The sequence below is a fragment of the Pantherophis guttatus genome, chromosome 5 (genome assembly GCF_059756535.1).
Source record: "Pantherophis guttatus breed Tessera chromosome 5, ASM5975653v1, whole genome shotgun sequence".
Classification (NCBI taxonomy): domain Eukaryota; kingdom Metazoa; phylum Chordata; class Lepidosauria; order Squamata; family Colubridae; genus Pantherophis; species Pantherophis guttatus.
Window position 1 is genome coordinate 98,235,080 of NC_142067.1, and position 60,948 is coordinate 98,296,027.

General features: G+C 36.9%; 1 protein-coding gene across 2 annotated transcripts; it reads right to left on the reverse strand.

Moving 5' to 3' along the window:
- Positions 1 to 491: 491 nt before the first annotated feature.
- On the reverse strand, positions 492 to 52,268 carry UXS1 (UDP-glucuronate decarboxylase 1). Of its 2 annotated transcripts, none has more exons than XM_034419547.3 (15): positions 51,857 to 52,268; positions 36,759 to 36,786; positions 31,783 to 31,834; positions 29,192 to 29,235; positions 25,168 to 25,228; positions 20,469 to 20,649; positions 18,514 to 18,618; positions 15,862 to 15,921; positions 12,743 to 12,864; positions 10,142 to 10,261; positions 7,106 to 7,149; positions 3,655 to 3,715; positions 2,765 to 2,822; positions 1,706 to 1,809; positions 492 to 1,286 (listed from the first exon to the last, which is right to left on the reverse strand). In XM_034419547.3, exons 1-15 carry the CDS (start codon positions 51,954 to 51,956, stop codon positions 1,155 to 1,157), a joined length of 1,272 nt encoding a protein of 423 aa, XP_034275438.1. In that variant the 5' UTR covers positions 51,957 to 52,268; the 3' UTR covers positions 492 to 1,154. The 2 variants fall into 2 exon arrangements, with proteins under 2 accessions (XP_034275438.1, XP_034275447.1); XM_034419556.3 differs by having other exon boundaries at positions 31,783 to 31,831; positions 51,857 to 52,264.
- Between the last annotated feature and the right edge of the window lie 8,680 nt (positions 52,269 to 60,948).

Genomic DNA, 60,948 nt, shown 5'->3' on the forward strand with positions numbered 1-60,948 from the left:
AATCTCCTTAACAACTGTGGCAGAAAAGGTCGTAAAATTGGGCATGGTTCACTTAACAACTATCTTGCTAGGCAATGGAACTTGTGATGCCAATTGTGATCATAGGTTGAGGATTACCTGTATGGTCCTACTCAGTGGTGGGTTGCTACCAGTTTGCCCCGGATTGGGCGAACCGATAGCGGCAGTGGCGGGAGGCTCCGCCCACCCACCCGGATGTCTCTGCATGAGCAGAAGCTTCTGTGCATGCACAGAAGCGTCAGAGCACAAGCGCACCCACGAATGAACCAGTAGCAGCTGAAATTGAAACCCACTACTGGTCCTACTTGATTTTTAATTTAACTTCACAGGATTATTTGTAATTGAACTGTATTCATCAAAAGATGTACTATCTAAAAACCTCACAAAATATTGATTAAAAGAATCAGTTACTCAGAGGCAGATGTTACATCAGTCTGCTATACCTATATAATAATATGTCCACAACCACAGACTTTTCTTTTACTTAAATCTGTAAGGTTCAGTGTTTTATTAAAATAGCATATTCAACCACTGGTAGCCAATAATACATTAACTTTTGCCCAGAGTATGCACAATACAGTAGTGATTTAAAATAGCATTTATCAGTGGAAATAGTTCAAATTCAAGTGTGCAACTAGAACTAAATGTTGGGTGTGGGAGGGGAAGGGGTTTAAGGAATACATAAAACTCTTGTACAGATATTTTCTAAATGCCAGTGTTTGTCATCTGACAATACTGCTACTTTTTTTCCCTTTATGCATAGTCTCTCTCATTTAAAGTACCCATTTTATAAATAAATTGGCAATTCTGCCCTTATCTTATGCGCAGCTTCACAAAGAAACCAGTAAATAAAACTGTCAAGGACAGTTATAACAAATGATCTCACAGCAAGATATAAAACCTGAAGATACTAAAAAAGGATGCATCTATTTTACATAAAAAGACAGATTTAAAAAGTGCAAGGCAAGAACTGCAGTTTTCTTGTTGAGGCACATCCACTTCTTTAAAGCAAGCTTCAGAGTGAAATTCCAGTTTTTTTTTTCTTCATGATACCTGTTCTGAAGTCTTTACCAAAAGACATATGACATCTTCTCAAATTCAAGGTAAGAAATGTCATTTCTTGTCCAATTGAATTTTTAGTTATGTCTGCTTCTTCCTTTTTTTATCCTAGCAGGTTTTGGTTTAGGAATATATTGGTTATTTGCTTGATATTCCAGTTCTTTCCGAAAATAATGAATTGCTTTATTTAAACCTTCTTCCAATGGAACCTGTTCCGGAGAGAAAGAGAGAGGATTATCCATGCTTACAGAATACGTGGTGCTTATTTGTAGTACTAAAACCCTGCTTCCTAAAACTATGCTCCTCAATTTGTGGAAACATTCATGGAAGTTTGCTTGTTTTCCAATTTGATAAAATTGGAAATAGCAAAAACTGGACATTTATAAGGGAGAAATAAGAGATTTACATATTTTGTTTCAGTATTTTTGTTAAAATGACTGGCTTTTGGAGTTTCTCCTGAGTTTAATTAACTTGCTTTATATAAAGGATCTGTTTTTAAAAAATGTCTCTTTTTCTTTCCCCAAAAGGAAGCACACCACAGAATAAATCACAACAACTTGCCTTAAATAGTATGAAATAAATAATATTACATTTTGAAACTACAATGCCATTGATAAACATTACGTACCACAGGTTCCCAACCAAGCAATAATTTGGCTTTCTTGATATCTGGCTTCCTTTTTTGAGGATCATCTTGGGCTTCTGACAGAAACTGGATTTCACTTCCACTGCCTGTAAACACATTTTATAATTAGTCATATTGCTGAGTGACTGCTGTTACAATTTCAATTTCTGAAAAGAGATAATATCCTTCTGCAAGGCATCCCGCATCAAAAGTTCCATAATAACACTGGTAGTCCTTGACCTGCAACTGTAAGTCAGCCTTGCAATCATAGTTGTAAGTCATGATGTTCATAATGTGAGTCATCATGTGACTGATCCAGTTGTTAAGTGAAACCATTGTTTGCTGTGAGCTAGTTTTTGCCAGAAACCAGAAGTAAACACCAGTTTCCGACAAAACTATCCTATAATCATGGTCACATGATCACAGGGTGTGGCAAATAGCTGCAAATGCTATCTAATTGCCAAACACCTAAAATGTGGTCATGCAACTGTGGAGATGTCAAGCGCCAAGGAAATCAGGAGATTCAGGCAGTTCAAATAAGTATAAAGATTTATTGCAAGCTTAAGCGCTCTACAAGAATCTGACCAATCAGCGGTCAAGCAAAATGAGTGAGAGTTAAGAAAGCCATTCACGGTGGGCTGGACTTAGATCTCTTGTGGGCGCGCAGAGACTCATTTGACCACTCCCTTCGGCTCAGCCTGGTCACCTCCTACAGGAGGCTGACATTAGAACCTTGAAACTGGGTTGTAAATACCTTTTGGGGGCTCTGTCATAATTTTGAAGAGTTGCTAAGTGACCAATCATAAGTCAAAAACTATACAATGCATTGTACACATAAAGGTACACATGGATCACAGAATTTTTAGTATTTATAGGCCTATAATTTTTCTTTCCTTTTTTTTAGTTAATTACATCTTCATTGGGTTTTCTAGTAGCAGCTCCAAATTAAATAATTTGAACTGATTTATTTATTAAATTTATTACCTTCCGTGGAACAATCAATAGGAGACACATATCACCAAGCTCTATATTTTCTTTACAAAGTAATTTAAATGTACTTACCCACAAGCTTTTTAATTAACTGGGCAAATTCTAGAATAGAATGTTCCTCTGGATTCCCCTAGAGATATAACAAGTATTATTAAAATAATGTTTACAGTACAATAGTACAATAGTTATAGTATAATGGTATTATATAGCACAATAGTACAAATTCATTATTTAAGTACAATAAGTAGGAGGAAAATATAGGTTTTGATCTTCCATAAAGAGTTATTTCCTGAATACTCAGATAATAAATTACAATTGCATCCCAATTGCAGAATTCTTTGTTCCTGAATGGAATCTACCACAGGAATTCCTAAAGTAAAAGAATGATCCAAAGACTGGAATCCTTGTTCTAGCAGAAATTCCTATTGTTTTCACACCACTCCTGAGGTCAAACCTAAGGAAATGCATTTTACATCTCAGATCATACTATGTTCAGTAGAAATTTTTACTATCAGGAACCTCAATGGTTTTAGTTACTTTCTGATTTAGTAGCAAAAACTCAAGAGAGATGAAATATTATGAGACAAGAATATAATTACAAAAGCAGCACACTGCATGCAAAAATTTATTTTAAAAATGGATTTATAAAAAGGGGTCTGCAAAGGCCTTATTTGGAGATATAATGCAGATATAATAGAACTCACTGCATTTAAAGTAGAAAAATTGCACCATGCTAGTTTGTCCTCATATGGTGTTTGTGTTTTTAATAACAATGAGAAGCAGAAGGAGGTACTGGTGATGGTGATGGGCCTATTGCAATTTTCAGATCAGGAAAATACAAAAGGCTACGTCCCAGCACAGATTGATTCCATGCACTCTGAATTTGGAGGTGCTATTTTATTTCCATACCACTTTACTCAATTTCCCATTAAGATTTATAACAACAAGAGTGTTTTGTTTACCAAGTTAACAGGACTGCTAACGTTGCTATTCATTAAGGCCACGAGCCCATTCACAAGGTCACTGGAAAAAAAAGATAAGACAATATGAGCTGAGAGTTATTTCCTGATTTATTTATGGTATGGCCTTGCAAAGTGCTGATGCTGAGGAAAAAATATTCTCTTGGGGGAAGTTTTACTGTAAGCAGTGGCATGGGGCGGGGGCAGTGGTCAAGGGGGCCGAGACTGACAAAGTCCCATCCCTTTTATACATGCAGTTCCATATGACCTTCACCTTTGGGATGAAACAGGAAGCTTCTGCTGATACCCATGAACAGAAGCTAAAGCAAGTAAACCACAGCAACTTACGCTGAATATACATGAAAGGACAAAGCAAAACATTTCCGCCTAAACAATTTTCACAAAAGACACAATGTGCCAATTGAAACAATGGGATGAACGAGTTATCAGGGTGTCAGATTTAGGTGCAGAACATGATAAAACTTTAAAATCAGGGTGGGGAACTTTTATTAGACTGAAAACTAGAGTTGGTTTTGAGTGTGGTACATCATGGCCCACCAATGTGGCCAATTCAAGAGATAAATGAATTATATAGATTAAAAGTAGTTAATTGGATTGTTTCTTTTGGCCTTAATTATGTTAATTATTAAATTATTACACAATGACATTTACTAACAACTTTTGGCAAGGTTCAGCATGTGTAGCCATCAGTATTGGGTTGCAAAACCCATCACAACCAGTTTGCTCGTGCATGAACATGTGTTCGTATGTGCGCAATGCTTCTGTGCATGCGCAGAAGTGTCTGGTGCGGGTGGGCGGAGCCTCCTGCCACCACTACCGGTTCGTCAATCTGGATAGAACTGGTAGCAACCCACCACTGATAGCCATGCTTTAAAGAGAGCAGAAATGTAGTTTACTCAAGTAAATGGATAGCTTATAGAGAGTCTAGGAACAAACATGTACTGTATATTCAGTTACCTCTCATTGTAAGTCTGCTATTAACTGCCTGAGTAGAAAATTTCGAAACAAAATATAATGTGACTCTTCCACTGTAATCCTCACAGGTGTTCATGGGCATCAGGAATTCAAGATGGCGGCCACATCTATGCAATCAATACCTGCCCAGCCATGATGCAGGCAAGCAGGGGGAAGGATACTGACTGCATGATTTTTGTCACCTTGTTGATTATTTTCATCTCCTTCTTTGGAACATTTCTGCTTGTCATATTTAACTTTGGCATTAAGAGCATAATGAACATTGATAGGCAAATTCACTCTGGATAACTATGGAATAAGGAAAGAAATTTAGGTTCCTTAGCCCCCTTAAGAAATGGGGGAGGGGAATTCCTCTTTTTTATAATTAAGCTATGTGATTTTTCTCCCCCACAAAATTCAATAAATGTAGATGCATAGGCATAAATGAATTTGGAACAGCAAAAGTAGTCACATAATTTTTAATATTAGCACAAATATTGTGCTTATTTTAGGTTACTGTTAAACCACCATTATGTTGGCTAAAACTGAAAAAATGCTCTCCCTACAAAGAAAATGCATATTCACATATTCAGCAGAAGATGGCAGTAATAGTTTAAGGAAAAAAACAGGAAACCCAGAGGCTTCTAATACTTCTTTTGCCTCTTAAGAGTCATTTTGTGTGTATGTGTGTATTTATGATTATTACTAAGCAATTTATATTGACTTTTTCCCATTTTGTAAAAATTAAGAAAAATAGTGTGGGTATAAATAGACATTGTATCCCTGCTGGGCTGGGCTGAATTAAATGTAGCCAAGGCGTTGCTAAATAAACATTCTACTCTGTCGTGGGTGGATAAATTTCCCACACTCTGCTCCAAACAAATACCTGAATGGCTAACCCAACACCAAGCCTCTGCTTGGGCCAAGGTTAGGTCAGCAAATATACATAATTGGAACTCTTTGGACAGATGGCTCATTTGCTCCTTTCTAACTTTTTAATCTAAAACAATAATTATTTATTTGCAACAATTATTTAAAGCAGCACCTTGCAATGAGAGAATAAAGCCAGGATGTACAGTACGACAATTATTTTCAGCGGTGACCTTTTCTTTTAACATTATTAAAGATTATGTTAAATAGATATAACAAATACAAAAACATAAATACATAAAAAGGAGAAGAAAGAAAAAGCATCTAAAAAGTGTAAATCTTATTTACAAAAAAAAAAAAAGAAAACATAAGCGGAAGAAACTTCCCCCTTCATCCCCGACAAGTAGATTCAACATTTACAACTCATCGCTGTCTCTTAAAATAGCTGCACCAGGACTGAACCAATGTCGTTGGTGCTCAGAAATATTTAGTCAGTGGTTTGATGGGTAGAAAACAGTGTAATTTTATGACTTTTTTAAAAATTAAAATGTTATTAAGTTCCTAAACTGAGTTTTCTAGAATTATAAGTTTGGGATTGTTCCAGGAAAGATGATAAGCCACCCAACGGCATTCTTGGTATGCAACATTTTTAGATGAGTCATGATTATCAGTCTTCACATCTGCAACCCAAACTGTACAAAGAGATGTTTACTTAATCGTATGCTAGATGGAAGTTCAACTTGCTAGCGGTAATGAGAAGTTCTAGAACACAAACACTGATCTAATTTGTCAGAATTCTTGCCTTTGAGGTGAGCGCATCTCCAATATTTAGAATTGGTAGTTATTACTGCTTTATTTTTCTTTCAGTTTTGAGGCAGTTAGCTAGAAAAAATATACCATATTTTTTGGAGCATAAGATGCACCTTAGTTTTTGGGGAGGAAAATAAGAAAAAAGCTGATTGGCAGGTGGATCCCGGAATACCTCCAATCAGCTGTCCCCAGAGGTGAATTTTAGCAACAGGTTCCCTGGTTGTGAGCTCTGTGCCTTGTTTTTTTTTTCCTTTTTTTCCTGCCTCTGAAACTTCTGAAACCCAGTTTCAGAAAAAACTTTTTTTCCTGCCTCTGAAAGACTCCAAAACAGAGCTTCAGAAAAAAAGCCTATGAAGCTCTATTTGGGGGCTTTTTTTCTGAAGCTCTGTTTGGGGGCTTTTTTTCTGAAGCTCTGTTTGGGGGCTTCTTTTCTGAAGTTTCGTTTCTGATGCTTTTTTCAGCTTCTGAAATCTCCTTTGAGAAGCTGGGCGGGGCTACATTCAGAGTAAAAGACGCACCCAGATTTTCACCCACTTTTGGGAAAAGGTGTGTCTTATACGCCGAAAAATACGGTAATTATAATGCTCTCTCCATACAAATTCCTACAAATAGTTTTTAAAAAGTGCTATCAGATAATGGGCCACATGAATGAAACTACTTAGGAAAAGTGCTGAAAAGTTATATAGCAAAACTATGGCATGTGGAAAAAGCTTTCCCACAAACTCTTCTTGAAACAATTAACATTGGCTAGCTAAAGGCCATAAGAAGATTGAGTTGAATTCAACATAAAAATGTATACCTGACATACTGGAATGCTCTGGTTTGAGTGCCAGGCCCATATACCTGGAAGAATTAAAAATGACATAAATATGCATAGCAAAGATACCACTTTGCAGTGACGTACAAGTACCATCCATGTATCCTTGTTTGTTTATCCTGATTTACCAAATGATTATCTGAAATTATATGGAAAATAATCTTATTATAGACCTCCTAAATACACATTAATTTTTCTCTGGGTTCATGGAGTGCCGTCAACAGGTGTCCTATCCAAGATACAAACCAACAGAACTATTTCATATTGATCTATTTGTTCATTTTCATGATCGTTTCTTCATGTCTAGCAATTCTTACCAATTAAAAAAACCATTATTTTCAACATTGCATTTTTTGGAAGAATTGGGGTTTTTTTTAAAAAAGATTTCATAGTAGAACATGCCCCAAATAATTATCCATTTTCTTTACAAATGAGAAAGAAAAAAATGTTCTTAAGTTGGCAAAAAGTAAAACTAAGTCACCCATGCTGGCTTTTCTGACAATTTATAAAGAATTTAAATCTTCTATAAAGAATTTAAATCTTTTTCGCGCAAGTTGAGAAACTGCCTACTAAGTGTCTTAGCAACAATCTTTCCAGTAAGCAGATTACAAGCATTCTGCTAGTATATGGTTGCTTGCCAGAAAACAAAATATTGCAATTTTGAAAAGGCTGAATCTCATGAGATTCCATTGTTCTTCAAAAGGATTTCAATACATCCTTGCCTAAAAATCCTTTACTTTTATATTGCAAAACTTCTCTGCCATTCTAAGATAAAAGCATTACTTTATTGTAAATATTTAAATTGTTAAAACTCAGCAGCAGCTTTCAACGTTATTTTAAAAGGAGCCATTTCAAACTATTGCTTGAATCACACCAAATGGAATTAAGAAGCAGTTTACACAAATATATATATATATATATATATATATATATATATATATATATATATATATATATATATATATATATATATATATATATATATATATATATATATATATATATATATATTTGTGTATATTGTGTATGTATGTATATATATGTGTGTGTGTGTGTGTGTGTGTGTATATATATATATATATGTGTGTATAGTTAATATTTCGGGTTTCTTCCCGTGTAATTGTGGATATATCCCTAAAAGGGTAGAAGCAACGTTTCGGCAGAATCCCATCTGCCATCATCAGGCTTATGCCAGTAGTCATTTTGCACTAACTGACGTTGGAATTTCAAATCTGGTGCTGGTATTCTGGGATGGCTCCACCTTTTCATTCTGATTGGTTGGGAGTCCCAGTATGTGTTTATTGGCTTGGCTTCGGGTGTATGGTCGGTTTTTCTCCACTAGGTGGCAGGGCTTTATCTTTGTGGCTGGTTTGAATATGATTTGGTTGGGATTTTTTTGTGCAATGTTTGGTCCATGTTCCACATATGGTGTCAAGATTCGTCTATCTATGAGAGCAGGTTTCCAAATAGTAGGCAGACGTGAAGTGTCATCCCGTTTATTCATGCAATATGGTCTTTTTTCCATTTCTATTGCTTCTCTGATTATCCTGCCATTGAGATGTTCTATTTTTGCAACTGTTTTTGTTTTATTAAAATTAATGTTGTGTCCTGTTGTATTTATATGTTGAACTAATGATGATGTGTGTTCTTGCTTTTGTATTGAGTTTTTGTGTTCCTCGATGCGCACACTCATTCTTCTGTTGGTCTGTCCAATGTATGTTGATGGGCAGGAAGCACATGGGATTTCATATATGCCTTGATCTTCTAATTCTATTTTGTCTTTGGGGTTTCTCAGAATGGACGATATCTTTCTATCTGTGCAAAATATGGTTTTGATGTTGTGTTTTTGTAGTACTTTGCTAATTTTATCTGTTGTTCCCCTTATATAGGGCAAGATGGCTTTCCCATTGTTTTGTTCCTCTTGTTGTTTTTTATTCTGTCTTGGTGTTGTATGTTTGATCATATTGATGACTTTATTTCTACAGAACCCATTTGATGTCAGTACATTAGTTAGTGTATATAATTCAGTTTGTAAATGTGCTTCATCAGCCAGACGTTTAGTTCTTGTGGTTAATGTTTTGGCAACAGAGTTTATTTGTGCTGGATGGTGGTGTGATTTGGCGTTGAGATAGCGGTTCGTATGTGTCTTCTTTTGATAGATGGTATGTCCTAAGGTGCCATCAGATTTTTTATAAATTAATACATCGAGGAAAGGTAACTGGTTTTCTGATTCTATCTCCATGGTGAACTTTATTTTGGGATGGAGGCTGTTCAAATGTACTAAGAAGTTTTCCAATTTATCTCTTCCATGTGGCCAGATCACAAAGGTGTCATCAACGTATCTGAGCCATAATTTTGGTTTGTTAACAGTTTTTTCTAAGGCATTGGATTCGAATTCTTCCATGAAAAGATTAGCGATGACTGGTGATAATGGTGATCCCATTGGTGCACATACATACCCATGAAAACTTACATAAACAAATATATATATATATATATATATATATATATATATATATATATATATATATATATATATATATATATATATATATATATATATATATATATATATATATATATATATATATATATATATATATTTGTCATTTCTAGAACTCTAGCACTAGATGATAAATGAATATCATGAATATCTGATATAAGTAAACCACAAGATATACAAGTACTGTGTTAGCAAATATCAATTCAGGAACAGTTTTCAATAGAAACAGTTCACCTATTTGGTTGAAGACTTCACTTGATTTCTTACCAATGAATCTTCCACGTCTTAGAAACAATTTCTATAATCTTAGGTATCTGAATATTAAATGGCACTTCTGAGTACAACACAATGTGCTTATGTGATTAAATATTAGATGATACATTAGAATGTTTAAATTCTTAATTTAAGATTCTTTACTAAAATATTGATCCTGTGAGATTTCACAAAATGGCAGACTTTGATTTGTCTTTGCCACACAGTCATTAAACTGAATGGACAAGAAGATGAATACATACAGTTAAGGGTTCTCCTTGAAGAGCTTGCAAGATAAAGTTACTAACAACTCTGCCATCATTCATGTGCATCCGGGGACCAAATGTATTGAAGATTCGGGCAACTCTTACTTCAACACCTTCCTGAAAGGACAAGAAAAATAGCATCTTGAAAAAATTCTATTGAAAATAATATTTTTTGTATTATTCCAGAATAAGACATACCCACAAACACATACAATTGTAATGATTTCATATGGTGCAGTTCAGTTATAGTTCAGAGTGGTGCAGTGACCTAGAGGTGGAGCTCTCACCTCACAATCAGGAGGCTGTGAGTTCGATTCTAGGTAGCGGCAGATATTTCTCTGTCTGGGCACAATGTGAAATTATCTGCTGCAAACTCTGCATTGGCGACAGGAAGGGCATCCGGCCAGTAAACACTCAACTCCATTCAGTTGCCCCGACTCCAGGGATATGTCCCAATTTAGGGATTATGGGGTCATTAAAAGACAAAAAAAAAAAGTTCAGCTATAGATCTATTACTCGCCAACACAGTGTCCTTCAAATATCTGCTACAACAGTCCCACCATCCCAGCCAGCCTCTAAAATGGGTTAGCAATTATGAGAGTTGGAGTCCAGCATATTGGGACTGTACAAGATGGGGAAGACTGGTTTGTAGCATTGTTGTTGCAAGAACTCCTTCTCAGAGATTTCTCTTTGGAAGGATAATATAATGATCTGTCAGGAGTATTTCTGATTAAATTAAATCAATTTTTGTTAGGCTTTTGGGGACACGAAGCACTTTAAACTAGTAAATAAAAGAGATACTCTTGAGGATGCCATGAATGTTTATAGATCCTGACAACAGCAGGAAATGTTGCCAAACATGTCTCAATTATTTGTTCTCTTTATAATATTTCTAGAAGAAATGCCAGAAAGTATTAGAATTTACACTGCCTCTTATAATATTTGTATAGCCTATCTGCCTTTTTAGTATCTTAGCAACTGTAGATTAGAAAATGAAATTCACCACATAGGATGAAACATAAAGAACCATTTAACTAGTTTATTCTTAACTTCCCAACAACTTTGTTCCTATCAAAAAAAAAAAAAAATCTACTAGATGAAGTAAAATTAACTGTACACTGAAAACATCAATAAAGCTAATGATAAAGCTAAAGCTTTTGTTACTGGAGAAGGCTTTGGATGTTTAGGAAAACCAAAGGCAATCTTAAAAAGAAGCCCAGAGGAGACAAAATGTTTAGATGCTGGCCAGTTTGGTCTAGTGGTTAAGATACAGACTAGAAACCAGGAGACTGAGTTTTAGTCTCGCCTTATAAATGAAAACCTTCTTGGTGACTTTGGGCCAGTCACACACTCTCAGTACAATCCACCTTACTGGGCTATTGTTATGGGGAAAACAGGAGGAGGTAGAAGTATTAGGTATTTTCACCGCCTTGAATTATTTATAACTACCCTGTTTCCTCCAAAATAAGACATCCCCTGATAATAAGCCCAATTGGGCTTTTGAGCGCATGGCAATAAGGCCAAGCGCTTATTTCCGGGTTTAAAAAAATATAAATCAGGGTCTTATTTTCGGGGAAACAGGGTATAATAAAGGAGGGATAAAAACAAAATAAAAAAATAACAAACACAGGTTTATCAGAACTCAAGAAGCAGTTACTGAGAGAATAATATGCATCAGTCCACAGTTTACTGTGACCGAATAAACAAACAAAAAATAACATCTACCCACCCCAGAAAACAAGTGATGAAAAAAAAGATTTTTGTATCAATATATATGAAAAAAAAGATGGGATTAACAGAAAGACCAAAGGCTGCCTTCAGCCCCCAAAGATAATTACTTATCTCACACCTGATATATTTTGCATTCGTAAGTGCCTTAGTATTACACTCATTTTTCAAATTCTGGACTACAGGCAGTTCTCTTACTACTTACAACAGTTCATTTAGTGACCTTTCGAAGTTACAGTGGCACTGAAAAAAGTGACTTATGACCACTTTTCAAACCTATGACCTCTGCAGCATCCCCATGGTCACGTGATTTACATTTGAACACTTGACAACTGGTTCATATTATGACGGTTGCAGGGTATGAGGTCATATGATATCCTTTTGCAACCTTTTAACAAGTCAAGTCAACGGAGAAGCCAGATCCACTTAACAACACTTAAGTTAGTTACGTTTGTTAGTAACTTAACAACTGCAGTGGTTTACTTAACAAATGTGGCAAGAAAAGTCATAAAATAGGCCAAAAATCACTTAACAAATTTCTCACTTATCCACATAAATTTTAGGCTCAATTATGGTCAGAAGCTGAAGACTACCTGTATAATGTTATGACTAAGAGCCAGATTGCATAGTGATTAGGGCAGCAGGCTAGAAGCTGGGAGACTGTGAATTTTAGTCCTACCAAGACATAAAGACAATTGGGTGACCTTGGGAAGAAGGAAGAAGGCAATGGCAACCATTTCAGAAAAAAAAAAAAACATTGCCAAGAAAACTGCAGCGCTAGTCCTGTCTGCCACCAGGAATCAACACTGACTTGAAGGCACATTCTCTCACACACAAATGTTATTACTGTGCAAAATTTGCCCTCAATACCTGCTTCATATAGGCATAGCACATGGTTTCAGCAACTCTCTTTCCTTCATCATAACATGCTCTAGGTCCAATAGGATTCACATGACCCCAGTAATCTTCATTTTGTGGGTGAACTTCAGGATCTTGAAAGAAAAAAAAAGGAGGGGAGCTTTCAGTTATCCAATAACAAGTAACAGTATTAATATTAATTACTTTTGATGGAACATATTTTTCTAACTTTGACCTAAGGATGTGTGGAATGCTTAGTTTCCCAGGTTTACAATTCAGTACAGGTCTTCCATTTCCTTAGGGTCTTGAGTAAAACAGGGTGGAACTGATGACCTCCTTTTACCGGTCCACAATAGAAAGCGTTCTCACTTATTGCATCAGGGTATGGCATGCTGGCCTGACAGCCACAGATAGAAAAACATTATAGAGGGTGGTGTGAGCACAGCACAAAACATCGTGGGCTGTCCCAATACCACTAGATGAGATCGCTAGGGCTCGCTATCTTAAAAGAGTGAGGAAAATCCTCAGGGATGACTCAAACTCTGGTCAGCACTTCTTTACCCTCCTACCATCCGGAAAGAGATATAGAAGCATAGCCAGCCGCACAAACAGGCTGAAGAAGAGTTTCTATCCGTGGGCTGTCAGACTCCTGAATGTGAAATAACATCATAATTACGTAGTATGATGGACTTGCCGGGGCGGCACAACGTGTAACATGTTCACACTGGTGCAATAGGACTGGGTGTTTCTTAATATAATTTATTGGTTAGGAATTTTCTGTCTTCACTGTGAGTTGTACTGTGTTGGGGGGGGGGTGCACTGAGGGAGCTCCACCAATCTCATTGTACATATGTGGTGCAGTGACAATAAAGGTTGTTGTTGTTGTTATTATTATTATTTACTTTATTCATTAAACATGAAACTTAGTCAACTGAACATTCAAAAATGCATCACAAATACCATTGACTGGTGCTAATGGTTGATACAGGTTGCTGCCAACGTTCTAGGTATCAACCAGTACCTTCTTAAAATATATGATGTTCCAAGTAGCGCAGTTTTTTTGCAGTTCCGCTGGTGTTATTGAAGGAAACTGCAATTTTTTGATGTGTTTTGTATTATTATCATCATCATCATCATCACTATTACTACTATTACTATGATTATTATTATTATTTTATTTTTTAAAAAATTATTATTATTTAGCCATTCCATGCAGGAATGGACCACACAGAGGAGAAAAAAGGCTATTCTATAGAATCATGGATAGCAGAGCTCAGCAATATGTTACGTGAATGTCTTTCCTGTCTTGAAAACTTCTTTTTCTTATCTTTCTGGAACCATCTGTTCAATTTCCTTGAAATACCTATAGTTTTAGTGCAATTCTGGGAACTTAATTTATTTGTAATTGATCCCAGTCAATTGAGAGGTGTGTGTGTGTGTGTGTGTGTATGTTCCACACACAGAGAATATATGGGCCATTAAAAAAATTTAATCAAGGACAAACAAAATCTATTAGAAAAAAGGTAATATGCTGATCATATAGCTCAAACATAGCCAGTTTAAAAATTGCTATTGAGCACCAGAATTTTCTAGAAAGGCATCAGGGTTTTGATTTTTTTAAAAAAGGAGAGAGAATTGCCTTAATTTATATAAAATAGAAAAAGAGCTATGCCTAAAACAGTCAATTTTTAGTAATTTTTAGCCTGTAGTACAGTGGACTAAAGCACTGTTATTAACAGATTAACATCTGCTGCTTGCAATTACTGCAAGTTCGAATCTCCCCAGGCTCAAGGTTGACTCAGCCTTCCATCCTTTCAAAGGTAGGTGAAATGAGGACCCAGATTGTGGGGGCAATAAGCTGACTTTGTATAAATATACAAAAGTATGAAGGCTATTGCTTAACGCATTGTAAGCCGCCCTGACTCTCCGGAGAAGGGCGGCATATAAATTAAAGAAAAAAAAAATTCTTTCCATTTCTACTTTGATTTACTTTTGCTGGGCACTACTAAAAACAAGTGGAATTCTTTCTGCTGAGCCACAGTATCATCCGATACAAAATTAATTTATTTACAACTGAGGTTTTTTTTAAAAAAATTGATTGGATAATTAGAGAGTTCTGCTAAAATGCTTTATTGCAGTTACTCAATTGAGAAAGGATAAAAGAACACACCCATCAATACAAAGGGTCCTTTAATTATCTGCAATGTTACAATGACAAATTGTTCATACATACCATGTGATAATGTATGTTTTAAAAATATTTTTATTGTTCTTCTATTGCAGTTTTTTATTGTATTGGTGTTTTTATATTGCTTTTAATGGTTTCTGAGCCCCCCCTCATATATTTGAGATGGGATTTATATAAATTGAATGAACGGAATATATAAAAAAATTAAGATATCCCACATATTCTGTTCGCAAATTGTTCAATAGTCATATCACCGATATAGTTTAAACTGTACATTTTAAATCTCTTCATATCTGAATTAATTTCAGTTTCCATCAACATAAATTCCCAAAGAAATCAACCTCCATTAGTAACAATGAAGAAGGTTTGACTGTACTGCATTTCTACACCATGGCTTGGCAAACGAACCTTGTCTTTTATAATTGGATTACAATTCTTATAGGCCTCCATTAAAATGGCCATTGGTCAGGGAACATGGGAACTATTATTTGAACATTTTGATGGCATTAGGATGCCAAACTCAGAACAAAACAATATGTCAAGTTGAATGTAATCAAATTACAGTAACTCATAATTAAAGAGTAAAGTAGTGTAACAGAAAATATGGATGATTTGTCAATCATCATCACCATACAGCCAATTATCTATGGAAAGCCAGTTTGATCTAGTGGTTAAGGCACCAGGCTAGAAATCAGGAGACCATGAGTTTCAAGTCTCGCCTTAGCCATGAAAGCCGGCTGGATAACTTTGGGCCAGTCACATTCCCTCAAGCCAACCCACCTCACAGGATTGTTATGGGGAAAATAGGAGGAGGAAGGTGTTTGGGATATGTTTGGTGGCAGGAAACAAACAAATTGTTCATACTTTAAATGGAAGACAAGTGAGGTGGAGAAATCAATAAAGCCTTTATGAAGTGGAACTTCCCATATCAGTCACTTCTTACCTCCATACACTTCAGAAGTGGATGCAAGGAGAAGACGGGCTCCAACACGTTTTGCTAAACCTTAACAAAAAGAGGACATATTTTTTTAAAAGGAGCAGACATATCTTTTATTTTATTTCAACCAACCCTGAAGTAAAATACTACACATCAGCACTTCTTTCAGGACAGAACAAATGCTGATGTGTGATTCAAGAAGTATTTAACTATGCCAAGAAAATTTGTACCAGTTTTAAGAGTTTTTAGAAGAGCTTGTAGCCAGGTAATATTGTATATTACTTCTTTGCTATGAGGGTTCATTATATTATTAGCACAGGCAGTTGAAAATGATTTATAATCTGGAATTTATTGTTATTTGCAGCAGGTGTCACATAACCTTCTGCCCCTTTAGTTCTAACCTCTGTGAAAGGATTACAAACCAAAATGTAATAAAATAAGTAAGTGAGTGAGTGAGTGATCAATCTAAGGTGAAAATGAAAAGTTTATTCTCATCCTGCCATTAAAAATCAAGAACATCAAGGCTGAAAGCTACAAAACAAAGGATATAAGAATCCATTATAACGAGTGGCTTTAATCATATATGTGTACGCAGGCAAATAATCCATCTATAATTACTTAATACAGTTGTTTTCAACCTTGGTCACTTGAAGATGGGTAGACTTCAACTCCCAAAATTCCCAGCTAGCAAAGCAAAGTTGGCTAGGAGTTGAAGTCCATCCATCTTCAAGTGACCAAGGTTGAGAAACACTGACTTAACACTTAACAGAGCAAACAACATTTTAAGACAGGGAATATCAACTTGGAGCCTGGGGGTACCAAAACATTCCCAGGCAAAAATCCACTAGGCTCCCTATACTATTTTGTTTTTGTTTTATAATGTTTAATTGTTTTAATTTCAGTGTGTGTATCAGAGGTGGGTTTCAGCAGGTTCTGACCAGTTCTGGAGAACCAGTAGCGGAAATTTTGAGTAGTTCAGAGAACTGGTAGTAAAAATTCTGACTGGCCCCGCCTCCATCTATTCTCTGCCTCCCAAGTCCCAGCTGATCAGGAGGAAATGGAGATTTTGCAGTAACCTTCCCTGGAGTGAGGTGGGAATGGAGATTTTACAGTATCCTTTCCCTGCCATGCCCACCAAGCCATGCCACTCCTACCAAGCCACACCCACAGAACCGGTAGTAAAAAATTTTGAAACCCACCACTGATGTGTACATATTTATATTGAATTGTAAGCTGCCCAGAGTCATTGTTTGAGATGGGCGGCTACAGAAACTGAATGTATAAATAAATAAAATAAATAAAATCACCCATCCTATTGATTTGCAGGAGTGATCCTTCAGCGGTACAATGATCCCACTGGGATGGCTAAGAGGAACCCCTGGGTCAATATGCCTTCTGGCAAATGACCTTTTATGAGTGGCCATGTCCTCAGTTATACCATTTTTCTATCTGGGCAAGATTGCAACTATTTTTTAATATGATAAAATTCCAAATGTGCCCCCAGCTACATTTCAATTACATTGCACAATTTTATTCTAAATAAAAAGATTCAGATTTATCTCTTAAAGTAGATACATCTAGGAATATTATTGGTGAATGTTCTGTTCTATTCTGAATGTTCTTTTCTATTTCTGAGCCAATACTTAGTGATTTGCCTTGAACATTTTCCCATAAAATTGTTTTTTTGCTCTGCACTATTAAATATTCTTTGCTATCTGAGCCAAAGCAGTGGTACAGAATCTGTCATTTACCAGATTTGTGAATTCCTTCTCACTGCAATCTGTCACAATTTTCAATGATAAGCATGGGCTGAATTGCCTTGGTATTATTATAGTAGGTTCTTTGGTAACAGCTTCAAAACTAAATTTCTCAATGGAATGGAAATAATTTTAAATTGTATTAGACATGAATATTTGCTTACATTCTCTATTAAGAATAACCTCTTGGCAATTCAGCTACTGTATAAGGGCTGCTTCAACCACCATGTTGGCACATACAAGCTCAGCATGCCTTTATTCTGGTTAGGTCTGTATTGTCACATACACAGAGGTATAAGCACACACCCATGCAAATACACACGTTCACACTGCTAAGACAAGCTGGGCAATTGGTAGCTTTTTGCTGGCTCTGGAGTCCCATGTTGATCATGATTGTTGAAAACTGACAACACAATGTTCAATCATGCCAAATGCTCTGCAATACTTAAAAGAAACTGCTTTAAACATTCAACCTGTCTATATGCATAATGTGTCTTTGTACACTATGGGGCCCTCAACTGTATTCAAAATTGTAAATGGGGTCTTTGGCAACCAAGAATTTACTGCTGATTGAGCCACATGCTGGTGCAAGCTGCATACCCTTCCACAAGTGGCTTGTCAACCCTACCCTCAAGTTGAATTCCTGAACAAGTACATGCAATGTGGCAAGTATCAGCATGCTGCTTGTCTGTTGCAAAACCATATTTTGTCTTAGCATGTTGTGTGAACTGCTAAATTCAGCTCAGAACTTCTTTTTAGCATTTCAGATCAAACAGGAGATCAATATGCAACAATACACAACTACAGAGGGACATGCCAATGGAAAAATTAAATGAGAATGCTGAGTTTTACCCTTCCTAAGTAACATGAAAATAACGTTGCACTTAAACTTTATACTCACCTAACATATTTAATGTTCCAATTGTGTTTGTCTTTAATGTCTTTATGGGATTATACATATAATTTGGAGGAGAAGCTGGAGAAGCTAAGTGATAAATCTGGTCCACTATGGAAAAAAGAAAAGAAACAGAAAAAGAAACACAGAGATAGATAGATAGATAGATAGATAGATAGATAGATAGATAGATAGATAGAGAGAGAGAGAGAGAGAGAGAGAGAGAGAGAGAGAGAGAGATCGAATTTATTTTACATTAAATGATTAAAAAAATTATGAGATTCAACAAAATAATAACAGTACTTTTCAGCTTTAGATACATGCATGTCAAACCCCGTTTATTATTGAAAGACACTCTTCTTGTAACCAATATCCTAAAAGAATCGGAATTAGAGTGCAAGTTACACATCTCGGAATTCTGGGATAGTTCATAGGCTCTGCTCTATAGTGTAGGGTAACCAAAGCTGAAACAAGGTGAACTCATTTTGCTGAAGAGCAGACCATCAAAGATATTATGGAAAATTCAAGCCGCCAGTTTATTATCAGATGATTAATTTGCACAGGTGAAAGCTATTTTTCAACTGCAAGATCTTCTGTATTAGGTTACATGCACATGTAGGCAAGATGCATCTTGAGAAAACAGATTGAGATAGGTAGCCAGAAAAAGCACTTGTGAACATGTCCACAGTAACTATAAGAAGAAAGCCAGCTCTGCCAGGTAGTCAATTCTTTAAATCCTCATCCACAGTCACGGACTGCTTGGGACTGAGGATCTTCCTCAAAAATCAGAAAGTAAACATGCAAGGCACTTTAGCAAGCCATGGCAAAGTAATTCTTCAAGTCCTGTGTCACTATTTTCCAATGACTGATTCAAAATGTTTATAAAACATTCACAACGCTAACAGGTTCCTTATGAATTTCTCTCCAAAAGTGCAAAAGTCCAAAAGGCAGAATTTTTTTTCTGCCTACATTTTGGTATGCCAATTCAAGAATTACAATCAATGATGACTTCTACACCTATATTTTCATTTTGTTGTAGACCGATGGAGAAGATATTTTGCACTATGAAGTATCTGATTCTGTAAGCAAAATATTATAGAATAAACCTGCAGATGAACTCAGGTAAAGGGGATTGAATCAGATATGGAAAATATATTAAACGCAGGAGTAAAATTGTCACTGAAAAGCCTTGTTCCTATTCTCCATCATTGAAAGAACATAGATGCTCCTTCTTCTTTTCTTAGGATAATTAAAGCTCTCCTCTATACTAAAAACCAGGACCAGGCATTCCAGGATGGTATCTCCATATGATTTCAAATCACAATGAAGAAAGGCAGTATTGTATCGTCTGAATCTTCAGATGCATGCATGGTAGAGGCCAAATTCCCTACTTGCTATGATCAATATCAAATTGACTCCAATTGGATAAAATTTGGAGAACTTGGAAATTTGTTCAATTTAAAACCAAGGCCATCCTAATTTGGTAAGATCTCTAGTTATATCAATCATATACTGGTATAATTAAGGAAAACGCGTCCACCATATCAATTTCCTAGGAATTTCAATACTTCCAATGACAGTTGCCTGTACAAGCCAGTATACCCAGCTCTTCATGTATGGGTGAATGCAATAGTATATCATATCAGATTCAAAAGATTTCAAGCTCTGAAAACTTCTGCAATGTTCAGAACAGCATATCACACACCTCCAATAAGATCAAAACAACCTGCTTTAGTCTTGAAAGGAAAGTATCAAGCTTCTAATTGAATGTAAAATACCAGAATAATCACTCAGTGTACACCATCCTGTCTAAGGATTATGGAAAATGAGATTTAACAACCTTGAGGATACCAGAAGAAGCTATTGTAGAGACATTCCAACCACACAGAGAAAGCACTTCATGCAAAGAGAAGAATTCTTCCTTACTGTCATAACCAGCATGTATGTCTCAGGATACTCACCTTCAATGTACAGGGGCTCTACGACATCATGATTAATCAGTTCAAAGTTCTCATGGCCAATCCAGTGTTCCACATTTCTTTTCCTGCCCGTAAAGAAGTTGTCCACAACTGTAACTTCATGGCCATCCATCATTAGTTTGTCAGTAAGATGAGAACCCACAAACCCTGCTCCTCCAGTTATCTGCATTAGGACAGTTTGCATATAAATTTTTCTTCTATTTTAAATGAAAATACCAGACAAAAAGTCCACAAACATTACATAAAAGAACAATAGCATTCAAAATTCTTTTAGCATCTGAGCATCTGAGAAGCCACATACAAGATTTTCCTTCAGATCAATTAAACAAACCGTAGGTACTAATGTTTACAATCTCACCTCCCCAAAGAAATTTCCCTTTAGTTTAGCAAAGAAGTAAAGTAAGATATAGGAAGAGAAATAGGACTTTAGTGCCCAATACAGTATATTCGCACATTGTGTAGGATATATTTCGTATATGTTGAGAACATAATTTTTAATCAAACAGAGGATTTTGCCATTTTAACATGCAAGCTTTTCATGAAGATGTGGAGGCTGACAAAACAGAAGAGACATGCAGACCCAGATTGTCCACAGAAGGGTTATAATATGGACAGGCAATCCAAAACTGTTGCATCACTTTCTCCATTAGGAGGCCTCTTCCCACAGCTACTATTTCACTATTAAATAAAGGAATTAAGCAGAACTACATTTTGAGCAAAGGCCCATTTTCTCTTGGTTTTCCTTAAGCCTTCTCATCAATTTTGCACAGATAATGGGGAAAAATTATAGGTCATCTAGTTTGTCATAGAAATACAAAGATCTTTAGTTGGTACCATTTAGAAGTCCTAATTACCCACAACATTCCAAAGACCATAGAAAATAACTGTGCACTATTGAACTGTGAAGAAAACAAATGGGCTTCAGTTTAATATGACAATTTCCTAAGGGTCAACTGTGTAGGAGCCAATTTTTGGTATTCAACCAAGACAAGCTATAGAGCAGCTGTGAGACTAAAGTGATTGCAGATATTCCAAATAACTAATAGTGGAGGAGTCTTGAACATATGCCAACTTGGCTATTCATTCATTAATTACTGTCTTTTACAATGATAAAATGTATCGAAGGGGGCAGGGGTAGAAAATTACATGTGGAGTAAAAAAGGAATGTTTTTCTACTTGAATTTGAAAGTCAGCCCATTTAAAAATTATAATTCTCTATTATTTAATATTATTTAGTTAAAATGACTGATAAAGTGAACAAAAGGAAAAAACCCATATTGATCTATTAAGGATTAAAAAATCTATTTTATTTTAAATTATGTTAAAAGTTTAGTGTGTCTACCCAATACAAGCAATCAATAGCAATGTTTGCAAATAAATACATGCTCCTGGTGCAGTGCAACACTTACTTACTGCAGCAAATATCTCCAATGTGGTGCCCTCAAAATACACTGAGAATTCTCAGCATTATGACAACCTCAAGGGTTTGTAGGCTTCCCAAAAGCATTGTAGGATATGCCACAAATTGTTCCAGTTAACAATGTCCTACTGTGCAAGTGAAATTCTATTTGCTACCCACAGGATCAAAGGGTCCCATAGGATCCAAGTCATTAATTACTGTCCCACAATGTTCAAAAAATTGACAGTAGGAAAAATGTTCTTTAAACTAAATTCTTATTAAAAGGTTCCAGATGCCAGATTAGAAGTGTTCATAACACTGAGTACAGCATTTTTTAAAATAATCATACCACAAAAGCTACTACATGTGTACTAGATTTGTGGGAGAAGAACATGCAACAGAAAATTATAAAAGGGACTAAGAGTTTGTCCACCCTATCTGATTTGGTAGGACAGGTAGATGATGTCCTTAGAGAAAATAAAATGCTTCTCAAAATGGTACATCATCCAATCTCAATGCCACAGAGACTAATATCAACACATTTTTGGCCCAACATTTTAATAAGAGATTTATGAACCATAAACTATTAATTCATTCATTCATTTGTATAAGTGGTCCTCCCTTAACAAGTTGCTTACTGATTATTCAAAGTTATAACAGACATTCTCCAAAAGGTACTTATGATCCATCTTCAAAGTTATGACTGCTGTACTCTCTTCTGGAGTCATGTGGTCACACATTTCCAGCATTTGGCAACCGGCTCACATTTAGGACTGGTTACAGCATCCTGCAGTCACATAACTACAATTTGTGACATTTTTTTGCTGGTGTCCAGTGATTTTTTCAAAAAAACCCAACAACCCTCATTTGAGGAAATGATCATGTTGTTCACTTAATGACAGCAGTGACTCATCATAAAAAGTTGTAAAATTGAGTGAGACATGAGCTGACCTGCTTAACAACCACAACAACTGAAGGTGGAAATTCCATCTTCTTTCATATGCTATTTGGAATTGATATTTCTTTTTATAGAATAGAATAGAATTCTTTATTGGCCAAGTGTGATTGGACACACAAAGAATTTGTCTTGGTGCATACCAAGAAATTTTAGCGATTCTAGAACAATCCTATTGCTCACTTTTAAAATTAAATAAGTGTCTTGGCTAAGCAAAATCTCCCCATTAAGCATATTCTTTGGTCTCCAAAATGAACTATTTTAGCACTTTCCTGTTCTTTTTAAATACAGTACTGTGTAAGCATATACAAAAATTGGATTAGGAAATATTCTGTATTGTAGGAGATTCTGTATAAATATAGAAACATTAACTTGCACAGTTTGAAACCTGTTCCATTTTACATGCTACTTCCTTTGTATCAGATAGCATGAGAATCATACATGTGTTTACCATCTGATGTATGTCTTATATCTAAGCATGTACTTGAACACCACAACAAATGTCTGCATTAACACAATATAATCAATGAAGGAAAACATTTATACAACTTCCCTTGGAACATTTAAATTATGAAAGTAATTTTTTTTTGTGAGTACAGCCTGAGAATAGGAAACAAGAACTGTGCACTTTTTCTTCTGCATAATTATTTCACTGAACTTTAAAAAAACTGATATTAGGTGTGTATGAAACATTAAAAAGATTTGTGTTATAATGGAGATGCAATTTGCTCTAAAGCCAACAGTGGTGCGATTCACCACAACAAAGCTGGGCCCATCAACTGGAACTGCTTTGGGTCAGCTCTTCTCCCCAATGACAAGATGAAGGGCTTCTAGAATAGGTCACTAATTTGATTGGCACTGAAGTTGCCAATCTGGAAGATACTGAAAAGGCACCTGATTGGGTAGCTTTGGAAGATGCTGAGGCAATTTTTTTAAAAACCGATTCTGTGGACGTGGCTTGGTGGGTGTGGTGTGGCTTGGTGAGCGTGGCACGGGAAGGATACTGCAAAATCTCCATTCACACCCCACTCCAGGGGAAGGATACTACAAAATCCCCATTCCCATCCCACTCTGGGGCCAGCCAGAGGTGGTCTTTGCCGGTTCTCCAAACTACTCAAAATTTCCGGTACTGGTTCTCTGAACTGTTAAAAATTTCCTCTCCAGAGGAACTCTCCAGAACCTGTCAGAACCTGATGGATTTCACTCCTGCTGAAGACCTGAAAACATTTCAGCCAGTAGTGTGGAAAGAGGCTGAGAGGGGTTACTAAGCAGCAAGGGGTGAAACAAAGTAAAGGTTTTGTTGATTAGGGGCCACATTACATTGTGATATAGGTTTAAAGAGTGCTTAGCTGGAGCCTTTGTCAAATTTGGGATGGAAATTATTTTATGCAAATTACCATGAGGGATGTAAAGCAATTGGCGCAGTCACAGATATGAGGTTAATATTTTCCATGGAAAAAGAAAATAATAGAAATGTTTCCAGAAAGGCTTAATCTCCCATCATTGATGGTAATCACATATTATTTCTGTATAGCTTACTTTTTAGCTAACATAAATAATATTGCCTGATTTTTTTAAAACAACTGTGTTAGTGGCCACATTAAAAATATGCTGGAATGCATCTGAAGTTGCTCACTTATATGGTTCACCAGTAATTTGAAAAGCTACTGTTCCAGAATATAGAAAGATCTCATTAGATGCATCACACGAGACGTTGCTCAAATGAAGATAATCACACTGCATTATTCATTGAGAGACTCAATGAAATTAAAAGTGTCACTTCGACACATACCAAGTTCAAGCCTGTTACCTTTCCATTTTAATACAGAAATGCACATGTCTTATGACTAATCCTTTATGGGGGATTTTATTTATGATTGCTTTCTATTTTAAGATTACAAAGAGTAGTTTCTAAGAGGTTCTTAACTGCATGGAATATCAAACAAAGCATTGCTCAATCAATTCTCCTTTTTGACAATATTAATTAAAGATTAATCTCCATACATTGTTTCTTCTCTGAACTGGGCAAACCCTAGAAATCATGGAAGCAGTTAATTAACTTCCATTTGATTGGAAACAGCCCTGGGGGTCAGTGGGACAGCCTGTAGGATGCTCAACAAAACAGAAATAAACAGTTGCTCCACCAAACTGCCACAGACATTCAAGCTTGAGTAGGCTCAGCAAAAGATTGGCTTGGATCCCTGTACAATTTATCACAAAGTAAGATATTTCCTTTTCAGTTTGGACCCACTTCTAACTTTGTTTTCATTAATTTTATTTTAAAAACTGAGAATAACTGATTAGCCTCAAACAAGGGCTGAACTTACCAAAATTCTTTTACGGTCCTTTTCAGATAAGAACTTCACTGGTGGGTACTTCTGAGTAAAACTATGAAGCATTTCAAAATAGAAACATTAAAACAACACATCAGTAAAGGTTGTAAGCATTGTTAACATTCATTAAATATTAGTTTTTCTCAACCAAAGCACTTACTTGCTTCCCGGATTTTTCATGGATTTTTAAAAACAAAATCTGGATTATGAAATATTTTATTTCAGAATTATTAATAAGGTGTTTAATAGGAAGAACTGTGGTTAATAATCCCCAAAAATATTTCTAATATGTTTAATGGTTCAAAATATCACTAAAAGTATGTACAGGAAAACTGTTACAAATATTCGCCACAGCAAAAGAAATCTGACTCTAAATAATTGTGGCATTTCACAAGAGAGGAAAAAAGAATTAATAGTTCTTTAGTTATTTGGCAGAGTCGGTGATTCTCTTCCCACATCCTGCCAGTGTTTACTTATTTTGATTTAAGAGATTTCTAGGCCACTCCAACCTAATATTCTTCTATATCAGAAGATCTATTTTAAAACAACAGATTCTTAGAATTAAACTGGACTTCTTTGCGATGGATACCTCTGTTTGAACTTATTCATTAACATTAGTTCCTTGACTTGTCCTATTGTAGAGATGAAAAAGAAATCTGGTCCTAGCCTTCCACCCATACTTCTGCTATCCAGACATTGTTGAAGTGGCATGGGAAGAAGCCCCAGAGGTCTCTGCTTATGTATGAATTGACCCAAATCTGTATCTCAAGAACGTGCTCAGACTGTGTTCTGAAATTTATTAACCGGGTTGTGTATACTTCCGCCATCCCAGCCAATCTCAAGACACTCAAATGTATTAAACTAGTATACTTCTCTTGTGCACTAACAACACAGGGACACTAACAGAGACACCAAAAACCATTTAGTATATCCTTGCTTTGTTTGGTTTTTTTTTCAAAGTATTTTTTTTTATTTTTTTCCAACATAAAATATATCCTTGCTTTGTTTATAGAAGAATAAGATAATGCGTTTACAGTACATATGGAGAGTCATTTATCAGCATATTGGGAAAAATATTTAAAAATTCGTATTAGCTCTACAGCTCAATAGTCATGTTTGGAAAGAAAACACAGGTGATATTCTGAATAAATATTCTGATAGAACATCATTAGCATCAGCGCTACTGAGAGATTCATTATCTTACATTTGATTTACTCCATATTTATAATTCATTCATTATAGGGACTATTTAGAAATCCCATTTTCAGAAAGAAGCAATATAAATTAGGTACAATTTAGAAGGCATCTCTCTAAGAAGGTGTAGAGAATATTACATCTGGATGATTCTAAGACTGCAGCAAAGGGATTTTCTATCCAATTACACTAATAGACATTATTGATTCCAGCATGGGTAAAAATTACCAGCTCAATGTCATGCATTAACTTTGAAATAGAGGGAGAGAACTTCATATTCGGTTCTGAAATAGCCGTCTGCAACTCTGCCTACTAAATACTTACTGAGATATCAATTTGGTTTTCAAATTAGGGGATGATTTTATATAATATGATAGAATTATATTGTATATATCGTATATATCGTATTATATGATATAATTATATAATAAGATATATTATAATATATAATTATATTTTATATAATTATATATATAATTATATATCTTATATAATACATTTGATAATCATTGCTTGAATTGTTAGATAATATTTGTTTACAATGCATTTTCATTTGCAGCTTCTGTCTTTCTTAGTGAATAAAAAGAAAAAAATGCTGGTTTGTTGTAAAACTGCACCAGCAGTTTACAGTAATACATGTTTCTACATGTTGTCGTAAATACAAACATGCTGTGTCCCAAAAAATGCTGATAGTTTTTAGTATTTAATTTACAGTAATTCTTAAATGGTGATTTCCACATTAAGTTCAGAATTAAAATAACTGCAATGATTTGTTTTCAATCTATTATGCAGCAAAAACATCTCTAAATTTAAGATGTTTAAAAATATTTGGAATATAATATTGAAGCCTCCCCATTTATATTTCAGCATTCAATTTGGACTAGATATCTTATAAGAAAATAATTGATCAGTGGAATTTAGAATAAAATATACTGCATGTTATTATAGACTGTCAAAAATTTCCAAAGATTTGAGGTAAGATGCCAGATATGGTCAATCGATATTTATTGCTGAAGTTTACTGTATACAAAATCCTTGCATTTACTTTCAAAACAAACTCCAAATATTAATATATTTGTAAAACATGATTTGCTGACATTTCCAGGAGAAAATTAAAGGAAGAACTAATTTAGTTCTACCTTCCTCCTTTTAGCATTGTTATGCTGTCATATTCAACTCTAAATTCTTGTCTTTCAGAAGAGATTCTTGTATTTTAGGCTGCAAATCTATTTACAGTTACCTGAGGAGTAAATCCCACTGAACACAGCAGAATTTTTTAATAAACTTCTACAGGATTATATGATTAGTTTGATAAACCACCAATGATAGGTTGTTACTACCTGTGTTTCCCCGAAAATAAGTCTGTGTCTTATTTTCTTTTGATCCCTGAAAAAAATGGCTAGGGCTTCTTTTCAGGGGGTCTAATTATTGACTCACCTTGCGGTGGTGCCACCCACAGCCCCGCCCAGCAGGAGTCTGCTGCCAGCCCACTTCTTACATAGCCAGTTGCCGCCGCTTAACTGTGTCGCCCCCGGCCTCTGTTTCGCCGTCAGAGCCTTCCAGAAAGCCTTCTGCAGCTGAGAAACTGGTTCTGGATTGACACGCATGGCACCCGCTGGTTTCTGTTTTGCCTTCAGAAGCCTTTCAGAAAGCTCTCTGCAGCTGATAACAGAGTTTGCTGCAGAGGGCAGTGTCTCAGCTGCAGAGGGCTTTCTGGAAGGCTCTGACACCGAAAAGGAGGCCAGGGGTGAGGCATGCGAATGGTGGCAAGCGGCCACAGAAGTGGGCTGCAAAAGAAGCGGCCACAGAAGAAGTGGCCGCAGAAGGAAAAGCAACTATTAGGGTGTGCAAGGCCTGGTAAGTAGGGAAGCTCCATCCCCCCATCTCCACCCTAGCTTTTTACCTCACCCCATCCCCTGCACCTCAGGGTGGGTGGGATCTTAATTAGGGTTAATTTTAGGGATAGGGCTTAATTTGAACGCATGCATTCAAAAACATAAGGCTTCTTTTTGGGGTGGGTCTTATTTTAGGGGAAACATGGTACTTTCTACTACTAAGATATATTCCTATCTAGAACACCACTGAAAGTCACATAACCCATAACCACGGCCAACGTATATCAGTTTTGCTGCGGTTAAGTGAATCCCCGCCATTGTTAGTGTGAGGTTATGTTGACTCAAGCCTTCCATCCTTTCGAGGTAGGTAAAATGAGGACCCGGTTTGTGGGGGCAATAAGCTGACTTTGTATAAAATAGAACACCGCTTGGGGGGGGGGGCAAAAAAGCCCTACTAAGCAGGTATATACAAAAGTATGAAAGCTATTGCTTAAAGCATTGTAAGCTGCCCTAAGTCTCCGGAGAAGGGCAGCATATAAATCGAACTAATAAATAAATAAATGTGATTGTGACTTGTAACTTCCTGCCAGTTTTCCTATTGACTCTGTTTATTGCAAGCCAGCTGTGAAATACAAAAATGGCAACCACATGACCATGGGGCACTGTGATGGCCATAAATGCATGCTGGTTGCCAAGTGCCTGTATTGCGATCACATGACCACAGGGATGTTGCCACTGCTGTAAGTTTAAATACTGGTCATGTATCTACTTTTTCAGCATGTCTTTAAGTTTGAATGGTTTCTGAATGAGGCAGCCGTTAACTGAGGACTATGTGTATTTAATACTACCATTAGAGACAGTAGCATTTATTGCATACAGACGTTCTTACAGTAACATGTAACTCTTGACCAAATATTCTAACATAAGTTCCTTGCCTTAACTTAAAATAAAGCAAAAGATGATCTACTGAAAGCACAAATCAAGCATACCTTTTCTCTAATTCTCGGATCTTTTCCCTTAGAGGTGCAATAACCTAAAAGAAAATTAAAAGTTAGTTTTGTACAAATACCTTTTCCATTTAAAATGACAATTTGTAGAGAATAGAGGCATTATAAGCCACTTTAAATATTTCAGGAATATTATGGACAGACATGCCAATCTCTTAATAATAATCTCTCCAATTTCAAAAGTAATGATGGAAATAAAGGACATAGTCCAAACTCCAAAAACATCAAATCAAATCTTTATTTTGGTCATAGACCAGCATAGAAGAACATCCAATTGCTACTTTCCTGAGCTTTATCTGGAGCTAATCAAGTTATTGCACAAAGATGCAAGTGATGAATAGCCTCCCAGAGTTGCTTTCAGTAGAGAGATTGGCGGCATATAAATTTAATAAATAACTAAATAAAATAAACTGATGATTGGTTACCCTGCCTGCTTTCTTTAAATACTCTCCCACTCAACATGGAAAACTGCAACCCTCATGGCACCTGCCTTCATTCCTCTTCTTCAAGGTCAGTGTGGACACCTTCTTCTTTGACACTCCCTTCTGCCACATTTTTTTTTTGCTATCTTCTATAACTGCAATGTTAAGTTCTATCAAACTATGTTTTAAAAAACCCAAATTTCCCAAAACTGACTCCCGCAATGCACTTCAGACACAGTCAACATTATCTTAAGTGGACTTGCTTTTTGTTTTGTTTTGTTTTGCCCTCTATATTCCAAAGGTCCTCCAAAGAGTCCTTCAACACTGTAAAGAGAACTGTAGAGTTCACTGGGAGTTAACCAAAGACCTCGTTTAATTTTAATTATTTAGTATTATAAATTTTTAGTATTTTAAATTTTAGTATTAATTTTTTAAAATTATTTTAATTAATATGCTATGTATATCATAAATATTCTGAATGTATTATATTCATAATATTCAGAATTATATTCAGTGATCATGAATGTAATTGTAGAGAAAATGGCTAGAATTTATTCATGTTTCAGTTATATTATTAATAGTAATTACTTATTTATAATATACAAACATGTTTCATTGTTCACATCCATGTAGTGTTATTGCGTTACACACACACACACACACACACACACACACACACACACACACACACACACCATGCAAACCTTTGAAAATAATGGCATGTTCTAAACTTAGCTATATTTTGAACAGGTCAATGAAATAATTGAGATTTAAGTTATTGATGATGAAAATAAACCTCACTGATTTCATCAAAGTTATAGAAGTCATGATCTAATCCACTTGCATTTTAGCAAAAGAAAAGTCCCTTTAAAATTAAAAGTATCAAGGATAAATCATTAATATAAAATCAAAATGACCTATTATGATGCAGCTATATATACACCCCCGTATTTACCCAAAAATAAGACCAGGACTTATATTATTTTGGGCTACAAAATAAGCACTAGGGCTTATTTTCAGGAGTGCCTCCCCCCCCGCCATGTATGGAGGCTCACTTCTGCTTGCTCACGGTGAGGCAGGAGGCCGCACAGTGCCTCAGTGCCACCACAAGGTGGTGGGATAGAGTTGCCCTATGTGCTTACCTCAGGGCTTACCTCAGGGCCTCCACAGCCAGGCCATCCATACCCCAACACCTGCCTTGCCTCGTGGTTGCAGCACCACCACTGCTCGGCCTCCTGGTCGGTTGCGGCCATGAGCAAGCAGAAGAAATGGGCCAGTGGCCACATGGGCTCCTGCTGCATATGGTTGCCAGTGCTGCCGCTGCGAGGTGTTGGGGCATGGATGGCCTGACTGTGGGGGCCCTAAGGTAAGGCGGTGCGGGGCACGTGAGATAGCTCCACCCCCTCCACAGTACTGTGAGCAACCAGATGGAATGGGCATTGGGCTGGCTCTGCAGGCTCTTAAGTAGGGCTTATTTTGGGGGTAGGGTTTATATTAGGCACACACATAAAACATGCTGAGGCTTATTTTAGGGATAGGTCTTTTTTCAGGGAAACAGAATGTGAATGTGTGTGTATATGTATGTATATGTAATGTGTGTGTGTGTATAAATAAACACACACACATACATATACACACACACTTGCAGACAGAAAATTAGTCTGAAGATCAGGATATGATTATTTATGTGGCATATAAGTTACATTTATATTACATTTTTAAGAAATGTATGTACATGTTAAGAATTGATGTACATGTTAGTAACCATATGGGGACATTATTAAAACAACCACACAACTATCCTCCCTCAACCCCAACCAACACGAGAAGCTTAACAAAGCAGTCTACAGGGGAGGAGCTAAGAATTTCTGTAAGTTTTCAAATGGAAGGATATGGTTAAAAAACAAAAACCAAGATGGCGGCTACAACAGTTTCAATATAACACCACCTGATTTTTATGTGTGTCACTTTGAACCGTTGTAATCATCTTCATCTTTTTTTAAAACCAACTCCAATCCAAAGAATGAAAAGAAACTTCAATTCAAGAGGAAGTATTAAGAGAATAAAGTTGATAATTGATTTCTTAATGCAAAGCAACATATTAAAAGGGAGTAGGGAAAGAAAAAAAGAGAGAAAACATAGTCTACTGACCTCTTCAATTTTATTTTCTACTTTTTGATCCCCATTATCCTGGATAAACCTGCTGGATAGGAAGCCAAAGAAAAAAAGCAACTTTTTAAACATGACAAGCCACATAGTCATATTATAAAACATTATAAAATCATGAATTTACGTTAAGGTTTTTATTCTGATGTTCTTTGAAAAAGAAGCCACCTGTTACCACACCAACTATTAACAATGACCACAGATTGTCGGTGTTCAGACATAAATAAAATGTCACCATAATTTCTAATTTTCTTCTTCCAGGTGAATGGGTGGGAAAAGAATAAATAGATGAATCAGAAGTGCTAAAGGAAAATATTAACATTGTGCCTGAATGCGAATAAAGTTGAGAGGTCAGCAAATATTTATTTTTTTGGTGCCTTTCCTTTGGTAACTCAAGGCTATTTCCATGGCAGTTCTGAAATCTTGCCAAGAAAACTGCAGGGACTACTCAACATTGACTCAACACTTAATCTGGCCCCTAAAAATAAATTGAGAAGAATAGGAATGCGAATTTGAATCCAAGGCTCAAATTCTTAGTCACTCATTGGATTCACTGCTCAATTTTACACAATGTGTTGGGTACAAGAAATTAAAAATAACTTGAAATGTCAGGTAAATCAAAAGCTAGGGAACATGTCAAATTTAAACCTGTTTGAAGTTTTTCAATTTTATTTATTTAAATCTGAAGGGGCAACAGGCACCACCTAGGAATGCTAGGAATATGTATTTTTGTTTGTTTTATATATCCAGGTTGCAAGTAACATCTTGTGAATATAACAAAATCAACTCTGCTTTAGTGAGAATGGTAGGCTCTGTATGAATAGGTGCTCAAATTCCCAGAAAGCAAAAAGAATAAAGCATATAGTCTATTTAAACACTGTGATATCAAAAGAGCATGGAAGATTCATAGAGACTGACAGTTTCAGGACTAGGATAATACTTCTTTCTTCACATTTTCAGAACTCAGTCTGTGAGCGAATGTGATTAGCAGATAAAACATTGCATCAAGAGGGGGAGACCATGGTTTAGGCAGCGTGAACCTCAGTGAGGGAAGAGAGAAAGATTCTTCCATAACCTAGACCAGTGGTATCAAACTCAAGACCCGTGGGCTGGATCTGGCCTGTGGGGTGTTTAGATCTGGCCCGCAGGGCCACCCTGGAAACAATGACTGGCCCGTGGTATTTCTGCCAGCAGAAATGGAGCTTGGGAGGGCTGCGTATGCCCCTCCCAAGCTCCGTTTTCGACTCTCCGTTTTTGCTGGCAGAGGGCTCGGGCCACCACAGGCACCTCTGACATGAGTGAGGTTGAGCTGGCCATTCCCACACGCCTCCCCCAGGTCAAACACAACTCTGATGCGGCCCTCAATGAAATTGAGTTTGATACCCCTGACTAGACATTTTCATAGGACTGCTGTGAGGATAAATTAAGGATATTTATCATTCCCTGAGCTAACTGGAGAAAGAACAGAATAAAGTTTAATTAAAAAGCAATAGCATGAGAGGTATTTATAGTATTTATTAATTTATTAAGAGTCAATAATACATTTTGTCTGTACTCAAAAAAAGCCAGGGATATATTTCGGAAGACTGCTTATGAAATTGCTATTATATCCTTTGATAAGTCTGTCAGGTATTATTCAAAGAGCTTCTTTATATGCTCTTTTCAAAATTGAAGTCTCTCCTTCAGCAACAACTATTGCTAAAATCATGATTTTCTGCCTTGCCATCCTGTGAATAGGAAAACGACTGACATACACAGAGAAGATAATATCCTGAAACAAAATTTCTGTCTTTGGATGAATGCTTTTATAGAAGCTGTTCCCTGCTCAGATTCTAAAGATTATCCTGTGCAATTAATTGACTTAATGACATAAAGTTCAAATACCTTTCTTTAAAATTGTTTATGTAAATGGAATTCTGCAAATAGAAAGTGGTAAAACCTCAAAAGCTATATGTGGTAATTGTAACACCTCAGAGTATCGCATTTAAACATTCCAAATGGTGTTAGTTTCTAACTGTCCTAATAGAATTAAAGGTATGTTTAGGATCCTTCACCTATGAAAGGGGTCCTGCAAGTCAAATGAAGCTGTTTTTCCTTTGAGGTACTGTATTTTTCGGAGTATAAGATGCACCTTTTTTCTCCCTAAAAGGGGGTGAAAATTTAGGGGCGTCTTATACACCAAATGTAGCCCTGCCCACTTACTGGCCCCCACCCTTTGGCCTCTGCCTCCCAGCAGTTTACCTCCTTGCAGCAAGCAGCAAGAAGAAACAGCTCGTTTCACCTTCAGCACAGCCTAATTAGCACAAGTTGATTGGATTGGCCTCCCGGCTCTCAGCTGTTTTGCTCTCAGCTGTTTTACTTTTGAAAGTAAAGCAGGCTATTTGCTGTTTGCTGCAACGAGGCAAAATTGCTGGGAGGCAGAGACAGATTTCTTTTTCTTGTTTTCCTCACCAAAAAAGGTAGGTGCGTCTTATAGTCCGGGCGTCTTATACTCCAAAAAATACAGTATATACAGTATGATCACAAAACCTCTCCTGCAAAAGGTTTTGTCAACCTTTTGACAAACCCTTTTGCAGTAACTCTATTACAAATCAAACACGCAATTCTTGTCCTACAGAATTTAGACAAGACTGCCAAATAATTTTAGAATAAGAACAGTACTGGGAGTTAAAAGTTGCATTTTCATAAAATTATCCATTGAGCATTAAAAAAATGTTTATAGCATTGTCAGAGGCAGTACTAAACATAGCTATTCATTATGTAGTGTTCCTGGCAGCCAACACAGTCTTTTGACCTCTTGTGAAAATAAATAAAGAAAAAAAAAAAGCTAACGGCCAGAAAAGGCAATCAACGTTTAAGATCAACGTTTAGAAATGTTTCAGATGAAACATTAAGAGCAAGAAATCTATTTCCTTTGGATTTTGATGAAATGAACCACCATCACCATTTTCTGTACTGGACAGAAAAGGGGTGGCAATGGAGCAACAATGCAGAGTTCCTGGACGGGGCCCACTGAATTGCAAAAGTAGGGGGAGAAATACTATTTTTAAAAATGGAAAGTATAGAAATAAAAAAATGTTTAAAAACTTGGGAGATATGTTCAATCACATGAGCCATTTTTATTTATTTCTTATTTTATTTAAATTTTTATTCCCCCCCCCATTTGAGGGTAATTGAGACATAGCACCAACTTATGAGATGAACCCTGCCACATAAAAAATCGATTACTAAATCTGAAGTAGACTTCAGATATACAGTACACAATGTCATAACCTTCACTAAGTGCCTTTCAGTTTGTCACCGCTTTTCATCTGAACCTACTTTCTCAAATATACTTAAGGAGAATTCCAGAATATTTACATTGAGAAACACTAGGGCCTGGAAGAAAACAAGATGAATTGATTTATTCTTTCTCTCTAATGGCCTTTTTTTACTTTTCTTTTGTGTGGGAACCCTTAAAAGATTTTCTTACAAAATATTTGTTCTGAAATGTATTTCAAGTGAGGGTTGACTCAGTTAAATGGCGTAATTTGAAGTTTTCTGGCAAAATCCTCTCAACAAGGTACAAGACAGATAGTTACAACAAGTGCTAAAGAAATATCTTAGAATGGAGCTAACCAACAGGATAATGCTGGAATACTGTACAAGCTAGATGGAAAGGATATGGAAGGATATAAAGGGGAGCTATTTCCTAAAATACATTTCTATCTCATGCTTAATACTGGGCATGTATTATCTCCCACAGAGTTGTGCCATGCTTTAAATTCCAAAGCAAATGCTTTTTTTCCTCAGAATGCATTGTAGGAACAGCTATAAAACCCTGAAAAAGATCAGCTGTTTTAAGGATTTGCAGATGCCTAATGAATGTCCTCATATATACAATAGCTTGTTTCTACCTTACAATCAGAAGTGCTATAAAGAATTCTGCTTCATGTTTTTAAAGAAAAAAAAATAAACAAATAGGAAGTAAGGGTAATCTATACAATATATATATATATATATATATATATATATATATATATATATATATATATATATATATATATATATATATATATATATATATATATATATATTAATGCTTTAACATAGTATCATTTACAATATGATTAAAATATTCTAGTCTCATGATAGCAAACGGCAAATTCCCAACTTTAACTATGGATTCAAAATTTCTTGAAATGTTACAACTGTACTATTATGGAAAAGGGATGTGTATTATAGCATACGTTTTCTATTTTCTTTCTAGCCACCTCTCTCAGAAGAAGGGAGAATACAGTAATGGTTTAAGGCAACGAAAGACATAAGGAGGTTTATAAAAATATGAGGAATTAATAGCTGGAAAACTGGAAAAGAATGAGGAATAAAAGAAGCAAGAATACTAATTTTGTTGGGACCAATTAATATAAGTTTTTCTGTTCAATTTTTATTCTTCACTGTTCTTTTTTCTGAAAGACCAACATCTCTCAGATTAAGCAAATGTGATATATGACCAACAGAATAATTCTGGATGGAATATTTTCCCTGCTTCAAATGTGAACTACCACATCCTGTACTTGATGGAAACTCTTCTCTCAACTTTGTTACTTATTGGTAGAAAGGAAGTTGGGAAAATGATAGCTAGTGTGATTCATTTCTATGATGGGAAAGGTCACCTTTGATCACAGATTTGTGGATGAACTAAATACATGCATCACTTTACCCAGGGGCAGGTTTCAAAACCCGTCACTACCGGTTTGCTCGTGGACGCACTCGCGCTTGCGTGTGTGCACAACGTTTCTGCACATGCGCAGAAGCGTCCAGGTGGGTGGGCGGAGTTCGCCCAATTCAGGGTGAACCGGTAGCAACCCACCACTGACTTTACCCCTTTAAAAGAGCTGAACGTTTTCCTTTAACTTTGGAGGAAAAATTATGTTATAGCTATACAGATGTACAAGAGAAGTGTATATTATGTATATTACCTCATGTTGAGCACATTTCCCCATACAGCTGTAAAAAAGAAAACAGTAACATTAATTAATATTGCTTTAAAATAATTGGCATCATTTCATAATACATTTGCTTTAAGGCACTAATAATTCTATATGAGTAACATGTGCTTTTAATGCAATTTATTATTTCAGGAATGGAATGATTTTCTGAAAAGTGACCTATGTATATTTTAATTCATCTTGACCCTGGAAGGGGAGACTAGAAATATAAGGGCTTATGTCTCTCAACTATGAATATTTACTTGAGAATCTAAAGCACAATTATGTATTGATAGGTTAACATGCTGTTTTCAACATAGAAGTAGTATTATATAGCAAAATATTATAACAAGTAGACCTTAATTTTGACTGCAGGTATACTCTTGCTAGTCATTATGCTATTGTTCCAAATGTAATATTTGTTCTCCATTCGATGCTATAGCTCTGGGGTGTCAAACTCGCATCATCACTGAGTGACGTATCATGACTTTTTTCCCCTTTGCTAAACCGTGGGCGTGGTCAGTGCTTGATGCATCTGGCCCGCAGGCCATGAGTTTGACACCCCTGCTATAGCTTATTTCAGGCCCCCAAATCAAGAAAGACATGTACCGTGTTTCCCTGAAAATAAGACCCTGTCTTATATTTTTTTGAACCCCGAAATAAGCACTTGGAATTATTTTTGGGGAGGTCTTATTATTTTGGGGCACGTGGAGCAAGACGGGGCTCTTCTTGCCGTCTTACCTGATTTCCAGCTCTGTCTCCTTAACCCTAACCAGAGGAAATGGCAGGGACCAGCTGCGCATGCTATTTAATATTTTTGAGGAGGACTTATTTTTGGGGAGGGCTTATTTTCAGGGTGGCCTTTTGAGCATGCGCTCAAAAGCCCGATTAGACTTATTATCTGGGGAGGTCTTATTTTAGGGGAAACAGGGTAGTGATTCTTTCAAGTAGATTTCTTTATTGTTCCTATAGACAGAATCTTGCCAAACAGAAACATTATACTAACTATACATATATTCTGAGAACCACTAGGGTGGGGCTGTCTTCATCCTCTTTCTCTCATACAAAGTATCTGAATGGAAAAGCCTCTTATTCCTCTGGGATGCACTCCACCTTGTGAATCAAGACTACTACGTTTCATTGCATCTCATGACAAAGGCGGAAAGTTTTGATCTAGAATTTTCTAGCTAATGTTTCATTCCAACATATATGTTTATTGACAAGTTGAGCTCCATTGATTTATCTCCAGATAAACACATATGGTTGCTTTCATCAAGCCTCAATAAAGTGGCAAATTAAGTAGCTTTAGACAATGAAAGTGCACGACAATTAATGCCCCTTCAATATTTAATAAATAATAGCATAACCATTATTTCAAGGTGAGGTCCTATACAACTTGACAAAATTATGAATATGATTCTGGAAATGGTGGTTGTGAAATGTTTCAAACACAAGAAAGCTACAAGCCTTAAACCATGACTCCTTTAAAGAAGCAGGAACGAGTTTCTGCAGAAAATTGCAGAAAAGCAGTTTTCAGAAGTTTACAGTTTTTTAAAAAAAATTAAAAGTATCCAAAATTACTTGGAAAGCTAAAAAAACCACTTTAAAGTAGCCTTCTACAATTCAATGGCCTGCAGATATAATGGCTTCAACTCCTGCAATTTCCTGATTGATGTTGAAATGTATCATGTCTACCATCCACTATACTAGGGAGTGTGCCTTTAATACATTAAACATCTCCCTCTCACTTTTCCTCACCTAAACTTTTACATAAAGACAATTCAATGCTCATATGCTGCTTTAGGATATCTCTAAACATAATGCAAGTTCAATGCTTTGAACTGTTCACTATATACATAAAATCCAGTTTAAATAGATTACTTGCTATTCAGAACAATGCCCCCAATATGAATAAAGATTCCCACAGGACCAGGGGTGAAATTCAGCAGGTTCTACAAGTTCTGGAGAACCGGTATTGGAAATTTTGAGTAGTTCAGAGAACCCCAGAGTGGGGAGGGAATGGGGATTTTGCAATATCCTTCCCCTGCCACGCCCACCAAGCCACGCCCACAGAACTGGTAGTAAAAAAAATTGCCAGGTCCAAGCATATCTTCTGAAATAGGTAGATTGTTGACATAATTCTCTATTTAGAATTTCTGACAGCTTAAGAAATCCTGTCACATAGATTTTTAATGCCACTGAAAAGACAAATTCAAAAGCATCCAATGTGCTTTTGAAACAGGACTCTGCATCACTTTATCCTAAAAAGTGTCCCAAAGCTTCTTAGAGACCCATCAGCTATTTCTAGATTTAAGAGAACAAACTATCCATTCTGCTGATAAAGCTCATAGAAAGACCCTCCCAAATCAAACAAAAGGTTGCTTTTACTTTGAGCACTTTACTTTAAGGTTTACTTTACTTTTACTACCTTTACTTTAAGCATGTTAAACTACTATAAGCATCTAAGATATCTTTGCCAGAATTAAATATGGTAAGGAGAGGAGAAGGGATGGGAGGGGGGAGGAGGGGAGAAGGAGGCAGGGGAAACACATTATCTAAAAAAACATTTAAATTGGCAAAAGGAAAAAATGGTATAAGATTTTATTCAAAATGTATAGCATACCAATTTGTTTGTCATGCTTGTCATAGAATAAGGAATATATAGGCATATGACTTTCTGCACTAGAGCTTGTTGGCGTTTTTACGAATAGAGAATCACAAGGTTTTTTTATTTATTTGTAATTACAGCTTGGGTTTTTTTAAATAATTTTATCTTGTTTAGCAGTAAGCTTTATCCAGGTGTTCAATTGGAACAAGAAACTGATACCAGTGGAATAATGATGGAATTGTAATGCCAATATAATTGTATCTCCATCTATACTTTGAGATCTTCACCCAAACCTAGGCAAACTATCAGGGTTTTCCAGCTATTCTCTTGAATATATAGAAAACTCTATGCATGATCAAGGAAAGAGATAAAATAATACAGAAAACTTGAACTAATGGAATAAATGGAGGGAGAAGGAATGGAGTTATGTAGAATATACTGAATTCACTTTTTATTCTTGCTTGAAAAGGAGCAACAAGTGGCTGAATTCTAAGGAATGCAATATTTCTTCATTTTTTTCTTGGTTAAAAAAAAAGCACGGAGATAAAATGTTAATCCTGAAAAACTAATAACTTATTGACCCAAGAATACAACAAAAAGATAAATATCCACATTTGTCCTTCCCTGTATCTAACAAACAGAAAATGTTCATTTTCAAACAAAAGCTGATAAAAAGAGATAGAGCAAGGAATTTTCAGAATATGCATTTTGCCTAATGTAATGTTGATTAACGTCATTTTCTGGATCTAAACTGTCACAGTCAGCAATTCCTTTTAATGCTGATTCTTCTTTCATACAAACTCCTGAAATATTTTACCTACGTTTATAATAGCTTTTACATGTTTGTTCATTTCTTGATTTGGTATGAACATTTCTAAACTCAAATTAATCTCTTTTATATCTTATCAATCTTGTGTATAATTTAAAAAAATAAACCATAGGGAACATTTTCTAATACTTTTTATTTTCATGTTGGGGGGGGAGAGAAAGATAAAGGAATTGAGACTAAAACATTGTCCTTGTTTTTTCCTTCCAGACTTCAGATACCAGATCAAGACCTAGATAAATCAGAATCCATAGTATGAATGTTTCTAGTCCTTTTAAAGTAAACATACAAGATCATTTTTAAAAAAAATCAGATCAGAGAACTGCAATTTACAGTGATGGAATAAATCCTGTTTTTGATCTGTCATTTTCATGCTTTTGATAATAAAACAATTGCCCAACTTAATTCAAGAAATCAACTTGTTGATCTTTGACCAGTTCATGTATGCATCTCTAAAATGCACACTAATAGGGAATGATCGGTCTGGATTAGAAGCTTTGTATGAAAGTTTAAAAAAATACAAAGATTAAAGATAGCTGATTAAACTTACATCATTTATTTTAAGACAAAGCTATGCAGTCATATATTTGTTTGGAAAGAAAAAGAGGTAAATAGGCAGGGAATGTATTCCAAGAAGTTAACAGACAAGGCATAAAAATATTCAAAATATGGTAACTGTGCTAATGGGAGAGAAAATAGTGCATATAGTGTTTAAAATAGAGTGTTCTATTTCAAACAAATTTGCTTTGCTCCTAGCATATCTATTTTGGCAAAAAGTTTATGCATTGTTTGATAGAATACATGGGTACAAAGTTTAAATAAATGCAGTGCCAATGTTACTTTGATCAAGCTGATATTTAATACAAAACCTTCAAGGTTCCATAAACAAAAGCCAAATTTGTTATTACAGCCAAAATACTTCAAAGCCACCCACTCACTATTAACAGGCTATCTAGAAGTCTACTTATAACCGCATTAGCTACATTTTATCATTAACTACAGTGGACAATAAAGCAATTGTTCTTAGTCTGTTTACTGAATCAAAATTAATCTGATATCTTACTGTCTGAAATATTTACCCTGATGGTTGAAAACACAGTGCACCTAACTTTAGGATAGGCCAGATCAAAAACAGTACAAGTTCTATGCAGGCCAAGGTCAATTTTGTGGAGGGCTGCCATAAAAGCGATTAAAAAAATATTTAGATGATCTTTGAGAAAAGTTAATTTTCAGGAAACCGCATTAAGTTTCATGGATAAAGTAAACAGACTGGCATACCAGTAAACCATCAAAAATACTGGGATCCACAGATAGATATATTTAATTGTACCTTAATGGTGTCACTAAGTCTTCCCTTAATTCTCTGGAAGGATTTCAGCTGTACATCAATCCAGAAATGGAGTCAAATTAACCATGTGATAGTACAGTTCACACAAATCAGAATCAAATGTTAGGGAAGTTGAACCAGAACTGTTCCTCACTCACTTGTTTGATCCCATGGGTTATGATCAATTTGAAAGAGTTAGGCACTGGTTATTCTCATCACAATTTTTCCAGCCATCCTTTCTCACTCAATGGTCTTTAGATGCATTCAATTACAGCCGCCAGGATTCCTTGCCCTTTTTGACAAAGCTTGTTAGAAGTTCTGGAACTCAAAACTGTCTAAAGGGTACAGATTTTAGAAGGCAGAAAAAAAAATGTCTGAAAAACACTTTTTAAATAGGCTTTTAACAAAAATGGCCTTCAAGCTTTTACCCCCTTAGCTTTACATCCAACAGATACTTACACAACTTGAAGACCAGTTAATTTTCACCCGGATTAAAAAGGATAAATTAATTAATTCCCATTGCTGATGGAAATAACTACAAGAAGAAGTTAGGTTTCCAACTATGGATAGAAATAGTCCTTTTTCCTCAGCAGTGCTTCTTTCTTTATGGAAAGAATATGAGACTCCAGAAATATATAGCAAGATAACAAAAACTTTAGCAAAACTATTGCCATAGCAGCTATTGCATTGGGATATCAGTGGCTCCTCTCGATAAATATAACTTTTCTTAAAGAAATAAACAAAGTAATGGTTTTTCCTGTGATACACTATAGAAATGAAAGACGGGCTTTGAAGAAGCAGGTTGGAATCAGTTCTGACAGTTTGAACAGTGCTGAAGAAGACTCCTAAACATAACATGGATATCCAAGAAAACAAACTAAAATATTCTTGAACAAATCAACCCAGAATTCTCATTTGAGGCACAAATTACCAGACTCAAATTTTCTTACTTTCCTACAGTGCACAAAAACCTAGTTCTCTGGAGAAATTAATAATGCTGGGAAAGAAAAAAATAAATAGAAGAAGATGACAAGCAGCAAGATGGATAGATTCAGTTGCAGTCATGATCAATGCATTATTGGAAGACCTAAAAGACCAGCTTCATGCCGAAAAGCTAAAACAATTGCTAAGAACTGATTTCTGCAGAGATTGAATAGGTGATCTCCAAGTCCTGTTTTCACCTCCACTCTAATAATTTAATATTAACGAACACAATTTTTATTTATTTATCAAATTTACATGCCTCCCATCTCACTATCCCAAGTAGTTCCGGTTGGCTTGCAACAGCATAAAAGCATAACTTTTCTACCTCACTTTAACAGGCATGCAAATTCTTTAAAAAGCTACATGCATTTCATGATCAAGACTGACTTTTCTCACTAACACATATCTAGCCCAACAAGGATTTAAGGTCTAATTGTCCTTTTTTTTTGCAATTAAAATTCATATACTGAGCAATGATTTTCTCATAGCATTTTTAAAAAATACATATAATATTTAAAATGAACTATGGTTTATTCAACTCTAACAATCAACCAATGGAATAGCTTGCCTTCAGAAGTTGTGGGAGCTTCATCACTAGAAGCTTTCAAGAAGAGACTGGGCTGCCATCTATCAAAAATGGTGTAGGGCAGTGATGGTTAACCTTTTCTGGACCGAGTGCCCAAAGCGCGTTTCCAAACCGCCAAAATGCAATGCGTGCACAGGTGCCGCACATGCCCCCTGTCCCCTGCACATACCCAGCAGAGACCCAAAGACCAGCTGGCCGGCGCACGCACACATGTGTAGCAAAGCTGAACTGGGGCAATGATTCACATGCCATCAGAGGGGGCGCTGTGTGCCACCTCTGGCATGTGTGCCATAGGTTTGCCATCACAGGTGTAGGGTCTCTTGCTTGGGCGGGGGGTTGGACTAGTCACTAGATGATCTACAAGGTCCCTTCCAACTCTGTTATTCTGCTATTAAAAACTACATCTAGGATACTCTATGCATTATGCTGAGTTATTTTATTCCAAACATGAAACAGCCAGAGACTCTTTTACTAATAGCAACGTCAAGGAAATAAACATGGAGACTATAAAACACTTAAAACATTTTGTAAGAAAGCAATAGCAGGCATTGTAATCCATCTGGGGGAAGCAAAATCAATATTCTTAAGCTCTCAAAAGCTATTACCCTTATACAGTGTGTTCATAGAAACCAGTAATTGCTAGAAGAATAACTTTCCAGAAGGAGGGCATATTGTAAAGACAAGCTACAAAAAGTGTTTGAGAATGTTATCTTAGTAAGCTGATCAATGATTCAAAATTCTGCAGTAACACAACAATAAAAAACAGAAAAATCCCATACAAAATGATTGCATGGAAAGATGATCTAAGGACCCAAGTAACCTTATCCTGAGAAAGAGAGAGAACCTAAAGAGAGAACCATACACAACTCTATATTCTTCTGTTGTAGCTGGAGAAGGGAAGAAGCAATGCATTCAGCTTCTATACTTCAGCCTGTCTCTGTTCTGTATAGGCAATACAGGTAATACAAAGAAAGCTATAGGCTTAGCTTTCTATGTCTTTGCTCCAATCTTTGGTTCCTTGAGTGATACATGGACCCAACAGGGCATTCATTTTCCCTATAGTCATTAGCAACAGGCAACTGTTCACAACCTCTTCAGTCAAATGAATGCAGTGCTTTAAAGTTTACATTAAAATGGGGGATGACTTATGGTGATACATATTTAAAGTACACGATTTTTGACTGGTCAAGAATTAGTATGGTGCAGAAGGAAAGTGGCACATGCTGTGAGGGCTCTTTTCTTTCCAAGGACAGGACACAGCACAGCACAGCAAATGCTTTATTGCAGCACACAACTTCCCCAGCAACAGGCAACTGTTTTGGGTGAACTCCACCCTAGGAGGTTTTGCAAGGTGATGTTGCACATAAATATGTCTTTAATCCTACATTCTCTAATGTAGTATACAACATTTGCTTTTTTCCAAAGGTACTTATACTAGTTGGGGCTGTGATGCTGTTTCAGTGCAGTTGCTCCTTTTCTGGTTGCTACCAAGCTCCTGGCAAAGCTCCAGTCAAGACTCCCACTGGGATACGAAGCTCACCATAGCTTGGTCCTGGGAATGGACTTGCCTGCTTGAAATAGCTGCCAATCTCCAAATGTCGCCTTCGTTTTCCTGTCTCTAGTCTGTACAATATGTTATTTGTAGTCTCCTTTCCTCCTACACCCTTACCTACTCTATCTTACCATCTGTTTCTGTAAACTAAGGGTCTAAGTGGGGGTGAGGTCGGCAGGTCTTTGAAAACATGAGGGTGTGTTTCAATTATCACAGGCAGCTGCAACACTGGCTTGGATGCTTGTGAGTGAATGTATGAAAGCATGAGAGAAATGGGGGTGGGAAGTGTTACTGCCTGGCTATAGCTACTTTTCCCAAGCACAGACAGCAATCACAGCATCACTCCCTCACACGTGAACACCTTGGAACTAGCAGTCAACAACAGCAAAGCTGATCTTATATTAGGTTCAGAAATGGTGGTGGGAGGCACATTTATTTTGTGAAGTACTGAGATCCAACACTTCCAAGAAACCTACTATTCTGCTGAACTCCAATAAACACAGGGAACACTGTCTTTTCTTTGACCCAGTATCTAACAGTTTAGGAACAGCAAGATTGAATGGGGATAACCATTCTTTAAACTTTACTTACAAGATGAAATAAATATCTGGCTATATTTACTGCAGAATAATTTCCAGTTTTAGTCAACAGCACCACCGCTTTAAAGTAGTATCACTTAATAGTCATAAAAATATACATATTCGTGCATGTATTTTTCAGCACTTATTACCCCTATGAAAAACAGAAGGGAGAAATAGTATGGTATATAGTTCTGACAAATATACTATGCTCAGAATCTGAGGATTCACCTTGGTTTTTTTTTCTTTCTTCCAAGCATTTTCCTGCAAGTGCAGGTCCACTTTTTTCCAGATCAACCAAGTCTTGATCGATTAGTTGCAACAGGAAATGATGGATTATAATTTAGACCAAGCAGATTGAGAACAATAGTGAAGAAAAAGAAAGAGTGAACTGATAACCAGGACAGATTATTGTGGAAAACTAAAAAATCATCCTTGCTTTGTACATCCTAATAAGTTATACTGTGTCCTAAATAGCACACAGAAATAATAAGTCACGCATTGTTCAACATTGTTCAGCAAAGCAAATTTTTTTCTTACACCTGAAACGCTAATGGAATGATATGTGACAGCACACAAGGTCAAACCAACAAGTGAAAACATCCTTTTGCAGCACACAGGAATGCGAAGAGTGCACACACACCTCAAGCTTTGCAGGCCAACTAGCAGAAATTTTTTGCATTTTCAAATGCATTCTATAGTCTCCACAAACAAAAGAACAAAATTCAGTGCAACAATGAATATCAAAAAGACCAGAAAGCCAATCAATTAATCTTTTTGTTTTTTCAAATCCCCTTGAGCACAATTCCAAAGAAGTCATTATCCAAGCAACCAATTACCAAATCCATCAGCATAAGAAACTTTTCGGGGAAATACTTCCTTGTTGGCTTGCTAAGCACACTATATATGCACACTGCATATGATTTATGGTCCTGATGATTGTGACACTTTCAGAGTTCCTTTGTGGATGAAGACTTAGAGAAATTTTAAAGACACTGAACTATATTGCAATAATAGAATCAAGTATACGCAAATACCATCTAAGCTCCACAGACCATTCAAATCAAAATTGTACTTCTGAATACAGAATAACAGAGTTGGAAGTAACCTTGGATGTCTTCTAGTCCAAATCCCTGCTCAAGCAGAAAAAAATTATATCATTGAGACAAATGCCTGTCCAATCTCTTCTTAAAAGTTTCCAGTGTTGGAGCATTTACAGTGTTGCAGACAAGTTGTTTCACTGGTTAATTGTTCTCACTGTCAGAAAATTTCTCCTTAGTTCCAGGTTGGATCTCTCCTTGATAAGCTTCCATCCATTACTTCTTGTCCTGCCCTCAGGTGCTTTGAAGAATATGTTGAGTCCCTCTTCTCTATGACAGCCTCTCAAGACTTGGAAGACTGTTACTATGTCAACCCAGTTATCCTAGATGTACCCAGTTCATGCAACCATTCATCATATATTTTAGCCTGCAGCTCCCTAATCATCTTCAATGCTTTTCTCTGCGCCCTTTTTAGCATCCTAACATCTTTTTTTTTAATCATGGAAACAAAAAATGAATGCATTATTAGAACTGTGGTCTTATGAAAGCAGTATGAAGTGGTATTAACACTTCAATGATCTTGATACCTTCTCTTCTAGCTCTATTCTGATTGATTGATTGATTGATTGATTGATACTATCTCTCTGTTAATGCAGCCTAGGACTGCATTGGCTTTTTTTGGCAGCTGCACCACATTGCTGGCTCATATTTAAGTGACTGTCCATTAGGGCAGTCCTAGATTCCTCTCACTATTACTGCTTTTGAGCCAGGTACCACTTATTCTATACCTGTGCATCTGGGTTTTCTTGCCTGTGTAAAAACCTTACTTTTCTTACTACTAAATTGCATTTTGTTGGATAAAGCCCAGTGTTTAAAACTGTCAAGATCCTTGTGAATCTTGAGCCTTTCTTCTAAAGTGTTGGCTATTCACCTAGCTTTGTGTTGTCTGAGAATTTGATGAGTTCCCATTCACATTCTACCTGCTTTCTACGTTCTACACGATGTCCCATTTTTCTATAGGATTTTAAAAATATATTTGCACACAAACACCCCTCTTCTGGTATTCAGATACTGGATCAATGGAAGGAACAGCAATGGTCAGATCCGGAATAGCACTTTCACTGTGCCACATATCCTTTAAAATGCCACTGCAAAAATCACCTTGGGGTCCTCTCCACATGGCCTAAGCCAATGCAACAGGGGAATGATTGATCCAACTGTGTTAGGACTGAAAGGAAAACTCCAAAGATAACTTTATGGTGCAAATATTTCTAAACCAACATGGAACACTTGAAACAGAACATTTTCTTTCACCATCCAAGCAAAAATAATAAAAGTGTGCTTTGTTTGGGACATGAACAACTCAAAATAGTTGCTTAAAGCTCAGAACATTTTTTACTTAGAATGGTATGGTAACAGGCTTCTATTTACTTTTTTATCTGATCAATTTCTAAGATGTCTCACTTCAATAAAAACAGAGGGGAAAAATTCAAAGACCACTGTGCTGGCAGGAGAATAGAATTATATAAACCACACCTTTATACAATAATTAGACAGGCCATACACTATTCTAACTTAGAGCTTGCAGAAGAAGTGTATTCCTAAAATCCAGCAAGGTTAAGGCCAAACAGACTTCCTGGTCATTAACCAAGGTCATTTTAAATATATAAATAGCACCAATAACAATTAATGGTGAAAGACAGAAGCACAGTGCCCATTTGAAACTGTCATACAGTATTCTAAAAACAATCATTCTCATCTGTAACTCCCTAAATTGATAAATGAATTTGCACTTTGCCCCCTCTGAATAAAACTAATGCTTTCCTTGGCTTTCAGAATGCCGCCTTCTTCTAATAATTACATTTTAATTTATATATCAAATAGAACAATGACATAACTTCACAGTATATAAAAGAAGTAAAAAATACTGAACTTTACTAACACATATATTCCAAAGATTATAAATATCCTACTACACACCAGTGGGATGGAAATGGTAGACCCTGAGAGAAGCTAAACCCAGCTATTGGTTCTGTTCAGTAGAGAAATGATGTCCATTTCAACTATATTATAAACTCTTAGCACATGAACTATGCTAATTTTAATTATTACTACTAATAAATTATTTTATTAATAAATTAATAAAAATAATTTATTAATCAAAATAAATTTCCAAAAAGTTACAATTTATTGCAATTTTAATGGAGAAAATTAAATAGAATAGTATAGGATTCTTTATTGGCCAAGTGTGATTGGCCACACAAGGAATTTGTCTTTGTGCATACGCTCTCAGTCGTCGTTAAACATTTTTAAAACACAGATGGCTTTAAAATTCATATTATTTTTATTTTAAAATATTGTAAACTGTTAAGGTGTTTGTTTAGAAGCCAGGAGACTGAGAGTTCTTATCCCATCTTAGGCCTGAAAGCAGCCTGGGTGACCTTGGGCCAGTCCCTCTCTGTCAGCTCAACCCATCTCACAGAGTTGTTTTTGTGGAGAAAATAGGAGGAGGAAAGAGTGTCAGGCATGTTCGCCACATTGAATTACTTATAAGATAATAAAACAGGATAAAAATCCAATAAATAAATAAATACAATTAGTTTTCATATGAAAAGGAGGCAAGTGGAAAACAAATTGCAAGTAATTAAGTAATATGAAAAAGTACAACTGGTATGTCTAAGGCATTTTTTAAAAAATATCCCTTTTCCAAGAGGTTTGCTTGAAACCTCTGGATATTGTGTGACACTTTTTGACAACACTGTAATATTATGTTATTTCAAAGACAAACTACCCAAGGGGATAATTTGAGAGAGATCCATTTGCATCACAAATAAATAGCTAATGGAGGCCTTAATATCCTGCAAAAGGCTGCACAAATATTTAGCAAACATCACTAGTTTCCTTAAACATGCAAAACTGAACAATCATAGGTGCTGTACATACTAAAGGCCTTACATGGTTACAAAATTCCTAAAATCAATGGAAAGCAGAATCAACTATGGAAAACTCATTCATTGTCCTCATTCATAGCCAATTTGATGAAGTGGTTAAATATCAGACTAGAAACTAGAAAATGGGAATTTTAGGCCCACCTTAGACACAAAGCCAACTGGTGACCTTGGGTGGGTTACCTTCTCTCAGCCCTGGGAAGGAAGCAATGGCAAACCACTTCGAAAAAACATTGCCAAGAAAACACCAAAGAACTTGTCCAGGTAGTCTCTGAGAACTGGACACAATTGAAAGAAAGAAAGAAAAAAAACAGTTTATATCAAAAGCACGTGATCGACAGAGGAGTATGGTACAATAAAACAGATTGGACACCAGTATCTTAAGCCTGACTACCAGAAATAACACACAATAAAGCCACAATACTACAAAACTATTGGCAAGCAAAAAACTTCTTTTAAAGTCAACTTTCTTTAACTGATGCCCTCCAGGCTAGACTATAATTCTTGCTCAGCAGAATCAGTAAATCGTGTCCTTAAGGACAGAAAGGCTATTCTAAGCTTCTTTCTGATAATATAGAATATTCCACTGATACATGTCATATAAAACAAATGTCCAGTATATAAACAAGTCTATCAATTTTGTTTTCTATCAAGAATTACATTATAATAGTATTTAAATATTTGTCATGTTGATTCAGCTAACATTATCCAACCTGATCTTAAACTTTCAGACTGTAAACAAAGGTTTAAAATACAGTTACATGAACCTTCAACTAGGCAGCTAAGTATTGTGATGGCCCAATACTTCCCAACCCAAGAAAGATGTTCTTGGAAATTCAGGATGAAATGCTGGCCTTCCATCAACTGTTGTCCTTCTTTAGGATGCTTATTACACCTCAGAAACTTGTCTTTGTAAATATGAGATAAGAATACTTATGGGCTCCTCTCATAAGACACAACACAGGAATTATAAGTTAATTCCAAAAATATCTAGACAGAACCAGGCTGAAGATTCGTACAGATCTCAGTAAATTGTGATTTAGGCGATAATACAGTGCAGAGCTATGGGTGTTTGAAGCAACCCGTTGTGTCTTCAAAATGATGAGACATCTATCTTAATATTACACTGCAAGTTCTCTCCTTATGTTTGTGTGAAAAGTCGCAATGCAAGTATAACATGGCTAGAGTTTGCATGCTCTGACATTGCACCTCTGGAATGCATGAGTGTAGCACGACAGTGAACCTACGACACCCATGTTAAAGATGACACAGCAGCATTCACCAACACCTGACAACTATTCTTAAAAGCATGCCCTATTTTCATGCAGTTTTCAGAAGTTGCAGACACTGTGTGAGAATGGGATGTTCCTCACATAGCCTCCGGATCCTCCAGAAGTCACACAAAAGAATTGTGCTCTTGCATGGCATCCAGAGCGTCTGAAAATCATGTGAGAATGGGTCATGCTCTCCTGTGGTTTGCGGGAGCTTCAGGGACTGTGGAAGGGCATTCTCCAAAACCACTTGAAGAACGAAGGCCTTGTGCAACCTGTAGCAGCCTCAGGTTGGCTGCAGGGGCCTGTCAATAGAAAGAGAACAAGAACCCTTCCCAAAAGTTACTAGCGTATGGTGCTGCGAGGTGGCCTTTTTGATGGCAGTGGTGGCATTAGTGCTGAAGTCGAGGCAGTGCTGCCACTGAGTGCCCCTGTTTAGGATTGCCTGAATGCAGGGGAGATAAATTGATTCTCTTTGGTTTGGGGATGGGATGACATGCCAGCAGAGTCAAGTTAGGCATTTTCCAAATTTTTGAGAGGGCAAGCCCAAAAGGTTTGCAGTCATTGGCACAGCAGATTCTTTGGATGCATCAAGTTCAAACCTTCAACCTTCAACAGCAACTAAGAGTTTCAGAGCTTTAGTCAACTACTCTTTTGGCGGCCAGCAAATCAGATAGCATATCCTGTTAATTAACCCTTGATACCCTCTCTAGATAACTTGGACCAAAAGCTTTGTAATCACCAGTTGGAATTGGAGCCCAAAATATCAAGAGGAACCAAAGTCAGCAAACAGGATTCCCATTTATATTGGCTGTGTTCTGTCAAAGGTGGGGCGGGCTCCTTTTTGATCAGTCGAGGATGTGAAAAAGTGAGTTCCTTAACCGTCACCACTTTTTCTCTAAATTAGAGAAAATATACTCAAAACCACAACCATAAAGAATTTCAAAGCAGAGAGACACTTCTGGTCAGCTGATCAGAGGCTGAAATAATTTTGTTTTTGGACTTCTGAAAAGTTTCAAAGGAAGCACCCGGAGCAGACAGAAGGCAGGATTTTTTTCCCCTTTAAAAATATGACTGCACCACCCGTACCCCCGAAGTAGGAACCTGGCAATTGGACCCCCCTCCCCTCTCAACCCTATGGCAACCCAGGAATTGCTACAGCACCGTCTCCCAGCCGCCTCCCCTGCGTTGTTGTTGTTGTGTTTTCCCTGCGCTGCATGCAACACCTCCGATGCTGCCTTCGGCCGGGCAAAGAGGCGCGCACAAGGAAAGCAGCCTGCCTTGCCTTGCCAGAAAAAGCGTGCCAATTTCCCGGCCTGCCCGAAAGAGCCGGATGAATGAAGTGCCCGTCTCCCGCCGCTCCACTTACAGACGACATAGGCGACCAGAGCGAGCCCCATCAACAGCTTCATCCTCCGTCTCCTATTGATGGCAGACAGCACGCGCAGCAGCGTCCCTTTACTCAGCATCCCCAGCCAGGCGGGGAAGACTCAGCCACGAGCAGCAGCGCTCGGCACCGCAAGGCATCAGCTTCACCCTCGGGATCCCTGAGCCTCCGCCGCCTTGCCCGCCACGGACCTCCTCAGCCCGCCGCGCCACCAGCGGCAGCAGGAACAGTAGCCAGGCCAGTTCCTGGCAGCGACAGCACGCATGCGCACATGGGGCCCTCCACTTTTCTCCCCGCCCTCCCTCCGCTTCAGCCTCTGCTTCGGCAAAGCAACTGGACCCGGGCGGCGGAAGGAAAGAACCCGACGTTGAGGTGGCGGAATATGAAGTCACTTTTCCCTACTGCGCCTGCGCCGAATATTCCACTCCCTCTTAATCACAGAAACATTTCAGGCGCCTCGTGATTGTTGATGTCAGTGTGTGAAAAATCAAAGTGCCCGCTTTTTCAGGTTTTACTTAGGATGGAGCAGAAGCAATTGTCAAAGCACCCCCCCCAATTGATTAAATCATAATAGATACGGCTGTGCAGTTTTTGACATTCTCATGGCACCAAGTATATGTATGTGTACATGCACATGCATACATTTGTATAGGTTACGTCACAACCCTTAGGTTACAACAATTAATTCAAATGCGTGCATGAAAATCAACCAAGATTAACAGAATGCATAAAGTAATAAAATAGTTAATTTCCAAAATAGTTTGCTGTTAATTCCACCACAGGGACATACAAAACCGTGTGCAAGGTTTACTAAGCAAATCTAATTAACATTAAAAGAAAGAAACCCTGAGTAGACTACCAACAAAATTTAAAATCAGTTGAAAAATGGGTTGAAATAGTTTAACATAGCATTCAACATAATTCAAAATTAGCCTGCTATTTGGACTAATGGATTTATTTGTTTGTTTGTTTATTATTGGTAAGAGTTCTCCTGGAGAAAAGCTTCATGACAATAATTATGGTAGAAAACAGAGTTTACATTCAGTTTCTTAAATCTCTGCAAAAAACAGTCAGATTTTTTTCCTGGAAGAACACAGGAAGGACTGTTAGGACTGAGAATCTGCACTTAGGTTCATCCTACTTGAAGGCTGGGCTTAAAATGAGTATGACAAGGGAGATTTTGTATAGAGAATGGGAGGTTTATATGTCCATTTTTATAAATCTTTCTTTTTGAGAAATACTCAAAAAATATTATGATCCCCCACATTGCATAGATTGATTGAAATCTTTGCTTTAAATGAGCATGAAAGTTTTGGAGCACTTTTATGCCAGATATTAGTAGTTTTACATATACATTTTAATAAATAAAACTTACCAAAAGTTTTACTTCTAAATAAAATGTTGAGAACAGAGGTGAAATCCAGCAGATTCTGACAGTTCTGGAGAACCGGAAGCGGAAATTTTGAGTAGTTCGGAGAACTGGCAAACACAACTTCTGGCTGGCCCCAGAGTGGAGTGGGAATGGTGATTTTGCAATATCCTTCCCCCAGGAGTGGGGAGGGAATGGGGATTTTGCAGTATCCTTCCCCTGGAGTGGAGTGGGAATGGAGATTTTGCAATATCCTTCCCTTGTAATGGGGTGGGAATGGAGATTTTGTAGTATCCTTCCCCTGCCATGCCCCCAAGCCACACCCACAGAACCGGTAGTAAAAAAAAATTGAATTTCACCACTGGTTGAGAACAATTTATTATGATAGGGAATTAGTGAGGAGGACCTAACACGTCAATCCTTATAATGATCTTCCCTCTAAAAACTTTTTATCTAGCCCGTATTTTAATTCACTTATTTTTAGATTACTTGATTTCTCTTAACAATCATTTTTACAATTTTACTTTAAAAAAAAATCACTACTATTGGATCAGCCTTTTTCACAGCAAGCACATTTGTATTGCAGTCTTGGGGAAAAGGAAGAATTGACAGTGGGTATCTTCTGCAACACAGACCTCATCTAAGCCTCTGAAGCAACAGAAAATTGACAGATATATCAGAAGCAAGCAAGCTTCTCCAGTAAATAATGCCACCTCACTTCATCTGTGGGATAGATATGACCCCTTAGAGAGGGATCTACAGGCTAAGATTGAAAGTCAACACTTTTTAGAGCTTTTCTCCTCTCTGATAGTGAATGCTCCCCCTCCAGAGACTGTTGTTTGCTCAGCAGCCAAACAGCTCATACAGGAGGGAGATGAGGGCTCTAATTTTAAGTCCCTTAAAGAACAAAATACACCACATTTTATAACTAGACAGAATCTATTGACAGCACAAACTGTTCTTTCAAACTTTGACTTGTTGACTGCAGTTAAAAATAAAGTAGATTCTCTGTAAGAATCTTTTGGAAAAATTATTGAGAGCCAATCAAATAAAATCACTCATCCTGCCAAAGCAAATGGTTTGGGTCTAAATTGTGTCCTGCAAAGGAGATCTCACCCCTGAAATCAGTCTTCTAAGAGGAAATGAGGGGGGGGACGACAAATGTTTCTTCAAACTAGTATGATAACTCTGCAAATTCCATATACAGAGTAAACAAAGACAGATGGGATCTAAAAAGGCAGTCACCCAGTCCAGCTACGATGCTGTGAAAGACAACCAATGGACTTAGAAAAGGTAGAATGGCTTCCACCTGGATGCAGTTAAAGTGAGTCGTGTTGTCATTTGGGCAGGCTGTAGTATATTCTTTAAAATGAATCCTTTGAGCGCTTTTCCAAATTTTCCAACTGTTTTCCATTCTGAGGAAATCATTTCACTTTTAACTCAGTGAATCATGAGGCTATTGGCACCTTATCACATAAAAGTACAGTAAAACTCTCCACTCAGACAACTTCAAGGACATCTTATCAACAGAGCCTCTGCAGGGGGAAGATCTATGTAAACAATTTATCCAACTCATAGCAACACAGCTCTCTAATGAACCACTAGAAGAAGGTTTGATTAACTCTTTTAGTGCCTTGTCGAATATACATTAGGCTGACATCATGAAAAGTCTGGATGGCCTGAGAAAATATTTAACGACAACCTGTAAAACAACCAAGCCATTAATACACAATTTACTATGCAGGTTAATAAATGTCATCTTGGGAAACAATGTGATTGTGCTGTTGAGGAGGAACAATTTATCTGCACTGTCACAGCTGCCTTGAACAATTCAGATTCACAAACCTCCAGTGCAGAGCTTGAAAAGAAGAATGTTTCTGTTTTTAATCCATATTCCAACAATCCTCTGAAATGACCAGAATCCTCAAAATCAAAATTATTTTTTACAGTTGCTCAGGTTCATGAGCAGCCTCTTGATAATTCTAACCTTCCGAATTCTGTCTCTTCAGAACCTATGCTTATTGGTGAGACTCATCAGGACCATAGAGCGGACATTGATATGTCAGGATTCATAGTGTTCTGCATGACAGAATGTAGACCAGTAGACAGTAAGGACTTTAAAAATACCAACATGGAATCTTGCTGGCTGATATTGTAATAGAGGCTTCATTTTTTTTGGTCCTCTGATGGCAAGGATATCATTTTTGTGCAAGAAACATGGGCATTTGATGATCTCCTGCTTAATGGGATCATTCATATAAAAAGGGAGCAACTTAGACAGAGGGCCAGGATGGCTGATAGGTGGTTTGGGTATCCTCACAGCTATGTCTTGGAGAGTAGCACTTACTTTAAAGCACTTACTTACACCCCTCCTTTAAAGCAAGTGACTATGGCCCTACTATTTAGTTTGGATAATAGGTCATTGTTAATTATTATTGTTTACCTCCCTCCATTACAAAGAAAAGCTGAAATCTGTGTTGAATGGACAGAACTATGTTGACAACCTTCTGTTGGATTACCCAAATGCTAATATAGTCCTATCGGGGTGGAGCTTTAATGCTTGGACCCTGATTATTATACACTGTGTGTACTAAATTCCACAAGTAGCTACCAAATCAGAAATTCAGTTTAACTTGCACCCCTTTTTTTCCATGTCTCCAAAATTAAAACATCAAATTATTCTGGATTCTACCTTGCAAAAATGAGAAATAGGTTTAATCTCTTTGTAATAATGATTCTTTCATAGGAGACTACCCAGGCAAACTCACATTTATGGCAAGCATCAGAACAAGTACCATCAATTATTTATTTATTGATTTGATTTGGTTTGTTTGATGGCCATCTCACTTCAATTTAACCCTAATTACATGCTAATTACTATAAACTTGCTACTCTAGGTGAAACATTTCAGAATACTTTCCCATTTAGGAAAAGGTAGTAAACATTTCCCCCTTTGCAAACATTTGAAACCTCCCACTTGGAAGACATACCTGGACGCTCATTTCATTTCTTCAATAGGTCAAGCAAGATGTTGCCATATGGACCTCTTAGCTTATCTAAAAGATGAAGAGGGCATTGGCAAAGGACAATCAACAACAGTATTGATTGGCCCTCATGTCATCCAATCTCACACAAGATCATTTAGTCATCTACAAAACTCTAGTGCCAAAACTACAATTTTTATTGGTTTGTGACTTGAATTATTCAATTAAGCAGCACCTAATTTCAAAGCCATGGTTTGATAAGGTTATTGAGGCTAAGAAACAATTTATCACCTGAGATAGGGGAAAATAACACAATGATCCTTGAACATCTTGTCATCCTTAAAGACAATAAAAACAAGTAGTGGCCTTTAAGAAAAAGAAAGATATAAAGACTTTTTCAGGCTAAGCTGCTAGCCCAGTTCCTTTAAGGAACTCTAATTGGCCCCCTAGCTTCATGTTTCACCTTTCTGGAAAGGGTACAATCTAAATTTATCAGAGCAGTTCAGACGCACACAACTGGAAACAGTTATGATAAATGAAGAGTGTGTCTAGCTTCTATAAACCTTTGATTGAAGCTCAACTTTGAAACACAATCTATTTAATACTCTCTAAATTGACTTCTGGGTCCATTATTCAAAAATATCTTTCAATATGCCCAATGGTTAAAATATTTTGCTTCATTTTGTATTTGTAGGTTGATTTTAATTTAAATGTTCTTCTCCTTTAATTTTAATTTTTAGCTCCTTCTAGTTCCTTCTAATGTTCTATTTTTGAAGTCCTGTCTGATCATGTTTTCTTTAAAAAAAATCAAAACAGAAGCATTTTCCCACAGGAAGGATTTTTATAATTAATTCCAACATTTTACTTCCAATCCATCTGGCTCCTTTGTCCATTTGTAACTTTCCAGAATCAAAGTTCTAATCACCCTTTTGCTATTGGGTAAAAAATGTTTTAAAATTGTATTTAAAACTTTTTCACCAAGGGTTGATGAAAACTCATTTGGTGTTTTCAGATTTCTCAATCCAAAACTTCCTAATAGGTGAAAAGCAGTTTACAAGCAATTCCCAAAAGTGATTGAAAAAGGAAGTATGGGAACCCAGTGCCCTTTTGAAGAAACCAACCATTGTTTGAGCAAGATGGCTATTCCTTCATCTTCCAGAACTTTAGCCTACTGGATATTGCTGACTTGAAGTCCTCTCCTCCTTTGGAAAGAAATTACAAAGAGCTGGTCTACTCATTGACTCTTCATTCTGCTGGGGTCATAGGTTCCGCTAAAAGTTCACCATTTCTTCCCTGGATGCCTGCATTTTTTAAACTGGATAGTTTTAAAAAAGATTCTGTAAGTTCATGGAGGGCATGTATAGCAAGGGCTATTGATCTTAAAGATATAAGGTTTGGGGAGCATGACTCCTGAAGTAGTATTAGAAGACATCCCTAATAAACTCTGAACTTTGTAAACAGTCTAGAACAGCCGTGGTAGTTGGCAACCTTGTATAAAACTTCTTGTTTTGCTATGCAGCATTCTTCTTGCGTCAAAAGTAAGCAGGGTCAAACTACAAGTAGCAAATCTTCATGACATTGGCAAGACTCACGTTCTTTACTATGTAATATCCATCCTGTGTCTAAAGGAGGCGTTGATATCTTCATTGTGCTGTTTTTCACAAGGATAAAGATAAGAAATTCATTAGGCTTCCCCATGTTTATAGAACCAGAAGAGTCACATTGTTATAACATGAAGAGATAGTTTACAGGGCATGCGTGCCTTTGATAACTAATGCTTGTGTGTCACTTTGTTTGATAATGCTTATGTGTTGTGATTTCTGTTCTCTGAGGAATCAGGCACCTGCTGCACCTGATTTGTTTGCTGTGACCTGTGTATTTCTCTGATAGCACAGCACAGAACTCCCCAACTTTTTCTTTTTTTAGATTTTCTTTACTTGAGTTTTTCCTCTTCTCCAAATACCACTTACAAGGCATCTATGGTGGGACAGGGATAGGTCTCAATCTCCTGCTTGTGAACCTCTCAAAGGAGCTGGCTGACCATTGGAAGCTACAAAATGTGGGACTCATATAGGTTTTGTCCTATTCCAGCAAGGCTATTCCTACGAAGCTGCAAAAACACCCTGACACCACTCAGTTAATTAGGTGAAATGCTGTTATGGTACTACTGCAACTTAAGCTCAACAGGAAAAGTTATGGAGGGCAGGCAGAATTTCCACCATTTCGGACTAACTGGCTCCAAGAGCAGCATTATTGCCAAAAAAAACACCCCAGCCTTTCTGATGATTTCTGTGGTGTCACAGCTGAACTGGAGATTATCAGGATCAACAGTGAAAAAGAATTATGGGGGCTGTGGGAGCATGGGAGTACGGCTCCAGTCTCATCAAAGTATGAAGCTATTGTGTGGCAATACCCTCAAGCTGCAATCATCATTTTAGCCATTGTCTGTTTAGCCATTGGCTTCTTCTGCATGTTTCCAACCAATACCGTCCTGAGCTTTCTTTTGCCAATTGGGCCTGCAGTACTTGCTGATGTCATTGATCCATCTTGTTTTAGGTCTCTTTCGTGGATGTTTTTTTTATCAAGTGGGATCCATTCTATGACTGCCTTGGTCCACTGGCCATCAGTTCTTCTTGCTATGTGACCAGCCCATTTCCATTCCATTTTTTGACTCTCTTGATGATATTGTATACTTTTCGTTTGTTCTCTAATCCATGTGCAGGTCTTTCTATCTTGTCTTATCATGCCAAGCATGTATCTTTCCATGGCTCTTAGTGCCACTCATAGCTTTTGTATCGATTGTGAGGTTAGCATCCATGTTTCACCAGCATATATTAGAGCAGGTAGTACACACTGATCAAAAACTTTCTTCTTCAGATATAGAGGGATGTTGTTCTTGAAAATTATGCTTAACTTGCCAAATGCCTGCCAACCACATTTAACATGCTATTCAATTTCTTTATTGTATCCCCTTCCATTGGTCAAGGTATATGTAGTGGTCTACTACGTCTAATTCTTCTCCAGATATATTTTTTTTCTTTCTTTGGTGAATTTATTAAATATAACTTGGCTCTTTTTCAGGTTTATTTTTAAGCCAAATGCCTGCTTTTGCAGCTCTTGTATGTATCTTTGTAGCTCTTCTGGGTCTTGTGAGAAGAGAACAACATCATCTGCAAATCTTAAGTAATTTAAATAGGCACCATTGATTTTTATTTCATCTTTTCCCCAGACTAGTTTGCGAAATATGTGATCCACAACTCAGTGCAACTCCACAATTCAGTTGTGCCGAGTTGTGGATCACAATAGCACAATATGCTATTTTATTTGATCGTTCATCTCCCTGAGCAGAGAACAATGAATTGTGGAGTTGTGCTGAGTAGTGGATCACATTTCTTCAAAAAAGCTTGAGGGAAACAAAATCAATTGTACTTAGGGTTTCAATAAAGATTTTTGAATCTGTGAGTAAATTATAATATATATTTTGAATGTCCTCCAAAATATTTGTCAGTACATCTCTGATTTTAATAGGTTCTCAATATTTACCACACGTAAGGGAATTTGTTACATGTCTGTAAACATGAGTTTGTCCCTGAAGAGATACCACCTGTTTAATGCACTTGAAATTTCATCTTCAAATAAAGAATATTCCAGACACTTCAATTACAGGGAAGTCACTAGAAAGGGAGGAAGTGAATCATTCTTACTTTAGCCTATATAATCAAATACCTATTATTTCATTAATAACTAAAAAAGAAATCGCTTATGTTCATATTTATTTGCTTATGTATTGCTACATTGCTTTTAAGTCCAAATGCTCTTTTTAGGTGACCTGCTATCCATTTACTAAAATCTATTAGAAGGGAATATGCAGTCCATGCTCTTCCCCTAAGCTATCACAGAATATATATACAGATGTTTAATTATGTCATGTGCCCCCATGTATATACTCCGGGTATATACTCTGTGGTATTTTTAGCTATGTTGATCACCAGGAGGCAGTATATAATCCTTTTGGGAAATCGTCAGATATACCTAACCTTATTCTATGGCAGTGATGGTTAACCTTTTTTTATGCCGAGTGCCCAAAGCGCACACACGTGCAAATGCACACACATGTGCACAAACCCCCAAAATGCAGTGTAAGCACCCCTGCGCATGCGCCCTGCCCCCCTTGCATGCGCTCTGCCCCCATGCATGCATGCGTGTCCCCCGTATATGCTCTTGTGTCCCCCGTCCCCTATTTTGGCTTCCAGGTTGGTGCAGGATGCTTTCCAGGCCCAAAACGGGGTGCGGGGGGAATGCGTGCATGAACCCCCAAAATGCAATGTGAGCATTCCCCCCGCATGCACACCCCCACACAGAGCAGCCGGCTGGCGGGAGGCGCACACGCATGCGTGATGGAGCCTGGCTGGGGTGACAGCTGGCGTGCCCGCGGAGAGGGCTCTACGTGTCACCTGTGGCATGTGTGCCATAGGTTCGCTATCACGGTTCTATGGTGTTTGAACTTTCCATCAGGAAGTGAACAGTTGCACTTTAGATGACTACAAACAGTATCTGAGCTTTGGGAGCTATCTAGGCAGTGGTGCTCAGCAGTGTTTCAGGAAGAGTTATGTGGAATCTATCACAATAATATACAGTACCTTCCTTCAAGTTCCCAAGAGAGAGACAGATACATAGAGGCTACAGTGAATTATAAAACTTCCAAGTTGAAACATTGTTAT

What these genes read in the sequence shown, in the direction of transcription:
- UXS1 (XM_034419547.3), bottom strand. Translation starts at nt 51,956, where the DNA reads ATGCTGAGTAAAGGGACGCTGCTGCGCGTGCTGTCTGCCATCAATAGG. An exon ending in ATCCGAGAATTAGAGAAAAG is followed by an intron (nt 25,229 to 29,191) that starts GTATGCTTGATT and finishes AATGCTTCATAG; the next exon opens with TTTTACTCAGAAGTACCCAC. An exon ending in CACTTCTGAAGTGTATGGAG is followed by an intron (nt 12,865 to 15,861) that starts GTAAGAAGTGAC and finishes TTTTCTTTCAAG; the next exon opens with ATCCTGAAGTTCACCCACAA.